The following is a 72,089-nucleotide window of genomic DNA, read 5'->3' as shown; positions in this document are numbered from 1 at the left end:
AGTATTTGACACATTTCGGAGATATTAATCTGACCCTTTAAGCAAATGAACAAGAGCAGGGACAGCTTTGGACAGGGACTCTGAAGGGGCCCCTCCTCTTCTTTATCAGTGTCCTCAGCCTTGGCCCCTGGACCCCCGGAGCTCTTCCCAGGGGACTTCACCACCACCCGCCTTCAAGAGCTCTGTGGCTAAGCATTTCCTTCCCAGGATCCAATCTCAGATTGTCATGTCCCCAGAAGTCAGGTTAATAAGAAATAATGGGAGGGTTAATAAGAAATAAGAATAATAATAGATATGGTTTATTGAGTGCCTGGCATTGTGCTTTTCATGCATTATCTCATTTAATCCTTATACCAATCTTAGGAGATGAGTGTTACCATCCCTCTTTACAAAAGAGAACAGACTGAAATCCGAGAGGGTAAGTGAGTTGTCAAAGGCCTTGTGGCTTGTAAGTGCCAGAGGCAGAAGAGGACTGCAGATGTCCCGCGTAAGTGACACCACTTAAGTCTCTTCCTTCCAAGCAACCGTTTCTCTGGGGGTGCCAGGAGCCCAGGCCGGCTCTCAGAGCCTCTTTCTTTGATAAGGGCTTTATTCCAGGGGGGACTTTCTTCTCTTAAACTTGCTTCTTAATGAAGTAAGCTCTCTGCAAAGCTCTCTTTAGCAGAGAAAAGCCACATGTCCTAGTTCAAAATGTACTTTGAAATCTCATAACCTGTATTTTTTTCAGCATATGGGGGCAGGTGAGGTGTTTAGCTTAAACGTTTTTTTTTTTCACCTCCTTACCGCCTTTCAATAAGAGTTATTTAATCACATTGTGTTAAAAAGGCTGAAGCAGAAGTGTGGTCTGTAAAAATATTTGCCATCTTTGGCTTTTCGGTTTCCTGATTCTGAGTGACTCTGAGCGTTGTGGGTCAAACGCCTCCGCACCTGCACCCGGCAGACCTGCTCGCACTGGGCTGGGCCCTGGGCAAGATGGCGGAGCGGCTGGCGTTTGAAAGCAAGCACGCATTCAGAGCTCCCAGCTCCCGGCTTCGTCCTCGCCAGTCTTTTCCCTGCTTTCTGTTGCTTTTTTAGAAAAAAATAAAATAAAATGCAAATAAGACAAACTTTCCCTTTCCCCTCCACCCAAAGGAGTATCTTCAGACGGGATCAGCATTTTTGTGTGATTTACAGTAAATGTGATTTTTAATCTCATGATATTGGCATTTTCAGCTATACCTTTAATCACAGAACAAAAGATTTTCTTTTTGGTCTCCGGCTGAGGGAATTTCGGGTGGAGAAGCCTTGGTGGTGAAGCGATGGGGGACACCAGGAGGAAGACGTGGGGTGGTGAGCCCCACACCCCTGCTCGTCTCCCCAGAGGGGACAGGTTTCACGAGAAAAGACGTGAAGTAGCTACTTCTTTGCTTACTTTTTTCTTTAAGTGGATTTTGATAGCTCTCCTCTGTCAGATGATACTTAAGACCCATTTTTCACCCTGCATGACAGGGAAAGAATGGGGTTTAAAGGAAATAGAGCTCTCCTCTGCTCCTGGCTTGTTGATCTGGGCAAGGTCCTTACTGCCTAGTGCCCTCAAGGGATGGAGGGACGAGTTCCTGCTGCCGTTCTGAAAGGGTTTAGAGAATGAATCAAAGTTTACAAAGTGCATTGACTGAACAATCAAATGGAAAAGTTTTTTTTTCTGAGGCGGATTAGCCCTGAGCTAACATCTGTGCCAATCTCCCTCCACTTTCTATGTGGGTCTCCGTGACAGCATGGCCCACCAGCAGTGTAGGTCCACATCTGAGATCCAAACCTGTGAACTGGGCCGCTGAAGTGGAGCATGCTGAACTTAACCACCACAGCATGGGGCCAGCCCTGAGAAATTTTTAACAAATACAAAATATTATTAAAATGGAGCGTGGGTTATGTGCAGTAACTTTGGTTTGAAACAGTCTCTTAAAAATTGAATTATCTTTTTTCCCCTCTGATTATAAAAATACTTAATAGCAGTGTCATCTTGTCTTACACCCGTTGCACAAGGGCGGTAGAGAAGAGGGTCAAAATGCAGTGATAAGCATATGATGGCTTGTGTGGGGAACCACAGAGAGCTCACAGCATTGTGCTGCCCACCCTGTAGCTGCTATGTCAGGAAGTGATCAGGAAGATGGCTCTTCTGTTCTTGCCTCATCAAGTCGCCCTACTTCCTATTTTCTGACTGGACTACGAGTTTTGTGCTAGTTTGAAAGTTTCTCACGTCTTTGGACCATGCCAAAAAGCAATCCCACGCTCTTGCTGCTGGAATGTTTTTCGCGTTCATTGAATTTATTGTGACCTGAGGGCTCCCATCATACAGGGAACTATCATGAGAAAATCTCCTATGATCTCACCCTTGTGTTGCATGGTCACAGCTCACTGGTCATCCCTTACCTCCTTGATGAGTTCCTTTCCCTTGACCCACAAAACAATACTGGCTTAGAGCCTAATCATCCTACGGCAAAGTCTGCTGTCAGGTCTTTCCTATTTTCACAGAGTTTCTAATCTGCTTTTTGTGTCTTAAATAAGTTCCTCCTGAATGTGAGTGGACAGTTAAAGATCCCTAGTTATTTGAGGAAAAACTTTAACATGAAATGAACCCAGAAGAAGCAAAAACAATGTAGGAAACAAAGATAAAAGAAAAGACCAAACAAATTCTCAGAGAGATAAGAGAAGATAACGAAGCTATGAACAAGAAAAGGACACAAAAAAATAAATAGTAAGAGAATAAAAAGAAGTCTACATATAAAAGTTAGGAGCAGAAGTTTAAAATTAAACCAAAGGGGTGATAGGAATTTGAGTAAACGTTAAGTCTGAATTGTGTCCCTCCACCACAGCCCCACATGGAAGCCGCAACCTGCAGGGCCTCAGAACATGCCTTTGAATGTACTTCAGAGACCGGGCTTTAAAGAGGTGATGAGTTCAACGAGGCTCCTCGGGCGGCTCCAATCCACTCTGACTGGGGGTCTCGTAAGAAGAGGAGATTAGAACACACAGAGAGACGGCAGGGGCTGTGCGCACAGAGGAATGGCCACGTGAAGAGGCAGCAAGAAGATGGCCATCTGCAAGTTGAGGAGAAAGCCTCGGAGGAGACCAACTCCACCTGCAACTTGACCTTTGACTTCCAGCCTCTGGAACCATGCGGAGAGTGAATTTCTGTTGTTTAAACCACCCATTCTGTGGTACTGTGTTATGGCAGCCCTAACAAACTATTACAGTAAATTTCCCAGAAAATCGAATTACAACAAACAAAACAAAACAATATGAACAAACCAAAACGAGAAGATGGAAAATGTGCAATGAAAGGAGAAAATGAGAAACAATCCGAGCAGTTCAAGATTTCACAGAGAGAAAATGGACAAATAGAAGGAAGAAAGGTATAAAATAAGTAATATAAGAAAATAAGATTAAAAATTTTGCCAAGTGCCTGGTATAACAATCGAAACAAACCACACACCCAATCAGACCATTGTGAAATTTCAGAACGCTGAGAATAAAGAGCAGATCTCAAAATCATCCAGAGACAATGAGAAAGAAAAAGAAAGGTCAAAAGTTGATCCCACTTAGAATGAAACAGAAACCAGAATGATGTCGAATTTGTAAAGAAGAAAAAGTGTACGTGAACAATTGTAGGTGAGTAATTATTAACTCATTTTATTGATTGAATTTGTTTCTATGACAATATCTTACGAAATTTCAAGGAAATTTTCTACCAGAGTAGGAATGACTTGTGTCTAACCCAAATTATTAAACACCATTACACTTAGTAAGTTGTGATGTTTTCTGCATCCGTGCTCAATAAAAGTTAAAGGAAAAGAAGAGGACAGACTAAAGGTGATATGGCAGCAGGATATGCTGCCACCAAAGAATTGTACCATTGTGCTCATCTGATGACATTTGGGTAACAGGATTGTCTTCTAAGCCACAGAACTAAAAGAGACTTTTTCAGAAGACAGAGAATAAGAAAGCAAATTAAGTTGGAGTCTACTCAAGCAAGAAAATAATGAAGGAAATAAGGATGTCAATGCTGAAAAAGAAATGTCTTAGTGCAGCCAAGTTTTAGTCTTCAAATAATTAAAGTGCCCTTACATGGAAGAGGGATTAACCTCTTCAATGTGGACCAGAGACCAATGGATGGAAGCTTCAGGAAGAGCTATTTTGGTTCAATAGAAGGTGTATTAGTTTTCTTTTGCTGCTGTAACAAATCGCCACAAACTTAGTGACTGAAAAGGCCACGAATGTATTATCTTGTGGTTCCAGAGGTCAGAAGTGTGAAAGGGGTCTCACCGGCTAACACCGAGGTGTCATAGGGCTGCATTCCTTCCAGAGGCTCCAGGGAGAATCTACTTGCTCATCTTTTCCAGCTTCTTCAGGCTGCCTGCATTCCTTGGCTCATGGCCCCTTCCTCCATCTTCAAAGCCAGCAGTGTAACATCCTCCAATCTCCAACTCTGACCCTCCTGTCTCCCTCTTATTAGGAACCTTGTGCTTACACTAGGTCCACCCCAATAATCCAGGATAATCTCCCCATCTCAAGATCCTTGACTTAATCAGAGCTGCAAAGTCCTTTTGCCCTATAAGGTCACATATTCACAGGTTTTGGGGATTAAGATATAAAATCTTTGGAGGGCCGTTATTCTGCCTACCACAGTAGGCACAAATTTTCTAATGGCCATGGTGATTTAGACATAGAATGGATTTCTTGGGAACCAGTAACTTCCATCCATTGCTGGGAATGTCCAATCAGTAGGAATGCTGAGGGGGGATATTACAGGCAATTGCAGTAGGTGACTCTTAAAGTCCTAATAATATTGACTTTTTTTTTTGGTGAGGAAAATTGGCCCTGAGCTAACATCTCTTGCCAATCCTCCTCTTTTTGCTTGAGGAAGACTGGCCTGGAGCTAACATTTGTGCCAATCTTCCTCCACTTTGTATGTGGGTTGCTGCCACAGCATGGCTTGGTGAGTGGTGTATGCTTGCGCCCAGGATCTGAACCTGTGAACCTGGGCCGCTGGAGAGGAGCACGTGGAACTTAACCACTACACCACTGGGCCAGGCTCCACAATCTTGACATTTAAAAAAATAATTATTCTGTTTTTCATGATGTAGAAAATTGAGTCTGGGAGTGTATGACACTAGAGCAGCTGGATGAAAAGAAAAAAACTTAATTAATGTTATAATCTATGGTGTTGCATGCACATATTTTAGAATTATGCATGCACAATCTAAAAGTTAAGTAAGAAAAATAGTTTGATGCTCTACCCTATAGAATCAACAAGTGGATGGGGATGATGGAATATGTTGGTCAGCTCTAATAATCAGAAAGCCTTTTTAAAAACATGTTTCCCTATCCCATCAACTCATTGGTCCTATTCTGCTTTCTGGAGCCACACAGATTAAGCTCCACCTTTTACATAAGACAGCCCTTCAGATACATAAAGAGGTCTGTCATATGCCCCAAGTTTATTCTTTAGTCTAAACATCTTCTGTTCTTTGAATAGACTATAGTGCATAGGCATTTATTTCATACTAATTCTGGACATTACGTTTCTTTTCAATTTAATCTCAATGGTTAAATCAATTGGCTAATTAAATTGGTTAAATTTAATCTCTTTGGTCTATCATTCTGGCCAACAATATATTTTTAAAAATTTATTCTTCACAGTTTTTAAAAACTTTTGAGATCCCATGAGGAAAACATTATTTTCATGACACTTGTAGTCGAGGAGGGACCTCTATTTGTTGGGATTCATTCCTGCATTGGGTGGAAAGTTTTAGTAAATGGTGTTTCAGTTAACCAGTGCAGCAAACTTCATTGAACATTCCTAAACTAAAGCAATTTGGGGAAATATAAAGAAGTGGCCTTTGCTTTCAAGAATCAGCTTTGATATTCTGTGATGCTGTGCTTTGCCTATTTGTCAGGCTGATCACGGAACCAAACGAACTTGTTATCAGTACCATACACAGGAGGCTGCCCTCCACTGATGAAACCCACGAGAGCTCAACTCTATTGCTTGGTTTATTCCTCTATTACTCAAGATAGGAGGGGAAGAAGGAAGCATTTTTGTTTACTCTAGAAAATTCTTACTCTTCCAAATAGAATATTTCCTCTCTTATTACCCCTAAGCACCAGAGATGCCCCAAGGATCAAGATGAGACTAAAGCATAGGAGAGAAGGCCGTCAGCTGTGTGGTGTCTACTCTCATATATTTCTCACCGTAGCCTGTATGTGTTGGATATTCAGTTATTTACCATTCATTCCTTTATGCTCAGCCTTGCCCACTCCTAGTAATCTCCTTTAGAATTCAGGATTTTTTCCCCCGCAAATCTCTCAGTGTGGATTAGTTTAATAAGGCAAATTTATTCTCTAAGTTTTAGAATTAAGCTGCATCAGATGATTGAGAAAGGTCTTGGGCAGAAACCCTAAAACAGGGAGCTGAAGAAAGGAGCTGCAGATTCCAACCATTGGTCTGTTCCACAGGTGTGCCCACCACCTGCCCCATCTAGGATGGTTTGAACCGCGACCTCCCTGCCCCAGGAGGCCGTGGAGCTGGGCGACAGGAGCTGAGCGCTAAATGAGTGTTGACAGTCCAGGAATAGACAATGCATTTGGCATCTTGAATACAAACAACATTTAAACATAAAAAGGTCTAAAAGTTAGTTAGCATTTGGGTCAGTTTAAAAATACACACATACATAAAACCCTGAAGAAACAAACAGTGTCCTGCAATTGAGTCAGGAGAGAAAAACTAGGTCATTTTGACCCAAATATTTACCTTTCTCCAACTTTCTGGCCAGTTTAGATAAAATATAAGCACATTGCCCTCATTACTCAGATAATCCTGTTTCCATTAATTTGGCATTTTATTCAGTAGATAAAAATAACATACGTGGTTTATTTCAGAAATGATAATTTTATGAAGTTATCTTCTTTTCAATGCAGCCAATTCACCAGACTTCACGAGAATGGAATGAATAAGTATTACACATTTTTTGGCAGACTTTACTGAAGATTTGGAGGGTCCTAAAGAAGGGTCATGTCACACACGGCAATCCATCATTTTCCTTGCCCTCATTCCCCCTCTTTTTTGATTCGAATTTCCCCGATGATTAGTGATGTTGAGCATCGTTTCACACACCTGTTGGTGATTTATATGTCTTCTTTTGAGAAATGTTTATTCAAGTCCTTTCCCCATTTTTTAATCGTTATTTGTTTTTTTACTATTGAGTTGTAAACGTTCCTTATATATTTTTGATATTAACCTTTTATCAGACTATGTGGTTTGCAAATATCTTCTCCAATTCCATAGGTTGTCTTTTCACTCAGTTGATTGTTTGCTGTGAAGCAGCTTTTTAGTTTGATGTAGTCCCACTTCCCTATTTTTGCTTTTCTTGCCTGTGTTTTCAGTGTCATATCCAGGAAATCATTGCCAAGTCCAACATTCTGAAGCTTTTCCCTTATCATACTTTTAGATTTTTTGAGTTGCCAATTGGTGCGGTAGATGGTAGACGTTATTACCTTACTCTTGAGTCTTTCCTCTTCCTTCACCTCTACTCATCGCTGACATCACCAGCTTGAATCAGAGCTGCTTATGTGCATGACGCCCCTTCGGCTGGGCAGTGCATCATCTGTCCTGCTTTGAAAGGTGGCCTCAAATGGAATATGTTTGAAAGTATTCAATATTTTCTATCTTCAGGCAGGCTGTTGCTAATTGGTAATGATATGGACATCCTTTGGCTGCTTAAAAGTCCATTAAAAGGGATAAAAGGGGAAAGGAGGTGTTGGTAATGATGGAGTGAGGCTCAGGAATTGTATCTCTCTTTGCAAAAAGTACACTTAAGTCTTTTTATTTTAACCTTTCTCTGGACCACCTAAATGACTATCTTGGTATATGCGCTGACAAAAAGAATGTAAGTTTACCGTCTCCACTTAATCCCCACCCACTCACTTCTTAACCTCCTGTAGCCTGACTTCTGTCCCATGCGTCATGGAGAGCATACTGCTTCCAAGAACAATACTGACCGCTTAATTATGACTGTCAAGCAATATGACAGACATCCTTCCAGAGGAAGCTCTCTAGTGTGAAGAAAGCTCAAACTAGGAATGTATTAGTTAACTTTTAATGTCTCTCCACCAATCAACTTTTTGTAAAAGACAGAAGTAATGTATTTGGAGGCAACAGTTCAGACAATGCAGAGTTGTTTAAAGAAATGTTTAATTATTTCGTCTCTTCCACTCCAGTCTCTGAGTTATCAAATGTTAACCGTATGGTGTGTATCCTTCCAGAACTTCCTCTATATTTATACAAAGATGTACAATAAAATTGCACATACACACACACACACACAGTGTTTTTAATTTTAAAAATGAGATTATGAAGTGTAAGTAGTTCCACAGTTTACTTTACTGACTGATATATTATTGCCATCTTTCTAGGTCAATATATGTGTATGTCACTCATTCTAAAATAGCTGTATCATCTTGCACATAAGGGAGATCCCGTAATTTATTCAAGCATTCACATACTGATAGATATCATATCAGGAGTCTCATGGCACATCCCCTTGACCACTCTGATTTCAGACACACTTGAAGTGGACAGTTCCATTTGAAAATAGAATCAGCTTGAGCTGACTGCATGTTGCTCCAAGCATGTGCCTTGAGTCTTCCTGCTTTTTACCTCTGGAGCTTCTCTAAGGCTGTGCTCCCACCTCCTGACCTCGGTGGACCATGCTGTAAGCTATTCAGGTGGCCAGATCAAGGGCCTGTTGCCCTCAGAGGTGATCAGTTCCACTCTTAATTTGGCTCTTCTGTCTTCCCTGTCTCACTCTCCCTGGGCTCTCATTCTTGCCTCTGGAATCGCCTCCCAAATAAACTGCCTGCACGCAAGTCCTTCTTGCTGATGACCAACAAACAGATGGCTTTTACTGTTGAGAAACAGTGCTCCTTGAAACTTTTCTTTTTTTAATGTTACGTATCAAAGCTTCTTAAAATTTCTAAGTGTTAAATTCCCAAAATGAAATGTGTTGTCAGATTGCATTTCTGAATGGCTACAGAAAATCACAGGCCTGTCGGCAGTCATACGAATGCCTGTTTATAGACGTGCTAACCAGCAGGGGCGTATTACCCTAGAATTTTTGCCTCTCTGCTTTGAACAAAACAGTACGTCACATTGCTGTAATTTTCCTTTCAGTGACATTAAGGAGGTCTGTATCTTTTCATGTTCTTAGAGATTTATTTACTTCAATCCATGCAACAAAAATAAATCCCAGATTGATTAAGGATATAAATGAAGAAACATAGTAAAAGTATTCTGAGCTATTTTGGGAGAAAGGTTGTTTAACCATGCCTGAGGGAAGACATTCTTAAGTATAAAGGAAAGACATTCTCACCCATAAATAAAGATGGACGGATTCAACGACATTAAAATTGCATTTTTAAAATTTTAGTTGAGCAAATGATACCGAGAGAAATTTAATGAAAAAATGCAATTGCCAAAAGGCAAATGATGGATTGGCAAAAATATCCACAAAGCGTTTAACAGATGCTATGAGTTGATATGAGAAAGTCAAACTGTCTTACAGAAAAATAGGCAAAGAATGAAAACAGAAGAGAAAAGCCGTGGCGCCTGCTCTGCTCTTAGCAGTGTGATTTTCCGTGTTATTTTAAGTGCGTACAGAGACACGCAAACGGAGGCCCGTGAGCCCAGAACCGATCTTTTCATGAGAATTTGCCCGACAGTTTACTTTGACTTGGGAAATACAAGTCAACTGCTCTGGAATTTGAAGGCCACGTCTATGTAATACAATGGAGGTTGGAAATGATCTAATACATTTTGTCTACCTAGACTTGAGCATAATTTCCTTGTATTATCTGGACTGCTATTCACACACCTAAATTCACTTGGCCTGCATCATTCAACTGATTGCTCTCGATATATTGGGTTAGGCAATTCCCAGACCTTATAAATCCACTTTATGTTTCTTTATAGTTCTCCCCATAATACCAGCCACCAGATAGAACCCCCAAGGCGCCACCAGTCTGCACAATTTATTTTGATATCTTAAAAGCATTTTTTTAAAAATCTCATTTTACACGGAACATAAACTAGATATATTGCCATGCAGAGATGCGAGGTTGGTTAACACTTCTATTTCATCTTTACTCAATGCTCCATGGTGAAATAAAAGTCTTTCTTTATCCTTGTTTGTACTGACTGAAACACCATGAGTTATGGCTCTGTTCCAAAGCTGGTGAGTTATAGAGCCATAATTCTGCTCACACACAAATAAAATGTTTATCTGTATTTGGCCTTTGGACATAGCTTCAGCGGGGGAGAATCTCATGAGATCTCAGATCTGTGAGCTGTATCAGGTGTGTCAGAGGTTCTGTCAACATGAGCTTTCTAGATTAATTCTAAGTTTAAGATTTTAATAGGCTAGCGAAGCACAGAGGTTGGAGCCAGTTTTCCTTCTCCATTGAATTAATCACTTATTGCATGCAGTCTATTTATCCTAAGTGTAGCTAGAGAGAGGAAAACGTCTGCAATGCAAGTGCTTGTTGGGAGAGAAAGGATCAGCTCTTCCTGGTGTGGTTGCTGTTGTTAACTTCCCTATGAAAAGATGTTTGGAGATGGTAGCCTGCGCAAAGTGACTTCAGATGATGTTTTTAGAGCCTGGGATAAACAGAAATCCGATAGTGAACTAGATATTCAAACAACTGAGCTGATTTCATCGACCTTTTACCAAATTGTCTAAACTCTTAGCTTGGAGGATATTTTGCAGTAGCTTAGGTTCAAACTTAAATTCCTTAAAAGCAACTAATGCATATTTAAAAAGGGAAATAAAGCTTCCCTCTACATATTTTATTTTATATCCGGAGCACGAGGTTGTGTGTTTTGTCCACGGCTGATCACATGCTCCTAGTTTACCAGGATTTAGTGTCTTGGGTAGTTAACTGTGACTACCTGTGAAGTCCAGAAGGGTGCATTTATGGTCCTCACATGAAAGACCGCAGCGCAGGTTTATCTGCGAGGCGGTTATGGGAAGGTTACAGAGTGATCTCAGTTGTCTGCTGCGTCTTCCATTGACGTCAAGAGCATTTCATAGTTTGGTATATTTTTAGATTCTAAAGGCATGGCCAATGTATTTAGTAGCATTAATCTCTGACACAGATTCATTGTTACCCCTTTTCATTTGTTTTGAATAGAGAAGTAGCTATGGGTTGGCAAAACTTCCCCACTCTTTCAAGTGCTCTTTTTACTTGGAAAAAGAGGTCCTTAAATATTTCACTCACATGCTATGAAATTAGGAGGCTTTAGTAATTAATTTAGAAAGAAAATGTGATTGGGAACAAGAGCAGGGGATGTGGAATCCCACAGTGCAAGTGCTATTTACTGTATTTATATATACTCTTCAATTCTTTGTGTATATATGCATATATATATAACCATCTTTCTCTCTCTATATGTACTCCGCATGAGGGCTATCTTTCAAAGTTATCATCCTAGGAAGGTTTATAGTTACTTCAATGGTGGAAACTTGGCTCAAAAAATATTTAGATTAGAATTTTAAATTTTAAATTTCTGACAATAGTCTGCTTTAATTACGTGAGGTAGCTTCTAAGTTTATGCACCCATATGTATCCAACCAGGATCTGAAAAGACTGAAGACTGTTCAGTGGTGACTCCACACACCCTCGCTTCCATCTCATTTCATGATGTGAAGAAGCAAGAAAGACACTTGACAGAGAGAGCCCTGGGGTGGGAGTCCCAAGGGGGCTCCTGTTTCTGGCCCTGCAATTTGATTTGTATAACCTTAGGTGAATCTTTTAGCTCCTGAGACAGATGTAAAAGAAAGAAATAATGTTTGCCCCTGGGAAATGCTACGAATTTCTTTGATAGTCACAGAGGAAAGGTTCCATGTGAAACCAGGTTATAATATTTGTCTTCTCAAGAAGCTGACGTGGCTAGTCTTTTGTGAAATGGGTAGGTAGATAGTTGGCAGATGCAAATGAGCTCCCTGAAGAATTTTCACTTTGTTCATTTTGAAGTTTCACAGCCATTTCTAGGACACAAGATAATAAAGATTTAAGACCGTTACCACTGAAAAAATCTCTAGGTCTGGAGGTGGAAGGAAGCCATATAATGGTCTGGGCACCTTATTTTACAGGTGTAAGGACAAGAAAGGGTACTTCATTCTTGTGATAACTTTTTTATTTACTTTAGCAGAGTCTAGACGTTAGTGTGTCCTACCAGTTATTAGTACATACAAGTTAATCCCTGATTATCCCAGAAATCACTTCTAGTAACAAACAATGCTGCCCACACAACATCGACTGTTAGATGACTGGACTTATGCAACAGCTCTTTCACAGAGTCCAACAAATTGTATATTGCTCAAAATTGATTGGCTTCATTTTAGTAAAAGGCTATTTCAATGTTATATACCCTAGGTTGATTATTTAATTTTTCTCAATTTTAGCCTTCCTATTAGAGAAATGGTTTACAGAGTGTTTCTCATAACACATACACACACACACACAAATCCAATAACTTTTTTTTTCTTTAAAGTTGGCACCTGAGCTAACATCTGTTGCCAATCTTCTTTTTCTTCTTCTTCTCCCTTCTCCTTCTGGTTGTGTTACGTGGGACGCTGCCTCAGTGTGGCCTGATGAGCAGTGCCATGTCCGTGCCCAGGATCCGAACGAATGAGACCCCGGGCCACCAAAGTGGAGCGTACAAACTTAACCACTCGGCCACAGGGCCGGCCTCTCGGTACTACTTAATAACTTTTTAAAGAAACAAATAATAGAAATAAGAAAGAAATACAAATTCTGTATCATAAAAATACTAATAGCTATTATTTATCAAGTACTTATTGTGGGATAGTCTCTGTGCTAAACATTTTACCTGCATGATTTCACTTAAGCTCCTCAATAAATATACGCGGTATCTACTATTGTTATCATCCCAAGTTTGCAGGTGAAGAAATAGGCTTAAAGAGGTTCATTAACTCACGCAAGTTCGGTCAGATAACTGGTAAGTGGCAAAAGGGGGTTGAAACCTAGACCATGTGGCTCTAAATCAGTCCTTTATTAAGTGAGCACATACTGAGAATTATACCATATGAAGTAGTGGCTTATAAAAAAATGATTAAAGGACAAAGTCTATCATTTCATTCATACTGAGCCTGATTTCCTCAGGGCCTTGATTTCCAATGGTCAGTAAATATAGCTGGCAGCCAAGGCCAGTCCTGCCAATGCCCTGGCCCAGGGTGGGCTGAGCAAGTCAGCATTAGGAGGCCATCAGACCATAGCTACCCGTCTCATCTATAAGCCTGAGAAGTGCAACAGTGATGGGGCCTGACCAGCCCTGGCCTGGAACCCTCAGGGGATGTGTTAATGAACAGAGAACTGTTGTGTGCTCAATCTGATGACCAGGTCTCCCATGGAGCCCAGGCTGCCCTTTGCTCTTGCAATGACTTTCTGGAAAGGTCTTCTTCCGTTAGCATTATCTATGATGGCTGCAGACAGCTTAAAGGGCAAGTCATCCATTCATAATCCTAAACCTGGATGTTGAAGATGATGGTGAAGAGTGTGTGCTGTGTAGTATAAATGATTCTAAACTGTGCTTCCCCGAAAGCCTGTGAGGGGCAGGCTCTAAGCCTCCCCTTCCTACCTCAACCAACCCCTGCAACACTCTTCCTTCTACCTGATATCTGCCTTGGGACTCTGTGTGAGATTTCATGTGCATATTTCCTGGTAACAAAACATTCACACCCATTAGTGTAGTGCGGAGATGGATTCATTATTCCATTAGGGGGAAGATGCACTCAGACCCCAGGGATGCATTCATTATTGCATCCTTTCAAGATTCACATGAAGGGTGCAATTCATAAGATATGGCACTTTTGCAACTGACAGATCTTTATTTTACGCCTTTTTCTTGTTAGGATATTAAGCCTAAGAAGGATTTGAAGACAAGGCATTTAGAATGATTTTTAAAAATTCCTGTAGAGGAAAGGAAACCCTTTCATAAGTTGGTGTAAATAAAAAAACTTTGGCTCTTATTCCGGAAAAAGAATAATGCATGGAAAACCCCCAATTGAAAGGTCACTTTTAACTGAAACTGAAAGAAACAAGTTCAGGCTATAAAACCAGAGAGAGAGGGACAAGCTAATATTCTTTAAGCTGAAAAGAAATGGGATACTTTTCTAAAGTGTTATCTTTGGGAAAGTTATGAAATCATTTGTCGTTTTTCTTGTTCTAAATTATTTCATCATCTGTTTAGAAAACAGAACTAAATTTCTTAAGAACTTTGAGGAGAATGAATCTAGCCCTACACACAGGGAATCCTCTTTTCTTCTTGGACTTCCTTTAAGGGGAATTTTTCTTGTTGAAGGAAGGGTTTCATTCACATTTTATGTAAAGTTCCCTTACAAGCGGGTCTGATTGGTGGGGGCTCTGTAACGTGGTTAATGTTGGCGTTGAGGATTTTCTGTGTAATTTGTCAGTAGGGGCTACTTCATCTTCAGGGGTCACGGAATGCCTGGGGAGATGATTCTTGTGCTTTGGAAGGCAGCTGGGGTCTTAGAGTTGTCTCCGTGACAGAAAAGTTGTATTCCTGGGTTCTCTTCTGAAGAGGATGGCGCTGGAGCTTGGCTTACCTGCTGGAGTAGTTCTGATACCAGAATTGTCCGCTGGCGTTGGCCCCCTTACATCCTTTAGAAACTCTCCCCTGTATTGCCACAGCCAGAAGCTTGGGAACTAATTTTCCTGGGCTCCTTTGCTATCACGGTTCCAAATTAGCAGAGCTCTGCCACTGAGATGCTCTCACAGGGGACCAGAAAGGTGGCAGAGGGAAGAGGGCAGACATTTACTTTTTCTTTCCCCTGGCCGTGGTGGGGGGCTGAGGAGGAGGTTCCTTGATGTCCTCATGTGGGTGGTTCCCTTTCACCCACTTTGGAGCGTGAGAACCTGAGAGTTGGCCACAGATCCTTGCATGCTTCTGATTTTGAGTGGCAGCAGCTTCCTTTCTGCTAGTGGTCACAAACCTGAAACTTAGGGCAGCTCCTCCTGACTCTGCTCCTCCAGTCTTTCCAATAGTCTTATAAGCACCTACTTCTTCTCTTGAACGCATTCCTGGTTAAAATACTTAGCACAGTTTCTGATCTCCTGGCTGAATCCTGACTGACATAGGGGATTTTCCCCATATTTATGTTTTTCCAGTGAAGGAGACTTTCGTTCCTGGTTGCTGGAGTCCACCAAGCTTTGGAAGAGAAACTTTTAGATGGGTCCCATCTTTAGCAAGCCAATGAGATGTGGTTTTTGATTTTATTTTTTAAAGTCAATTCAGGAGACCATACAGTTTTTAATCAAAATGATATGTGGCATCGGCTGTGGGTCGGACTCCAGTGGCCTTGGGTGCCATCACTGTGCTAGGAAGACACTTGTGCCTTAGCCTTGGCTGTTAAACTCTGTAAATGTCAAGAGGGAGAGATGAAGAGGCTTCCTGTTAAATTAGCAGTGCTGCCCACCAAGTCAATCATCGCCCTTCTCTTCTTCAATCAATGCACGGTGCTTTTGTCTACCTGTTAGGAACATAGATGAGAATCAGAAAGGAAGTAAAGAGATTCTGAGTAACCCAAATAGACGCTGCAAAGTCCTTCCATTGAGTCTTATATTCTTTTTCCCTCTAGCTTTATTGAGGTATAATGGAGAAATAAAAGTGTATATATTTAAGGCGTACATGTGATGTTTTGATATACGTATACGTATATTGTGAAATGACACTTGTTGTGAAATACGTATATTGTGAAATGATTACACAAGCTAATCACCATATTCATCACCTCTCATAGTTACCTTTTTCGTGTGTGTGCATGTGGTGAGAACCTAATATCTATCGTCTTAGCAAATTTCAAGTAAAAAATACAGTATCATTTACTATAGTCACCATGCTGTGCATTAGGGCTCCAGAACTTATTCATCCTGCCTAACAGAAACATTGTACCCTTTGACCAACATTTCCCCATTTCCCCTACCTCCTTCTCCCGCCCCCACCTCCCAGTCCCTGGCAACCGCCATTCTACTCTGCTTTCACAAATTCAACTGTTTCAGATCCCACATATAAGTGATATCACGGAGTGTTTGTCTTTCTGTGTCTGTCTTATTTCATTTAGCATAATGTTCCCCAGGTTCATCAATGTTGCAAATGGCACTCTCCTTCTTTTTATGACTGAATAAAATTCCACATATAAAATTATTTATATGTTTATTCCATATTTATTAATATTTTCTTTATCCATTCTTCCTTCATTGGAAACTTAGGTTGTTTCTATATCCTGGCTACTGTGAATAATGCTGCGATGAACATGGAGTGTAGATATCTCTTTGAGACGCTGATTTTGTTCCTTTTGATATATATCCAGAAATGAGATTTATGGATCATATGGTAGTTCTATTCTTAATTTCTTGAGGAATCTCCATACTGTTTTCCACAGTAGTTGTATCAGTTTACTTTCCCACCAACAGTGCACAAGGCTTCCCTTTTCTCCACATCCTCACCAAAACTTATCTCTTGTCCTTTTTTTTATTTGAGGAAGATTAGCCCTGAGCTAACATCCATGCCCATCTTCCTCTACGTTATGTGTGGGACGCCTACCACAGCATGGCTTGACAAGCGGTGCCATGTCTGCACCCAGGATCTGAACCGGTGAACCCCGGGCAGCCGAAGCAGAACGTGCACACTTAACTGCTGTGCCACCGGGGCGGCCCCTATCTCTTGTCTTTTTAGTACAGCCATCCTAACAGGTGTAAGGTGGTATGTCATTGTGGTTTTGATTTGCATTTCCGTGATGATTAGTGATGTTGAACACCTTTTCATGTACCTGTTGGCCATTGTATGTCTTCTTTTGAGAAATGTCTATTTAGGTCCTTCGCCTACTTATTTATTTAGTTTTCTTATTGAGTTGTAAGAGTTCCTTATATATTTTGGATATTAACACCTTATCAGATGTATGGTTTGACAATATTTTCTCCCATTCCATAGGTTGTCTCTATTCACTCTGTTGATTATTTCTTTTGCTATGCAGAAGTGTTTTAGTTTGATGTAATTCCACTTGTCTATTTTTGCTTTTGTTGCCTTTGCTTTTCGTGTCATATCCAAAAAGTCACTGCCCACACCAACGTCAAGAAACTTTTCCCCTATGTTTTCTTCTAGTGGTTTTACACTTTCAGGTCTTATGTTTAAGTCTTTAATCCATTTTGAGTTCAGTCTTGTGTGTGGTGTGAGATAAAGGTCCAATATCATTCTTCTGCATGTAGATGTCTAGTTTTCCCAACACCATTTATTGAAGTGACTATCTTTTCTCTATTGTGTGTATTCTTGGCATCCTTATTGAAGGACACCATAAGAGAAGAAAATTATAGGCCAATATCCCTGAGTAACACAGATACAAAAATCCTCAACAAAATACAAGCAAACTAAATTCAACAGCTACATTAAAAGGGTCATATACTATGAACAGGTGAGATCAACCTTTGGGATGCAAGGATGGTTCAGCCTAAACAAATCAATAAAAGTGATACACCACATTAACAGAATGAAGGATAAAAATCATAGGATCATCTCAACAGATGCAGAAAAGCATTTGAGAAAATTCAACATCTTTTCCTGATAAAAACTCCCAACAAATTAGTTATGGAAGGAATCTACCTCCACATAATGTCCCCGGACATTATTTTTCTAAAGACAAGAAGGAATGAGTAAATATAAAAGAACGCTTTATTGTCCAACCGTGGTAGTGAAGGATAAGATCAGAAGAAGAACAATGAGAACAAGAGGAGGGATTTTCCAGATGCAGTTGGTAGGAAACAGGACTTCTGCTCTTAAATCAGAAGAGGAGCTAGACACGGTAGTCAGTGTCAGTGGGAATTCCAGTTGGGTAGACTAACCAGGGCAGGTGGGCCAGAGAGACAACAAGCATTTTTATATTGCTCACTGCCTGGTTTGTGAAACCTGGTGGTATTACTCTTATTATCCCAGCCAAGTGGTATAGAATCACTGTGGGGAGGAGGTATATGTATGGCAAGTGGTTGGAACAAGCAGCTCAGAATCAGCAGCGTCATAGACTCTTCAGGGACTGTCTGAGTGAGTTCCCCCCAGCTGAAACAGCGCTCAGTCAATAGATTCACTCCACTCTGATGTTATACTCACTCAAAACAGAAACAAGAAAAAGAAAAGTGATTAAGTCATACTACTTCCCAGTGCTTCTTGGAATTTTCCCAGAATTTCCATTCCAATACCAAGATATATTAATTAAAATAGGATCAAGTAAACAAAATATAGAAGATTTTTAGGTGGGAGAATGGTAAACTGCTTGATAGAATTTTACTTACCAGAATAGTCTAGTAAAAATCTTCTTCTGTAGGATTTCTCCTTTATTTTTAACAAAAAAAGGAAAGGAGTGTGCTGCAAATACAGTATTTGCTTCTACATAGTGGAATCGGCTCTATATCATATTAAATTTTTTAAAAAATCCGATTGTGCATACTGAAATACTGGTGTTTTCTAGCACTTACTAACACAAGGGGTGCTCTTTTGGACATGAGAGATTTTATCGACACTTTTCAGTTTCTGAAGGGGCAGGTATTACATGGAAGGTCTGATGTTTAGCCTTCCATGTGGAGTTGTAATTCGGGTGTGATATCCTCCACCCATTCAACAAATATTTATTGGGCAGTGAGTATGTGCCATGGACTGTGTTGTTTTGAGGCTGTCAAAATGACTGGATATGAAACTATCGGATAATTTCCAGGCTTGAGATCAGTAGGCATAGGGTCCTTAAGACAGTATAAAGAAACAGGTGAAATTAATTTAAACAATACATTTTACTTAAACTACCATATCAAAAATATTATAATTTCAACATGTAATCAATAAAAACTTTATCCATGAGATATTTTACATCCCTATTTTTCTGGTACCAGCTCTTTGAAATCTGGTGTGTATTTTCTACATAGCACATCTCTGTTTGGACCAGCCACATTCAGGTGCTCAACAGCCGCATGTGGCTAGTAGCTTCCATACTGGACAGTGCAGATCTGAGACTGTCTTCTCTACCCTTCCTATTCCAGACGAAAAATCATGATAAATCGTCAAGCATTAAAATTCCTCTGTTAAGAATCTCCAGCCACCTGTTAACCTCATTTGTTTTCAGATCTTGTTCCTGGTGGAGTAGATCTGGTTGCTCTATCGCTAAAATGACTCTTTTCTGCCTTTATCCCTTTTCACACACCCCTCATCTGCCAACCCACCAACACTACCTGGTTCAAGAGCTGAATCCACTTCCTCTCTCAGGAAGCCTTTACCACATCTTGCTCTCTGCTCTCCTTGTACTAAGATTGATAATGAGGTTACCAGTCAATATCTACCCGTGGATGTAGCACCTGGTTCACATCATCTCCTCAACGAGAATCCTTTAACTCTTCTACAGCCTCTCTTTACAAGAGGTCAGAATGAGTGTTCATTGATTGGCTGACCAAGATTTGGTATGCTAAATTTTATAGAAGCATGAATAAATTAAACCATTGCACTGTATTTCTTATTCTATGTAATTTCACTGTTTCGTTCATTCATTTATCTACCAATTCTTATTTGAGCACTTATTCAGAGTCGAAGACTGTGCTAGGCAATGGCAATACAGTATTTCCAATACATCATGTGCATCTTTCAACGTCAGCACAATGTCTCACTCTGAATTTCACAAATGTGGAAACTGAAGTTCGTAAAGTTTCAGGAATTTACCTGGGTTGGGGAACTTATTGGTGGTGGAGCTGGGACGAGAAATAAGGTCTTATTTTTTCTCTACCACATTATGCTTCCTCTGCATTGTGATCCCTGGAACCAGTGCACGAGTTTACAAATCCTGTGTAACAATCCTGGATTTTACAGCATACAGCACAGCTAACTAACACCGTTGCATACTGGCACCAATTTTCTGCTTGAAAAATTTCTGTCTCAAGCAGTTTTCCTTTTCTTTACTGTGGCAGATTTTCAAAAGTTCTGCAATTTTCATGAGCAAATCTTAACTTGTGGATTAGAAGCCTTTAGAAGGAAGACAACATGTTCCCAAAAGTTAATTACAGATTTCATTTTTCCATAACTTTCTGCTTCCAGGATTCTGACTCATCAGTCAGTACAACTTTGGCGTGCTCTCTCCAACCGGAAGGGCTGCACGGAAATTTGACTAATGCCATTTCAAGGGTAAAATTCAGTTTAGCCTGGAGCTAGGCCTCAAAAGATGAAAATCCAACTTCACAACACTGTCTTCCACCTTGACAGGTGACAGAGTAAGCAGAGTTTGTAATGTTGGCAGTGTAAGTAGTATATATAATATTCTTTACTTAATATCTGAGTCTATATACACAGCTATGACATTTCTTAAACAAAATCTACTTAACTTTTTTCTGCTTTGAGTATTTTGAAAAAGTGTTTTCCTTAATTAGGGTGCTATTTTTAAAGCTGTTATTGTGGTAGAATATTATCTTCACAAAATATGTTTATTAAAGTATTTAAAATGATATATTTTAAGGAATAGTCTTTGTATTACTGGATCTGAACAACTTGAGGTGCTTATTCCTGGTGTTCACCCCAAACATACTGGATTTGCATTTTTAACAAATCTGTCAGATGGTTTTTATGCACATGAAATTTTGAGAACCTCTGATTTGATGGAGAGAAGAGTATATGTTTAAAAATATTTGTGTCCCTCAAGACACTGATGTTTTCCTTGCCAGCTGTTTTTCCATGTTATGTTACTAGCTGCAAAATCATCTGCTTTAGAAAGCAGTAACTTCTAGTAACGTCTATGTTACTAGAGGTAAAATCAAGCCATGAAATTTATTGACATTACCAGTTATTCTGAAGATTCTAGCTGAATCATTTGCTCAGTTAAATGGATGCATTTATTTAGTTTATTTGAATTTCAATCAGTTAAGTGATCAATAACTATTCTTGGAATAGCTACTTGAGTAATGCTCTGCAGAGAATGCTTACTAATCAAATGCATCACAGAGCTGAGTTTCCAGAGCATGTTGCTAACACTGCCATCATACTGTCAGCCCATTGTATTTACCACTGTGCTCAGTTGCTGTGTCTATCTACCTCCACGTGAATTCCATGATGGTTAGGCAACAAATCTTACTCATTTTTATGTCTCCAGCTCCCAGGACCATCCTTGGTATGTTATAAGCACCTATTTTATGTCTGTATTTGAATTTTCAAGGAACAAATATGTGGCGGCACAAACATGCGTGACCAGAATATGTTGCAGGAAGTAGAATAGAACGATCAGTGGTTGAATTTGAAAACCAGATGTGTTCAGAGAACACAGGTGACTCTAGAGAAATGTTCAAGGAAGGAAGTCTAGGTGGGTTTCAATTTATGCTTATTATTTTAGTTAAACGTAATGAAAATATACTCTATTAAATGTCATATGATACTTTTCCACATATTATTTCATAAGAATTTCCCAATGCTATTAAAAATTCTCTAAGCAGCATCAATGATTGTATAATGTTTAATTGAATTAATGTACACGTTTTGTACTAATCCCCTCAGGATTTTTCCTAATGTTTTCTTTTTTTCTCTCATAAAGATTGCTTCATTGAATATCATTTTACACATTTCTTTTCTGTCTTTGAATTACATTGGGTCAAATCATATTCACGTATTTTTGAGGTTATTTAAATATGAGATCAAAACACTTTACAAAGTCATACATATATCTTTCTATATATGAATGCCTGAATAGGGCATTTCTTAAAGATATTTCTTAAGGGAATTGCTTGAAATTTAGTGATTTCTCATAGAAGTGACATTCTAAACTGCAGTTGGGTTCCCAGACTGCTTTCTGAATTTTATTTTATCCTTAGAACTGGCTGAAATATTACTTATAATCCCAAATCCTACCTTACTCCAACACATTCAAGTATTGAAACTTGAACCCGATTGCAGAATCCAAGCCAGGTCCAGAGGCTTCACACTCCACATCCTTTGAAGCTTAAAGACGTCTCTAAATCTTCACTTCCTCTGAGCCCCAAGGGAGAAGAAGGGGAGAGGATGTGGTTGGTGGGTGGGATCTCCCAAGGCTGGGTGGTCTGGTCCCATGGCAGCTTGAGGAGGGGCTGGTAGCAGGGGATGTGTGTAAGGATAGATGGAGTGGCAGTGTCTACGAAGGGGATACTCATGCTGGTCACTGCACATTCAGGAAAATAAGCTTGATTATATTGGACCTCGACAAATCTGGATTTTACTCTGTAGCGGTGGGGTGCTGTTGAAAGTACTTTCCTTCCGTGTTTCTGCATGGTTCAAACACATGATTGAAATGAAATTGAAAAGGAAAAGACTCACTGTGTGGATTTGTTAATGCTCTGCCCGGATGCCCTTTGGTCCCTTTTACTGCTTCTGTGCACCCCTCCCCCAGCTTCTGTGAGCTTTCTCTCCTCTTTTTCTTTTAACAGCTTTATTGAGGTATCTTTGAAATATAAAAATTGTATATTTTTAGAGTGTACAACCTGTTGTTTTGATATATGTATATATTGTAAAAAGATCACCACAGTCAAGCTAATTAACATATTCACCCACCTCTACATAGTTACCATTGCGTATGTGTGTGTAATACCACCTGCACCTGCCACTCTCTTCAGAGGACTGCCTTGGGGCTGTGGGAGCCACTTTGCCACCGGCATGGGGAGCCTGGAATGCTTGGGACCTCACTTGGCAGCTGTTAGCTAGTGACTGCCCCTGGTTCCAAAAGATCGAAAGCTCAGCACTCTTGCCTTGAGTAGGAAAAACGGTGAAGTGTAATTGCACTTGAGAATTCCCCGCAGGACCAGGCTGAGACTGCTCCAGGAAAGACTGCCTGAAAGTCGCACTGTGCTTGGCTCCTTCCCTGCCTTTAGCTGCTCCCTCAACTCCTTTTCCAATGTCTGCTGGGAGCACTTCCGCAGTAAATGGTTTGCTTGCAAATCCTCGTTCCAGGGCCTGCTTTTGGGGAAGCCAACCTAAGACACCCTGCCATCATGTGGGTTCAGGCATCTATGCTTTCTCCTGTTCTTTTAATATCTAAAAACACCTCTTATTTTGAAATCGTACCACATATACAATCTACTTTTATCCCGTTCAATATTATTTCAACTTTGTTATTAGCAGCTATATAATCTTCCACTGGTATCTGAGTTTAATAAACAATTTTGAATTGTCAAATATTTATGCTGTTGCTTTAATTTTATAAGTAATGCTGTGATGAATAATTCAGTCTTTTCCTTACTATATCACTCTAGGATACATTCACAAAAGGCATGGACATTGTTATAACTTGAACTCTGCCAAAGTTAGACCATTTTAAAGACACTATTAATGAATAGGTGCACTAGTTTTGCCACCCCCTTACTGACACCCAATGAGAATATTATAAGTATTATGTTAACTTCTTAGGTATTACACGGTAATAACCACAGTAACATAATAACAACCATTTATTAAGCACTTCCTTTGTGTTGGGTATTTTATTAGGTGTTTTGCCAAGATTATTTTATTTAATCCTTCAAACAACCAGGTGAGATGAGTATAATCATGTGATGAGGGAACTGAAATTGAGAGATGTAAACACTTTACACGAATCTTATGGCATGGGAGTGGCCCTGCTGGGACTTGAGGTAGTGTCTGGTTCCAACTCTCTGCTCTCCTTCCATTTTCTATCTACCTTGTTGTTAATTTGTATTTCTGTTTTTGTTACTAGCTACATTAAGCATTTCCTCCACTTATTTTTTTGAAAATTATATTTCTTCTTGCATGAATTTTCTGTTTGTGTCTTGCCAGCTCATCTACTGGAGTATCAATGGTTTTTCTCACCAATTTGTGTGATCTTTTTGTATATTGTAGTTGGGAACCCTCTGTGAATAATATTTATTGAAAATATTGGTGTCTATTTCATTTTTTACATTGTATTTATTATAAATATTGAGTTGTTAGATTACTCTTTTTTCTCTACATAAGTTTTTCAAATTTGTCAAAGCATAGAATATTATTCTTCTAAAAAGCTGGTATGCTTTTCTATTTGTTACAATTTCTATGTTTAGATTTTAAAAACGTTTATTTAATCTAAATTGAGCAATATATGTGTGTATAATATATGTATGTGTATAGTCTTCTTTTGGTATATTGACCATTTTGGAGGCAGGAAGAGTAAACTGATGTAGTATAGTGTTTTAGCAAATGAATGTGGAAGTAGGATGGGGTTGTGTGAGGGGAAGTGTTAACACGTATGGAGCGTGTGCTATGTGCTCAGCGTTTTTTGTATAGTCATGGGATCTGGTTAGGAGACTTTCCTATCAACCCACCCTGAATAAGACAGGAGCCTAAAGTAGGGTCATTGCAATATGAGAAGAAAGAGGGAGCAGTCAGACAGGCTCAGATAACTGCTGCATCTCTCCTTTTCTCTTTATGCCACACATTCTGTGTCTAACACTATATCAGGTGGAGAATTTTGAGAATTCTTAGTAATTTTGGGTTTTACATAGAAAAACATTATTTTCTGGTAAGAATGGTTATATGAGCAATTCAGGTAAAAGCAGGTTAATTATTTTTTTCTGAAGAAGATTCACCCTGAGCTAACATCTGTGGCCAATCTTCCTCTTTTTGTATGTGAGCCACCACCACAGCATGGCCACCGACAGATGAGTGATGCAGGTCCATGCCTGGGAACCGAACCCAGGCTGCTGAAGCAGAGTGTGTGGAAGTTAACCACTAGGCCACTGGGGCTGGCCCAGCAGGTTAATTTTTTGGACCAATTTGTGGGTCTTTAGAAATGATTTTAGCTGATCAAGCTATAATCATGAGATTATTGTCTACTAAACCAGAGAAGTCATGTTTGCACCTATCTATTGTGACTTAAGCATTTTTATGGATTTGATGCTATCGAGAAGAGATTGTTGGAAGTAAATTATGTACTTTTGCTCTTTAGCTGTCGTCTGTAGCTGGTTGCTCATCTTCTGGTTTCTGTGATTTGTTGCAAAGGCAGTTCTTGTGGTGTTGGAAATAGGATAACAGAGTACAACCCACAAGTGGCCCTACTTAAAACCAGTCAAACTAGTTAACCCAGTTACTTTTACAGTTTGGGTGACAAAGTTTTATGATATTTGAGGAATATAAGGAAACAATATATATAATAATGGCTAACATTTGAATAGAATCTTACTGTTTACACATACTTTCACAATACATTATTTAATTTTCATAATAGCATAAGATAGAATTATCTTGAACCTGGAACCCCACTTCGGTTTCCATGTGTTACACAGGGCTGGAATTACTAGAAAAGAAGGTTTAGAATTGCCTAGTAACAAACTTCATATATAAAGGGATGTGACACAAAAGAGATTCTCCTTCTTAACTTGGAAAGAAAACACAGACAAACGGACAAACAAAAGGAGAGAGGCAGAACCTAAAAAGCAGATCTAAGGAAGAAATTCTTCATAGTGATGACAGTGTCTGAAGGAAGTTTCAGCATTTATTCTCTAGTTTAAATCTACTCTTTGGGATGATTTGTAAATACTTAAGCCTGATAGCTAGAAACTCAATAATTGACATCTCCAAATCACATGGGAGATTTTTAAAAAACTTTTTATTAAGATTATGATAGTTTACAACCTTGTGAAATTTCAGTTGTACGTTATTGTTAGTCGTGTTGTAGGTGCACCACTTCACCCTTTGTGCCCCCCCCCCCCCCGCCCTTTCCCCTGGTAATCACCAATCAGTTCTCTTTGTCTCTATGTTTAACTTCCACCTATGAGTGGAGTCATACAGAGTTCGTCTTTCTCTATCTGGCTTATTTCACTTAACATAATACCTTCAAGGTCCATCCATTTTGTTGTGAATGGGACGATTTTATCTTTTTTATGGCCTAGTAGTATTCCATTGTATATATATATACACTGTATCTTCTTTATCCAATCATGTGTCAATGGGCACTTAGGTTGCTTCCACATCTTGGCTATTGTAAATAATGCTGCAATGAACATAGGGGTGCATGGGACTTTTGGAATTGCTGATTTCAAGTTCTTTGGATAGATACCCAGTAGTGGGATGGCTGGGTCATAAGGTATTTCTATTTTTAATTTTTTGAGAAATATCCAGGCTGTTTTCCATAGTGGCTGCACCAGTTTGCATTCCCACCAACAGTGTATGAGGGTTCCTTTTTCTCCACAACCTCTCCAACATTTGTCACTTTTTGTTTTGGATATTTTTGCCATTTTAACAGGTATAAGGTGATATCTTAGTGCAGTTTTGATTTGCATTTCCCTAATGATTAGTGATGATGAGCATCTTTTCATGTGCCTATTGGCCATCCGTATATATTCTTTGGAGAAATGTCTGTTCATGTCCTCTGCCCATTTTTTGATCGGGTTGTTTGATTTTTTGTTGTTGAGCTGTGTGAGTTCTTTATATATTATGGAGATTAACCCTTTGTCAGATAAATAACTTGTAAATATTTTTTCCCAATTAGTGGGTTGTTTTTTTGTTTCAATTCTGTTTTCCCTTGCCTTGAAGAAGCTCTTTAGTCTGATGAAGTCCACATGGGAGATTTTTAAGTAGTGACTCTCCACTCTTCAATGTTGATGGTGACGGTGATGAAAGTTAATGTTTACTGAGACTGTGGATCATGTATCATGCTGACAGATTGATATGAAATATATCATAATGCTCACAATAACCTGAGGAAACCAGCCCCATTACCCTCATTTTCAAACTAGGGAAGATGAAGCCTAGACAGATTGATTAACAGCCAGGAAGTCACTGGGCTGTGATTGGATATCAGATTACCTGACTGAAAAGTTTGCCTATGTAGAGATTATACTCCACTCTAGGACAGGTATTCGGGACCTCCTGGAGGAGTTGCCTGAACGAAAATATTGCTATTTAGCACTATGTTCTAACCAGGTCAGCTGCTCAGCCCAATTTCACACAATAGTCACTGGTTATTCATGTTGGCCTTCGCCAAGCAGCCTGGAGAACCTGTTATGCAGGCCATAGCGCTGAGTTCAGTTCTCCACTGGCCCACTGAGAAGTGCCTGGTGCCCTCGTGAGGCAGCACTCACGGCCAGAAGTGGGAAGGAGGGTGAGGCCACTCAGCATCAACTCTGTTATCTCAACAACTGGCTTTGCTCTGTTACTAATCATGCCTATTTTATAGATGAGAAACCTGAGGCTCAGAGAGATCTTCCTGCTTTTCTTAAATGTTTATCCTTTTAATAGCAGGAAGAGCAGGAAATGTTTTGGACTTGAAGAGGTTTCCATCAAACATAAATGGTGTGGAAGATAAAGATCTCAAGATCTCCTCCTTTGGAAAGCACCTCTGGAAACTCAATACACTCCAGAACATCCATCACTCTAGATTATTTCTTTAGGGAGTAAAAAGCTTTCTATATTTGGTTCAGTTCTAAAAATACTAGGCTCTGATAGAGAAGAGATATTTCTCTGCTGTGAAAATAAAGTTTCTTCTTTTTTCTTCTCGGAACGGTGACTTCCTTGTTTTTTGCCTTTTCAGAGAATGTGTGTTCTGTCAGCAGCTAAGAGCACAGATCTGGGTGCTGATCAAGACCCCGAAGCAGGCCTGAGAAAACGCAGAACTGAGGTAAAGAGTTCCAGGAAACACTGCAAAGGCTGTCACGATGTTCTGTGGTATTTCAAGTGCTTAGAAGAAGGTGAACCTGAGGTGACTATGAAGAAGGTAGAGGCGCAGAAGAAGGTAGTCTGAGAAATGGAAAACTCTGAAAAGAAAAATGTGAATTTTTCTTTTCAGAGTAATGTAAGGATGGCTTTTTGTTTTTTTTTTGTTAAAAAGAGGAAACGTTAGCCAACTTGAGTTTGGGTCATGCTTTGGATAAAATTGAAATCCTTTATTACGCTCTTCAAGGCTTCTCATCTGTGGCTTCACTGAGCTCACCGCCTGCCACTCTCTCCTCACGCACGGTGCTCGAGGCACACTGGCCTTCCTGCGTTTCTGCGTCCACTTGCTTTGGCCTGAGGGCCATCAGCATTTGCCATTCCCTCTGCCTGAGATGCCTTCCCTACTCTGTTCCTCTGGCGGGTCATTCTCATCCAGCAGGTCTCCCTCGAATGCCTTTGCCAGATGGCCCTGGTGAGCCTGGTGCTCCCCGCCCCAGTCTGCTGCTCTCATCCGTGGTCCTCCTCTCCTCTGGGACACGTGAGAAGATCATACTTGCCTCACACCTTGTAGTCAGGCAGGATTGTGGTACAAGTTTTGGCCAACGGGGCATAGATGAAAGTGATGTGATGGTGCAGTCTCATCAGCCTTGGTGGTACCCAGGGGTGAGAACACAGAGCAGAGCCCCGCTGAGGCATGGGGTATGGGGCATGCATAAAAGAAAAACTCCAACTGTCTTGCCTTAGGACACTGAGATTTTGGGGGTTGTTTATTATTGCAAGGTAATTACCCCATCTGGTCTAAAACACCATCCTTCTGTTTTATTTTCTTCAGAGGACCTGTCCGTCTTTGAAAGGTTTCATTTCTTTATTATTAATCTGTCTGCCCCTTCCAAACATGGCCAGGTGCATCAGTAGCACACACTACAGTAAGAGATTAGCTTTCCATTTGTCTGTGGATCCGCATCCATCTCAAACAATCTTAAACAAGTCTTTCAGAATAGCCCTTACACGGGCTCTTACACGGATCTGGTGGATAAGGAGCGACCCGTGAACAGCCCTTGCTGAAGTAGGCTGGGTGCCCAGGCCCTCGATGCTCTCCCTGCCCCAGCCCTTTCCTCTGAGAGGGAAGTGCCTAACTTGTTCTAGAAGGGTTATAAACTGAGCAGGACCAGACAGAATGTGTATTGTTTCCCGTCCCTAAGGTGGGTCTCCTCCCAACACATACACTAGGAAAGAAGAGGGTGTGTGTTTCTGGAACCTCCACAGATTCTGTTCTTTCCATTCATCACTCTATTCACCTAGATAGGACCAATACCCCCCAGGTAAGTGCAACACGGTGACCCCGACTGTTGCAGCTCCCTAGTCCTGCCTTGGATGGGAATTCAGGGTGAAAAACCTTTATGGAATGCCTCCATTAGAAAATGAAGGGATTGTGCTGCATCGGCAGTTTCCAGACGGCGTCCCCTGAGGTGCCGTGGGGCTTCACAAGGGGAGCGGCGGGCATCTATTGCAAAACGACCTTCATCTCTCTTTCCCTCGCTTGCTCGCTCTTCAACCAAAGCATCTCTGTTGGTTTAATCTGTTTTATACATTTTGAGGGGTCTGTATAGTTTTCATTTGAAAAGGGATTTATTATTTTTAAAAAAATTTCAAAAAAATTGGACTAGATATTTCTAAAACCCCTTCTGCTTCTAATGTTCTAGGAATCTAGGAGCCTAGTATGGTCAAGGTACTGGCTGGGCACGGGGCACAGTGGGCCACCTGGAAGTGAGGAAGACATCACCGCTGACCTTCCAGGAACTGACTGTAGCAGAAGAAAGATACTCTTACATGAATAATATCAGGATATGAGTAAAGGTGGGGGAAGGAGGGAGGAGAGCAGAGAACCAAGTGTGGAATGTCGATGAAAGTCACCACCAAATGCAAACCCTACTCTTGTGGGCCCTTCCCAACCCCATCCCAGCAGCATGGTTGACGATGGGGAACCTTCTCCAAGTCTGGACACAGGCCCTGACTGCTTCCAAACTGACTTTGGTACCCCAGTTCCCCAGTACTGACCTTCTGGCTTTGTTTTTGTTTTTCATTCATGAGACTTTTTGTCTGATATATTCCATGTCCTTAGCAATCTTATTTCTTATCAAAAATGTTGGTAACACATATCTTGGCAATTTCAATTAGAAGTTAAATACTATGAAGACATAAAATTTACTCCAATGTTAGTAACTTCAGAGATGGGAAATGTTGACAGCTACGGCATATCAAATTTATAGATTTCAGTGTCACTGGCCACCCTGCCACCTGTGACCACATGGATATGAAGGTGTTGCCGTGTCTTATTTTAGCAGAGTGGTCCAACTCTCCATGCTTCCAGTGCAGGCTCTGCCACGAACTGCCTTGGGATTTCAGGCTATTTCATTTCTCTTGGCTTCAGTTTCTTCTGTGCACAGAAAAGTTAGACCTTATTATATTATTGTATTTTAATCTTTCTCTTCTTTTTGGTCATGCATTTATTTATTTAAATTTCTAATTTTTAATAAAGACAATATGTTCATAGGCCTTAAAATCTAAATGGTACCCACACATATACAGTCAGGCTTCTTGCTCCCACTCCTGTCTTCTGTTTGATCTCCACCCCTTCCCATAGGTAACTATTTTTATTAGTCTTTTTGGGTCTTCTTCCAGAAATTCTTCTTGCAGCCAGTCTGATAACAAATATGTTGTCCCCCTTGTTCTTAATACGACAGGAGCACATTGTATGTATCCTCTGTACCTAAAAATCTACCTTTTCTATAGATAGAATATGCCTTCATTCTTGTACAGCTGGTTAGCATTCCATTTTATTGATATAGTTTAATGTTTTTGGCTAATCTGCTAATGATAGCTGTATGGATTGCTTATCTTTTTCTATTATAACTATGTTGTGATAAATAATCTTGTGCATATGTCATTTCTAATGTGTGCAAATAAAACTGAGAATAAATTCCTAAAAGTGGGATTGCTAGGTCAAAGGGTGTACACCCTTCGTAAATTTGATAGCTATTGTCAAATTGCCCTCCATAGGCATTGCACTACCTGACCCTTCCGCTAGGAATGTATGAAAGTGCCTGTTTCTCCACAGCCTCACCATCAGAATGTGGCATCAAACTCTTGAATTCATGCTAATCTATTAGCTTAGATATGGTATTTCAATGCAATTTTTATTTGCATTTCTCTCTTTATGATTCAGGTTAATCATCTTTTAAACATTCAAGAACTCTTTGTAATTTTAAGAATCTGTTCTTGAGCCTGAGTTTTCTCATAGGCTTATGGCAAAACAACGCTCCCCTGGTTTATCCACAGCTTCATCAAGCCACATCCCCAAACTATGGATGCCCACAGTGTTCTCTCTTGCCTTCTCATTGATTTTACCCTGGGAAACACTCCTAGCCTATCCTTCATCTTCCCCTGTTCATTTCTTTTTATGTCAACATAATGCTTTCCTTTGTATGGAATTGCTTTCCAGTAGGAACTCTCGTAGCCAAAGCACTTGCTGATACATTCACTAGGATTACCTCATTGCTACACAATTCCCTACGGTCTCATTAAGTATAAAAATCAAAAACAAAAGAACAAGGAACAACAACCAAAAACTAGACCTTTCCCTCTTTGTGTTCAAATCCAAGAAGACTGGATATTCTTTCACTGAAGAGAGAGTGATCAGTGTCATCAACATGTGGAATTTTCTTGTGATTTTGGCCTGACAGGACTATTTGTACATAGATACCGTGTAAAGTCATATTTGTATCCAGATGCTAATTCGAGGCGGAGACCGAGAGGGACTTGGCAAAGAGGATGATATGTGAGGGTTCTTGGCAAATATGAAAGCGTGTAGAAAGAGATCGTGGGGTGTGGTAGCATCTGATCTCTACATCCTGATGCATCCATCAACTTTGTTGCTTTTAAAGTATCTGGGTTATAGTATTGGACATGGCACAGCGTCTATATCCTCTGGCTGAGGGCTTTCAAAGACAAAGCACGGCACCTCAGCTTTCCTTACGCATAGTAAGCCCCCAAGCACATTATCTAGATAGTCACCAGCATAATGCAGATAATTTTGACAGGATGGATGTGACCCAGGGTTGGCTTCATGGGTGTGTGAACTGTGCAACTGCATAGAGCCCTGTACTCAAAGGGCCTCATGCTTGGTTAATGCTCTGCTGTCACCATAGTGAAATTCTTAATAATTTTTGACCAAGGGGGCTGGTCTCTCATTTTTATTCTGACTGAGTCCCACAAATTATGTAGCTGCTCCTGAAGTTAAATTGCCTGGTAAATCAAGTCTGTTTGTAGAGCAGAGTCCAAGGGATTAGTATTATGAAACATCTGTAAATATCCTTCCTTCTATTAAGGTAATTGACACTTCTGTTTGTAAATTTTGGTTGGAAGTGATACCTCTATCATTGGTTTCGACAGAAAACAATGTGTATTTATTTTAATCTTTCATACCCTACTTTAAAGAGCAGACCAGATACAGCCATGAAGTGCAAAAGGATGAGTGAAATATTTTCCCTGTGCTCCTGTGAGTCAAGACAGAGAACACCACTAAAATCTATTTGAAAATTGTACTAAGAGTAGCCATTTCCTTCCCCCATAGACATGCTATGTCTCATTCCCACATATAAATTTAAGTTTAAAATCTTAATTCAAGTTACTTGCAAAGAAGACATCCAAAAAGACTTGAAGATTCAAATATGCCTCTTGGGACCTAGAGTTTTAACCATTGTTTGATAAGTGGTTACAAAATAATCCAATACTAAAATAACCTTCCAAATTAAGATACTCAAAAGTTTGACCTGAAGATATTCTAAATAATTTCATTCCCTTCTTTGAGTCTACAAATTTAAGAAGAAAGTGAGTAATCTGCATTCAGAGGGTAAAACTCAAGGCAAGCATGTATTGTTCTGGGTTGGGATGAAAAAACAAACACACCCTCTAGAAGCAAAAACAAAGTTAGGCTGACTTCAATGTTAGGGATGCTGTTGCACAATCAATTCACTGTGTTGTAATTGGAAGTGTGAGAACCCCGTTTAATAAAGAGGTTGAAGCCCTAGAGAAGGGAGGAGTACATACGAAGTTATTTTTGTTTTTACCAACTGGGACCTCTGTGGTTTGGTGACAACCACTGTGCTTCTGCATATGGCAGGAAGGCTTGATTTAGATACAGTGCCTTACTCTGTGTGCTTAAATACAGGGCTACAGTTTAATTTTCTCATCAGCACTTCCAGCCCAGATGTAATATTCCTTTTGAAAACTCCTTAAATAAATATTGCCAGAGATCCCAGAGAGCTCCCTTGATGCCAGTGAACTGAAAACATAGGTCACTTTCTTCAGCTACAAGAGCAGCATAGCAAGTGTGGTAGAGGTATTGTCTCTAGGGGCTGATCCTTTTTATCCATCTACGTGATTTTGAATTTAAACCATTTTTCAACTTGGATAATTCACTTTCTTAAATTTTAATGCATTTCAGTTGGTAGTTTCATGGTTGTCTTTCATTATCTCAAGAGGTATTACTTTCCAATTTCCCATAATTTTTAGATATAGCTAAACAAGCAGTAGAACACATTTGTTGACTCAACCTGATTCCACCAGGATCTGTGTATAATAATTAAGAAGCTATTGCTTTAGTCTTTGGAGATTGATGTGTCCAATAGGAGCAGTTAATTTAATTTTAAGTGTCTTCAGTCTTATTGTCATTGAGAACCTGTCCTTGGCTGAGATTACATTTGCTTGGTCATTTCAATGAGGCTGCTCTCTGGGAACTTGACCACAGGATCACTGGTTTCCACTGATTTGAGCTAAAGTTGGAATAGCAAGTAGGGAAGATGGGGTGTTGGGAAGCTCAGTATATTATGAGTTTAACAAGTCATTCAAAATCTAATGCATAATACTAGTGCCATTCGTTGGGTTTCTTGTGCACATTAAACTCTTTATTTTTTTAAAACTTTTTTAAAGATTGGCCCTGAGCTAACATCTGTTGCCAATATATTTTTTTCTTCTTCTCCGTAAAGCCCCCCAGTACGTAGTTATATATTCTAGTTGTAGATCCTTCTAGTTCTGCTATGTGGCACGCCGCCTCAGCATGGCCTGATGACCAGGGCTAGGTTCGCGCCCAGGATCTGAACTGGCGGAACCCTAGGCCGCCGAAGCGGAGCGCACAAACTTAATGACTCAGCCATGGGGCCAGCCCCTAAACCCTTTAAAGATATGTGTTCATCTAACTTTCCCCTCCCCTGCCCCCAGTAATCTCGTATAGTGTTATGATCAAAGAGGTAAGAACTTGCTTGAGCTCTTAGAATGTAACAGTGTTGAAGGTGTGCTGACTCCAGGTCCCACTCCAAAAATCCAGGTTTTAACCACTCTCTCTTACTTGAATTTTTTAATATGGAAACCAAATGATTTTTATTATTGAGTCCTATTAGGGTACAATTATTTCCTTCAAGTCCTTTGGTAAGTAAACAATAACATCATAGGCCACTTAGGTTCCAGCTAGTGTCATCTGCGGCTTTTTATGGTTTTTTAGGAAGACAGATACTCCGCACATGTACATTATCGCTCTCAGGGGAGAATTATGCTTCTTGGTAATGCTAATTTCACTTATTACAGAGCACAAAATAAGACCATCACTAACCGTCTACCAGAGAATCATTTCCACTGCCGGATATAGCGAGTTTAGGGGGAGTTATGCAGTTCCGGGCACCATCATCCCCATCATGATCAATCATAGCAGCTACATGTATTGAGCACTTACTCTTTGCCCAGCTCTACTCTAAGGGATTTATAAATGTTGTATCTAATCTTCACAGTAACTGCACAAAATAGGTCGTCCTGATCTTCCCATTTTATGGTGGGGAAAGCTGGATTCAGAGTTAAATAAATTTGCCCAAGATAATGGAATGAACTCATGACTTATAGTTGAACATCTTAGATTCACATCCAACTCTGTATCCTACCAACTTCTCTGCAGCTTCAGTTATGTTATTTAACATCTCTAGGCTTGTATTTTTGCATTATAAAAGTAATAAATGTTCATGCTGGATAATTTGGAAAATATAGAAAAAATATTGGGGAAAGGAGAACAATCACCTAGGTCCTACTACCCAAACACAGTCACTGTTGACGTGTTGGTAGCTTTTATTTATATACTTAGTAATGAAGAGAGCTGTTTTCCTTTTTCTTTTAAAAACAGAGTTGTAATCTCACCATATGTAGAATTTTTAAAAATAGATTTTATTGTCTAGGACTGTTTTAGATTGAAAGAAAAAAATTTTGGAAGATAGTACAGAAAGTGCCACATTCAATTTCCCCGGTTATTAGCATCTTAATTTAGTACAGTGCATTTGTTATAGTTAATTAGCCAATATCAATACATTATTATTATATTAAAATATTATATGTTATATATTATATTATTATAATCCCCATAGTTTAGTCAGACTTCCTTAACTTTTTCTAATGTCCTTTTTCTGTCCAGGATCCCATCCAGAACCCCACATTGCATTTAGTTGCTATGTCTCCTTAGTTTCCTCTTGGCTGTAACGGCTTATCAAACTTATCTTGTTTTTAATGACCTTCACAATTTTGAGGAGTACTGTTCATGTATTTTGAAAGGGTTTGCCAAATCTGAATTTTGACGGTAATTTTAAGGTAGGAGAGTTCCGAGTGATAGTGCTTATTATCAAACTAAAAATTTTGATTTGGGAAAGGGTATGGTAGCTTTAAGAAGTTATTAAACAGGTGTCAATTATTAAATTGATTAAATTAAATTGGGTTGAAAATTGGTAGTTCATATAAAATGCATTTAGAAAATATATAAAATAGTTCATGTGATGAGACAGAAATTAAGGTATGGCGGTTTCACAGCCTGTCTCCCACCTTTTCACCCACAGCCAACTAATCCACCCCAATCTCTGAGGATAAAAAGGGCAGAAGTTGTATAAGTAGGTTTTCTCAAGAAAATTAATCAAGAAAACAGGAACTACATTCCCCTGGGTCCTGCATCCAGTGAGGGGATGGCAAATACTAGCAGTGTTCAATATAGTTAATGTAAATATTTTGAAGTCTAATGTGTTTTGTCACATTGTTGATCCCGTTGATTTGCATAGATCCACATCAAAAAGACTCAGAAGGATAGATTAATTATGCTGAGGTCGATATTGTTGCTGTGTGGAGATGGGGCCAGAGAAATAGTATCTGATCATGTTAAGGATGCAGAAATCATCTGTCTTAGCTCAGATGCCAAACAAAATATCATAGACTGAGTGGCTGAAACAACAGAAATTTATTTCTCATAATTCTGGAGGTTAGACATCCAGGGTCAGGGTCTGGCCAGGTAGGTTTCATTCTGAGGTCTCTTCTCTTGACTTGTAGGTCACTATGCGCTCACATCACCTCTTCTTTGTGTGCTCATGGAGAGGGAGAGAGCAAGCTCTCTAATGTCTCTTCTTATAAGAGCATTAATCCCATCATGAGGGCCCCACCCTCATGATTTCTTCTAACCTAATTATCTCCCCAAGGCTTCATCTCCAAATACCGTAGAATTGGGAAGTAGGGCTTCAACATATGAATTTTGAGATGACAACATTCAGCCCATAATAACATCTGAGATTTAACGAAGCATACTTGTGCATGTGTGTATACACCACGTTCATACACACCACGTACACAAAGGGAAAGATGCATGGTAGATCATGGACTGCATATTAGTTACTTCTGTTATTTCCCATTTAAACTACTACATCAGTTTTTAAAAAAGTCAGGCGCATTTAATAGTAAACATGAATGTTAGTAATTAACTAAAGAGTGGTTTGTTTTCTCATGTAACAAGAAACCCAGAGATGGATGGTGGTGGTGGTGTTGGCTCAACAGCTTGAGGCTGTTGGGACTGAAGTCTTTATGATTCTCTTGTCTTTCTTTCATGGCTGCAAAATTATGGCTGTAGCTGCCTTTTCAGCGTTCGTATCCACATTCCAGGGAGGGGAAAGGAAAAATGGGAAAAAGCAAAAAGGTGCATGCCAGCTGAGTCTTTTAAGGACTTTTCTAGAAGCCCCACCCAATGACTTCAACTTACAATTTTTTTTTTTTTTGGAAGATTAACCCTGAGCTAACATCTGTCAATCCTCCTGTTTTTGCTGAGGAAGACTGGCCCTGAGCTAACATCTGTGCCCATCTTCCTCTACTTTATATGTGGGACGCTTGCCACAGCATGGCTTGACAAGCAGTGCCATGTCTGCATCCAGGATATCCGAACCAGTGAACATCGGGCTGCTGAAGCAGAATGTGGGCACTTAACCGTTGCGCCACCAGGCCGGCCCCTCAACTTACATTTTATCGACCAGAACTATGTTCCATGGCTACAATTACCTGTAAGGAAAGCTGGGAAATATAAATTTTATCAGGGAACATTAGTATACCCTCTAATGTGGATTCTGTTAATAAGCGAGAAGAGAAATGGATATTAGGTGGGAAGCCAGCAGTATGTGCCATAGCTGCATCCCAAGAGCTGAAAAACAAAAGGGAATTGACAGACTCTCCCTCAATGGGTGGCTAGTCCTCTCACACAGCAAAAGAGAAGTTTAGGAAATTCCTGCCCCAGAGTTGTTTAAACAGTATACCTCAAAAGGAAGTCTTATTTAAGGGATAGGAGAAGACAGCATACTTTGGACACCGGAGTTTTTACTGAGAGGACAGCCATTGGTTTAATTCATTTCCAACCTGAGGACAGTTTTTGGTAGTTGGCAGGTGTGCTACTTCAAGACTAACTTTTGGCTCTCATGGTGGTTTCCGCTTCCGGCTTCCTGTGGTTGGAGTACACTGTTTTCTTTCATTCAGAGACATCTTGTTCTTGTCTGAGTCACTATACCATTACTCATCTTGTGTTGGCTCCTTGCTGGGGTTTCCTTAAGGCCATCCAAAGAGATTTAGGGCCACGAAAACACTGAACTGCTGAAGATCAAGGGTAGGGTGTTAGGAGATGTGCACTATTTGTAGTTCTTTCGGGGTCACACTGAGCAAGTCAAGGTTTTTAAATTTGTAAATCAATGAATAGCTACTCCCTTTTCTGATATAAGAAAGATGGAAAGGAAATTCACTTGCTTCCTAAAAAAGCTAAGGTTCTAGATCACTATGGTCACAATGCATAACGTGAGTCATGTGGAGGATGGAATAGAAGCCAGAGACACTCGGATGGGACTTTCAGTAACCCAGGTGAGGAGTTATGAGAGAAAATAGGAGATTCATGCAAGAAACAAAGCTGGGACAGAAGGCACGTGGTGTGGCTACTGATCGGATGTATAAGAAGAAGGAGACAGAGGAGAGAAGGCAGAGGGAGGAGTCACAGTTGACTTAGGCTTCAGGACTCTTGAGTCTGAGAGAATGGAGCTGCCGTGGGGGTAGAGAAACTCAGGGTGGGATGTGTTTGGGGGTGACAGTAGGGACGATGCGTCCTGTGTCTGTCCCTCATATACATTCTGGGAGGTCGAGGATGGAAGTCTGGTTGAATGGGCGGACTGAGAGAGGGTCTGCCGTGGCTATTAAAGTGCTCAGTTGCAAATCTCTTCCCAAGCACTTTGTGACAGCATTGGATTTGAATCTTGAATTCAGATCCTTTGGGCAATGTGCATAAAACTACATTCTACATTAAATGCAGTCAGAATTTGCATTTCCTCACTATCCCATCTCTTCTCATCTCTTCCATATCCCTGAGCCTGAATGATCACATGCTCCAGAAAGAGGCAAATTAAGCTTAATGTTTTAAATACTTTTTTCTTTAAAAATTTAAAATAATATTGCCTATTTCAGATTTAAGAGAGCATCATTTTGTGTTTGCCAAATTGCCACCTGGTTTTACCAATCCAACAGTTTCCAACTGGCAGAGTTCCATCCCTGCGAGATGAGGCACACCAAAACAGGATCCTATCTCTTTTGAAGACCTTTAAGCTTGCTGTTATATAGCTCTGCTACTAAGTGTGTATGCTTTATTAGCTCTATCTTGGTTCCATTTTATGTTCCCATCCTTGTTTATTTAAATCTATTTAAAGTAATATTTTATATATCATATATCTCACTGTAAGCTTCTTCAAGTGATTTTTAGAACAGGAAGTACCTGTGTAGGCATCAGTGAGGTCCCAGAAGCTCCCTCAAGTCTGATTGTGGAAGTGGATTAGTGATAGAAATCTTTTCTGTTTTTGCTGAAGAAGTTATTTCTTTCATATATTTTCTTAGATGTCACCAGTCAGTGGGTACACATATCAGTCAAAAAACAACAAGAAAAAAACCTAGAGTTTGTTGAGCATTTTTTATGTCAGAAACCCTTCCAAGGTCTTCATTATTTAATCCTCATAACAATTCCATGACTTAGGGCCTACGATTATCCCCATTTTACAGATGTGCAAATTGAGACTGAGAGATGTTAGCGAATGGTTTGCACACTGTCACACAGCCAGTTAGTGTGGAGCCTAGTTTGAGGCCAGGCCATTGGATTCCTGAGCCCACATGATTAACTAGAGCATGATCTTGTTCTGTTATAACAGGAATAACACCAGTTATACAGGCCCTGGCCCCTCTGTTCTCACAGAAACTCAGTTCCATACATTGTGCCCCTGAATGTGTTTTTTGCCAACAGAGATTGTGTCATGTGCTCACAAACCGCTTAACTATTAAAGGTCACCCCTGTGGATCCTTCCATGTCCTCCAGGCACTAATGGATCCTGGGATCCTTGAGAAGCCACTGCTGTGGAGTGGCGCAGGCAGTGACAGTGGGGAGAGAAATCTTTTTCCTGCTGTGTCACGCTCCGGGAACGAGGCCTCAGAACTGTGATGAGGTCTTCCTGAGTTTAAACCGCCTTTTCAAACTTTTATTCACAGCTCCCTCTTCTCTAGTCCTCAGATATGAGTCCAACGGGAGACATAGAGTAACAGCCACCATGTTGGTCTCGCCCTCTCCCACCCATCCCTTCATACAACCAACATTGTGATTAGGCTCGTTATGCATGGCTCCTTCTTCAATGTGAATACTCTCCTGAGAGGCTTCTCAGACACACAAGAAATAGCTTCTATCAGCCTGTCTTCAGTTTCCTAAACCTAATCAGGCATGCCTGAATCACACAGGAGGCCCATCTCAACCCTCATACCGTCCCATGAGCAGCCACCAGTTCCCACACATCATAGCTTTCCTTCTTTCTTAGACTCCCACAGCTGCCATCGGCTCCATCCAGCCCAGAAGGGCAGGGAAAAATCAGTCTGCTTCTCTGACTTGCACCCACTCAAGCCAGGGTCTAGAGGCTAACACTCCAGACATTGTCGTTTTATGGGTTTGCTCTGACAGGCTGTAATGATCAACTTGTTTTGCCCATCTGCCTTAACCTGGTAGTGAAAAAGTACATGTGGCTCATCGAGCCTTGAGGTTTATCTCGGGGAAAGCAGAGGTTCTTTCATTCCCAGAGCTTTCACTTGTGTTGACAAGGTTTTAGATTTCTCACAGCATTCTCACTTGTATGTTCTACAAAGGCATGAGTGACAATTTTGCTGCTGTTCAGGCAGTTGGCACGTTTTCTCATAAAATCCAAGATGGCTGCTCTCTCTTTACCTTGTGTCACTGAGTAGCCTCACCAAGGGTGAGAATCTGGCGATTCTTCCTGCCTCCCTGGAAGCCTGAGCTTCCTCACAAGCTTTCCCTGGGAACACCCTTTATAGGCCTTGATCGAAGTGTGTCTCATCTGCTTGCCATTTCGCTACCTCCTTGGCTCTTCTCTGCTTTGACTATTTTATTTTTAACAAAACTACAAGCATTTTCCCCACTGCCTAGTGATGTGCATTTAGAAAGGTAACCTCCTCTCCTCTATGCTCCCCAACACCATACGTGTGTCTTTTGATACGAGAGGGTGATGACAGAGGTATCCTAGGTCCCTGATGCTCTTAAGTACCAGAGCCTTGGCACACTTTGGTTTATTTTCCTTCTCTTTCTATTCACCTGCATTTACATCTCGCTCCACCTCATCCCACCCCAGAAGACTTGTGCTGTGGGGGCTGCAGTCTGTCTATGGCACTCCCTGTATGTTGGCCAATCACCAGGGGATTCTTTGGGGCAACTGGGATGGTTTTGGCACTTTTTAGATTAACTCAGCTTGCTAGGGGTCTTGCACCACTTTGAGGAGTCATACAATATTTTTATAGATTTAATGCCCATACAAGAGGGCTACAAATAAACTCCCAAGGCTTACTTCTGAGTCACTTTGGGAAGGAGCTTGCAACATTGTGCAATCTTGGGCAGGTCATTAAAAACCATGTAGGTCTTCCCGTAGGTATATCTGGATACACTCATCCCTGTGGGTTCCAATGGTCCCTGCAAGGTGGTTTCCATAATTCCCTCTCACTTCCCTGGGGATACACAGCCCCACATGCATCTTTGGCGTTGCTTGGCCTGTAATTTGGCAGGCTGTTGAGGAGGAACTGACAAATCCTAATAACAATAACAATAACAACTACTAATAGCCATATTTCAAATGTACCCATCATGTTCCAGACACTCTACCAGAGACGTTCTGTATATTATCTTATTTTATCTTCATATAATGGGGTAGGTATTTTCCATATTTTACATATGACTAAGCTCAGATTAAGTAACATGTACAAGGTCACCCAAGTTCCCAGTGCCTCAGCAGGATGGCTATAAGCTCATGCACTTTTCACTGTGCTCACCTCTGCTTGTAGGAACCTGGGTAACAGAGGCATGCAGACAAACCATCAGCTAGTCCAGAAATTAGCAATGATGTCCTATTGGAGCACTCCCAAATGATAACTTGAATTTCAGATGCTACTGGGAAATAGCCTTTTGTCTCAAAAACCCAGTTTGAGCCTTCCACCAATTTGATAGGCTTTCTGAAAACTGGAAATTGGAGGATGGTAGGATGGAATCTGCTGGACTGAGAGAACTTTTGGTGGTCTACCTTGGGACCTCTTGCCAATAGCTACTGATTGTTCCTTCTTCTTCCTCTTCCTTCCTGATTTTCTCTATTAGAATGTAAACTTCACGAAGGAAAATTTTGTTCACTGCTGTGTGCCTAGAAAGGACAGTTCCAGACACTGAGAGAAAGATAAATAAATATTTGTGGAGTGAATGAAAAATTGAATGAAAAGATGACTGCCAGACCTCTGAGCACGAGCTGTTCCTGACATCGTTTCTGTCAATTTCCTAGAGACCCAGGTAATCTATTGTGTGTATCTGCTGTTTGTTGATTGGCCTGATCTTACCACTGCTGTGTAACAGGCAAATTCCACCTTCTTCTGGACAGTTGTTGAGGCCCCCAAACAGTCAAAGAGCCGAAGACACCTGTAGGACTTGGACTGGAGGGCATCTGGTTGGCCTCCTGTGTCTCTCTGCATTTTCATGTCTCGAACTCTTCCTGATTCCTGCATGAAAGAGGGAGCACCCACAGCATTCATCATGGCTTGCCCGGGATGACCATTCTTGAGAGAAGTACTGTGTCCTTACAGTTAACCCCGAATGTGTTGGGGACTCTGATTCTTTGTTTCCTCATTCTGTAAGCACTAGCCTTACTTTTCCTAATTGAAAGTTTCTGGTACTAAAAAACAAAAACAGCAGCGAAAAACAAAACCAAACCCATAAACAATAGAATATAGATGCAAACATATTTCTGCATCATCCTTTGAAGCCAAAGTCCTGTGGTAGAAGTTTTCTCATCATCTGGCCCTCTTCATTAGGCAGAAGTCCTGACTTCCAGGATTTCCTGTAGATTAACTGCTTCTACGGCATTGGGAGAAAACAGATGCATGTCCCCCATAACTTAAATAAAATAAATGTATAAACTTCACATAGTCAAAGGAGGAGATGCCAAGTGCAGCCTCTAGATTTTGTGTATTTACCTTTCTATGGAATCTCATAAATATGGTGAGTAGATTTTTGATGTGCCAAGTTCTGTTTCACTATCAAATTGACTTTTAAGAGAGTTTTGTATGGGCCAGCCTGGTGGCGTAGTGGTTAAGTTTACATGCTCCGCTTCAGCAGCCTGGGTTCACAGGTTTGGATCCTGGGCGTGGACCTAGCACTGCTTGTCAAGCCACGCTGAGGCAGCATCCCACACAAAATAGAGGAAGATTGACACAGACGTTAGCTCAGTGACAATCTTGCTCAAAAAAGAGGAAGATTGGCAGCAGATGTTAGCTCAGGGCTGATCTTCCTCACAAGAAAAAGAAAGAGTTCTGTAAATGGACGTAAGCAATAGATATACTCACTTCTGTTGGTGTGAATGAACAGAGCCTTCTGGAAGGAGGGCTTCTGATGAGTTAGTTCCTGAGCCTTGGCCTGGGGTGCATTCTCCCACCAAGCCAACCTCCCAGCTCTGGGGTTGCAGACCAGACCCCAGCACTGGAACTGTTGACTTTGCAAGTCAAACAGTAAGTTTCCTTGGTTTCTCCCGTAAGGTGTGTTGTTGAAGATGGCTATCTGAGGGGCAATGTGAAGAAGTGTTTTCAGGAAGAACGAGTGGACTAGAGTGGAGCTAGCTGGGGAAGGACACAGCACAGTACCTGGCACATAGTAGAAGCCAACATGTGTTTGTTGAATAAATAAACAAAAGAATGAATAAATGAGTTTGGAAACCGGCACTGTTTTGAGCCACTGGTAACCCAGTGCTCTATATGGAGGCTAATTTCTTGCTCTCAATTTTGCCATCATTTGGAAAGCATTTCTCTGAGTAGCTTAGTAGGTGGGGGAGCAGAGGGGTGAGCGATGACTTTGCCAACTGAAGGAGAGGTTTCAAGGCAGTGTGCACCTGTGACGGGAAGTGTAACGACAGACCCCTGAGGGATGTTGACTTTCCAGCTTGTGAGTTTGTCTTCACGCTTGAATGAAGTGGGCTGACCTGCAGAGTGTATAGCTGTGTGACCAGAGTCAGTTTATTGGTAATGCGAACGTAGCAATAGAAATGCTTTAGTTTTTACGACATTCCGTGGTTTTCAAGATATATTTACTTATTTTTACTTAGTTAACATTTTCCTTATTCACATGCTCACTCCATCCTGCCTCTCTCCTTTCTTCAGTTTTGCTGTTCATGTTGATACACAAAATATATCAAGTTCTTCAATGATGGAAACAAGTTGTTTTTCTTTTTCTCTGTTTGCACACATTGTGTGACCCTGAATGTACTTCAAAAGGGGAAACAGTAAACGGAAATTAATCAGAATATCTGTGTGTTTCCATGGCAGCCATAAAGAATGGACTTTTCATGGATAAAACAAGCTTTAGTTTAAATCGTCTTCCCTTGAGAGGTATCAGTTAAGGTCAGCCATACAATTGCCCACTAGAGAGCAGACCCGGAGTACTGCTACTAGGTTAAGACATTTATAAAATCATATTCTCAGGGTTGGCTTGTATTTCCACAACTAGGAATGAAACCCACGCTTGTTGTGGGATAGGAAGTTAATCATATTCGCCCTCCATCAGAGATGAGTATTTTTCTGCTGCAACAGAGCTGGGCCTGTCATCCCTCTCAGCTGCTGGCTCTTTCAAGGTCCAGCTGGGCTTTATTCATCCTTGCACCTCCCCGCAGACCAAGGAGTTCTTGGCACGTAGTGAGTCAGTATTTCTCTAACTTTTCCGCTAAAGTTTTCTAAGCGTAGTGTGAATTTGTATTCCTTGGGCCTCGGTGGGGTCTGGGGGCAAATTTAGAAGCACCTCATGGCACCCATGACAGTTCTCTGCTATTGTGTCTTTAAAATTCATTTGTATTTTGTGTTCTAAATAACGATGTATCCCTTTGTTTGAATTTTAAAAATTCAAGTACCGTCAATGCCCTTGAAGGATGCCCCACGTTTACACTGTGGCTTTGGGTACCCACTGGCTCACCACCACATATTCCCAGAGGCACAGCAAACTTCAGGTTTAAAAATAACTGTAAAAAGGATTTGTCTTAGTCACTTTGGGCTGCTATAACAAGAATATCATAGATTGTGTGGCTTAAACAGTGCACATTTTTTTCTCACAATTTTAGAGGCTGAGTAGTTCGAGATGGGGTGCGAGCAGGATGGGTTCTGGTGAGGACTCGCTTCTTGGTTTCCTCCTGTGGTGGAGAGAGCTCTGGTCCCTTCGTCTCCTTATAAGGGCACTAATCCCATTCACGAGGCTCCATTTTTATGACCTCATTACTCCCAAATGCCCTGCCTTCGAACACCATCAGTGAGTGTTTAGGCTTCAACATATGAGTTTTGGAAGGACACAAATATTCAGTGCCCGGCAGTATTCAAGAAATACTTGTTGAATGAACAAATGACAGTGACTGAAGAGTTGGGGGGACATGTAGAACTTAGGAGCACAATCTTTTTTCCAATTCAGCAATTCCTTCTGCAGTGTTCCTGAAAGTCATTCTCTCAGCCTCTACTTACAGTAACAGACAGATCACTGCCTCTCAAAGAAGTTCAGTGTATTTTGGGATGTTATTTTTAAAATTAATAGGCCTTCTTTTTTTAGAGCAGTTTTAGGTTCACAGCAAAATTAAGCAGAAAATACAAGAGTTTCCACACCTCCCCTCCCCCAAAACACATACAGTCTCCCACCCTATCAACATCCCCCACCAGAGTGTTACACTGCTGTAATTGATAAACCAGCACTGACACATCATTATCCACTGAAGTCCACAGTTTATGTTAGGCTTCGCTCTTCATGTGTATTCTGTGGGTTTGGACAGATGTATAATGGCCCGTGTCCACCACTATGGTAGCATACAGAATACTTTCACTGCCCTAAAAATCCTCTGGGCTTAGCCTATTCCTGCCTCCCTTTCCACTAACACCTGATCTTTTTACTGTCTTCATAGTTTTGCCTTTTCCAGAATGTCGTATATTTGGAATCAAACCGTATATAACCTTTTCAAACTGTCTTCTTTCACTTATTAATTCGCATTTCAGGTTCCTTTATGTCTTTTCATGGCTTGATAGCTCATTTCTTTTTAGCCCTGAATAATAGTGATTGTCTGGATGCACCACAATTTATTTATCTGTTCACCTACTGAAGGACATCTTGGTTGGTTCCAAGTCTTGGCAATGAGGAAGAAAGCTGCTATAAACGTTTGCGTGAAGGTTTTTGTGAGCTCAGTGTAATTTTTACTTGCTCTTTTTCCTTACACAACGAGGAAGTCTAACGTCCAGAAACTTCTCTGCATCGGTGACCTGATATGCTGTCTAGTCTCTCTTTTGTACGTGAAGACAGCTATCTAGGAGTTTCTATGGTTTTTCAATTTTAAGCTGAAGAGCATAAATTCCGCCAATTTTTTCTCATGTTGTAGGATCTCCTGTCCCTCCGGTTTCCTGGTTACCTACCTCTGGGTAAGCTCCACTGTATGAAACAAGGAGACAGTGAGCAGATACGGTGGCATCGCCCCAGAGTACACAGGGGCCATTACTCCCCTGTTCTGGGCAAGATATCCTGTTACTGTGACTTAAGTTTCTATTCACTTTTTTGGAAACTGTGCTAGTAAATTCATTTAATAGTTGTATGTTTATTTTATCAAATTTATTGTTAGGCTAGTCTTCTCCAAATTGTACTTTTCCAGAGGACTTTAACTTAAAAGTTAGACTGTCTACATATACCTATTAATCTTCCTCTTGTTAATTTTGGTCCATTGTTCTAGTTTCTTGAATGTGTTTTCTCTCCTTTGAATATTGGTTCTTTTGTCCAATATATTATCCATTGCTCCTTATTAAAAATGTTGGTCTTATGATAAAGGATCATCTATTCGTGACAGAACTTTTAGAAAGTATAGATCAGCTAAAAGAAGAAAACAAAACTGTTCCCTAACTCATTACCAGAGATAAATATTATTAGCATTTTAATATATCTCTGCCTACTTTTCTTCTCTATGCACATATGTATGTCCCTGCATACACACATACAGTACATATACGTTTACTACCATACCATATACATATGATATATATGATCATACCAGGCAGTTTGGTTTATAATTTTCTTTTTTCCTCGCTTCATTCAACTTTTATTGATATATGTTTTAAATTCCCACAAAGTGCATAGTATTGTAGGGGGCGCTGGGAATACACTGGTGGTCAATGCAAATGTACTGCGGTTTATTTAATTAGTCTTCTATTGTTTGACATTGAGATTTTTCCTAATATTTTGCTATGACTAACATGTATGTAGCTAGATCTTTGCAAACATCCATGACTATTTCCTGAGGAAGTGGAACTGTGAGTCAGAGTAAGTAAAATTATAAAAGGTTTTTATATGTTTTGGCAAATTGTCCTCTAGAAAGTTATGAAATAATCTCACTGTTATTTAGTTGTTTGAAAACTTGATATCTGTTCTTTTTATTTGCCCAGCAAATTATTGATAAATACATTGAGTAAGAAAGGATCAATGACAAGATTTTGGAGAAAACTGGTAAATCATTTTCCCTCGAAATCTATTAGTTCATTAATCAACATTCTTTGGGGAAAATTGTTTGCTTAATTGCATTATATCATGTCCACATTTCCTTATTTTTATCAACTATGATTTTCATAAGAAATGTTTTGGGATGTTTTGCTGAAATCAAGATAATCTATATCTAGGTACTCCTTGTCTCCTACAGTATAACGACCCCATGAAATGAGAGAAATTTTATTAGTTCAGTATAACATTCTCTGTACATTATACCAGTTGCTAATGCTTACTGCTGTCTTTAACAGCACTGTCCAGTAGAACTTTCTGCCATGATGGAACAGTTCTATGATCCTTGCTCTCCAATATGGTAGCCCCTAGCTATATGTGGCTTTTGAGTGCTTAAAATGTGTCTAGTATGACTCAAGAACTAATTATTATTTTTTTAAAGTTTTAAATAATTTCAATTTAAGTAGTGAGATGTGACTGGTGGTTACAATATTGGACATCACAGCTTTGCAATATCTGACAAACCATCTGTCTAATAACTATTGCATAATTTAAATTGGAGTTTAATATTAAGCTGAGATTCACGGTTCTTGAAATGCATGGGTCTCTCTTTCATTCCATTTTTAACTGCAATATTTTTTCACTGCACAAACTCATAATTTCTTAAAGATCTCTGATGAAATGATTCATCTCAGCAAGTTGTGTTCATACCCTGGGATATAATTGAATCTAGCGATAATCATTTCTTTCAAATAAACCAACCTGGTTTCATTCCTGCTAACAAGATTTTTTTACCCCTTCTAAAGTGAACATCATTCTCCTTGATGAAAAAAGATGTAAGCAAAAAGAAGTTGAGTAATTTTATTTTCTACTTTTCATCTTTGACATTATTCCCCTCTTTCCCAAACAATGGGTTTTCCCGTTACTTATTCTTCTTGAAGTTGATGTGGCTAATGGGGCCCTTTCTGTTGTCAATAGCATTTTGTTTTTCAAGCCTAGATCATTCTGGTTACTAGAATTTCTAATAGAGTACTTGTAGCTTAAACTACTCCTTTATGTTCTTCCATATTCGTAAGGTTTTATTTCCTCCCTAGTTTTTTTTTATGTCATTTTAAAATTTGAGTTTGACAGGAACATGCATAGCCATATAGGTTTCTTTAACTGCTTCTTCCTTTGCACCCCCTGGGAATCAGATTTGATTATATTTTAATTTGGTTCCACTGATCCAGGGGTGTTGACTGACCCCTAAGTGCCAGGTCCTGAGTTGGGGCTGGGGATTCCTAGGTGAATTAAACAGGGACCTTGCCATCGAAGGACTTATACCCAATTAAGAGAATCAATCTCATCTGCTACAAGCCACATGCAGTGCAGTGTATACTCATCAACAGTATTCACAGTGTCCTGGGGCAGCCGAGCAGAGAGACAGTGTTAATTCTGCTTTCGGGGCATGTAGAATGGGACAGGGAGGTTGTGAAGAATCAGAGGTCTGTCTGAAACAGAAATGGTGTCTGAACAAAAATGATGAAGAATTTGCAGGACAGAGAAGCTGGGTAACATGGTCTCCTATTCATGAATGAATAACATGAACAGAGCCAGAGTAGGTGACATATTCTGGGCTTCATAACTTAACTATTCCGGCAGCTGGAGTGTAGAGTACTTCTTAGAGGGGTGAACAGAGATGAGGCTGAAATTAAAGAGTGGCTAAATCGTGAGGGACCTTGTATGTTATGCTAAGGAATTTGGATTTATTCCAAATGGAATAAACTTGAATGTTCTTGAACAGAGAAGGAAAATAGATTTTTCTTTCAGAAAAGCAATTCTGGTGACATCAACTTAAGATATGTTAGACGTTGGAAAACTTGTGGATGGGAAATCATTAGTCAAGAGGAAGAGGAAAGTACTGACTAGTGCAGTGTGGAGTAATAGGGAGGAGGAGCTCAAGCTCAGCGACATTTAGGAGGTGGAATTGACAGCACACGAGGCTGTTGGATATGAGGGGAAGGAAGAGGCAGGAGGATGGCTCAGAAGTTCCTCATATATTTTGTTGTTTTTGTTAGAGTCCACTTTTTCTCTTGAATCACTTTCCCTTCAGGATCTCTGGATGTGAGATCATGTCTGTCTTTTCTCTGAACTTTTGGAAACTCTTTTCCCAATGATGAGTGAGTGTGTGCTGATTTTATTCAGTGTTCCAGTCCTCCTGTCTGTCCTAGGAATTCCAAGATGTGCTCATCACACTTTGTTAAACTTCTGTGTTTCGAGACCATTTTAGATTTACAGAAGTGTTGCAGAAATAGTTCAGTGAGTTACCATATATCCTTCAACCAGCTTCTCCTTGTTAACATCTTATGTAACCATAGAACAATATCAAAACTAAGAAATTAACCTTAGAACTAAATTACTATTGATTGAATTATAGAATTTATTTGGATTTCATCAGTTTTTCCATTAATGTCATTTTTTCTGTTCCAGGATCCAGTTAAGGATCACGCATTGTATTTAGTTGCCACATTTCCTTAGTATCTTCTAATTTGTGACAATTCCTCTTGTCTTCCTAAAAGACAAGTCTTTCCTTGTCTTTTATGACCTTGACATTTTTGAAAAGTGCTGGTCAGTTATTTTTGTGGGATGCCCATCAACGTGGGCTCAGCTGATGTTTTTTCATGATTACATTGAGGACATGCTTTGTTGCAAAGGATACCACAGACATGATGCGCCCTTCTTGGTGCTTCACATCGGGAAGTATATGATGTCAATAAGTATTACCAGTCGTGTTACCCTTCATCACTTAGCTAGGATGATGGCTTCCAGGATCTCCACTACAAAGCTACTATGTTTTCCCTTCTTCTTATTCAATATTTTGTGGGAGATAATTTGAGAGTGTGCAAACATCCTGTTTTTGCTTAAACTTTCACCCACTAATTTTAGCATCCTTCAGTGCATTTTGCCTCCAGCAATTATTACTGTGGTGTTCTAATGGTTATTTTCTATTCATTAATTGAAATGCTTCTTTTTTTTTTAAAAAAAAGGCTGATTTAAACCAAACTTAAGGAGATAAAAGTGTGCTAAATTTTTTCAGGTTTATTGAGATATTATTGACAAATAATGTATGTAAGTCTAAGGTGTACAACATGATGATTTGATATCCATATATATTGCAAAATAATTACCCTGATAAGCTTAGTTAACACCTCTATCCCCTCACATAATTACCATGTTTGTGTGTGTGTGAAAATAACATTCAAGATTTACTCTTTTAGCTTTCAGGTATATAATACAGTATTGTTAACTACATTCACCATGCTGTACCTTAGATTCCCCAGGATTTATTCATTTTATAGCTGAAAGTTTGTAGCCTTTGACTAACATCACCCCATTGCCCCCATGCACCCCCTACCCCAGCTCCTGGCAACCACCAGTCTACTCTCTAATTCTATGAGTTCAGTTTTCTTAGAGTCCACATGTCAGTGAGAACATATAGCATTTGCCTTCCTATGTCTGACATTTCATTTAGCATAATGCTTTCCGGGTCCTTCTATGTTGTTACAAAAGGCAGGATTTCCTTCTGTTTTACAGTTGAATTAAGTATATCTATACACACACACACATATATGGTTGGATAATGTAAATATAATATCTATCTATCTCACATTTTCTTTCTTTATTCATCCCTCAATGTACACTTAGTTTGTTTCCATGTCTTGGCTGTTGTGCATAGTGTTGCAATAAACATGGGGGGGTGCAGATATCTCTTCCAGGTATTGTCTTCTTTTCCTTTGGATATATACCCAGATGTGAGATTGCTGGATCATATGGTAGTTCTATTTTTAATTTTTTGATGAAATCCATACTGTTTTCCATAGTGGCTGCACCAATTTACCTTCTCACCAACAGTGCACATGGGCTCCCTTTCCTCCACATCCTCACCAACACTTATTGTCACTGCCTTGTTGATGACAGCCTGATAGCCGATCTAATAGATGCGAGGTGATATCTTAGGAAAACTTTTCATAAGAAAGAATTGTCTCTTCTTACCCATTTATTTATATTAGGGTGGATTCATGGATATTAATTTTATTATTAGGATTATAATCCTACATTACTATTGCTTGATTTGTTCACGAAATTTTTCCAACCTTGACCATTGGCTGCTCTTTCAGGCTCCTATGCCTTTTTCACATGCTTGGTCCTTTCTTTTTGAGCACTTCCCTGTTTTTTAGAATCACAAGATGCTTTGAGCTCTTCCTGTATTTCCCAGCCCCAGCCCTAGAGTCAGCCAGAGCACCATGGAGTACTCACAACTTTTTAGCATGTTCATATAGCTTCCGCTTCACCAAGAAGTTCTTCATTGTTGATTGGAATTGAGTCAAAAATGACAGAATGACAGATTAAGAGTTCTCTTTTGTTCTTCCTCAAACTTTGGAGAGAGAAAAATTTTCAGTGAGACATGTTGAATTTGCCTTCAACAGATATTTGTTAAGAGGCCCCTCTATGGCAGTGCTGGGTTAGGTATGAGCATGTGTGCGGCCCCTGGCACCCGAAGGAGTGTTCTTTCGGCCCCTTGATCCATATTTTGATACCTCCTACTGGTACGAGAGCTCTTCTTTAAGGAACCCGAGTTTTGCTTGTCATGCCTCATCTGATAACATAGGACTCCATTAATCTCAGAGGTCCCTCAACTCCCAGCGTGTGAGGTGCGCTCAGGGGGTGTCTCATATGTGCTCAAAAACAAGGCCAGTGAGTCATGTTCAGTCACCATGAGGAAGCCTCTGTTTGTTCCCTGTCCTGTTCCAGCTCCCTTTCTCTGTCATGAGTCAACAGAAAAAAATGTTTTCCCCTTGAAAGAACTTTTAGTTATTATGGCTCCAAAGCAGGGCTACTTTGCTCCAAAGTTTTACGGAATTGTTAGTGAAAATGATACTTTTGGTTACTACTTATGGCACTCATCCATCTACCTCCTCACCTCTCTTTCTTAGGATCCAGTCACGAGTCCCTCATGGGGCTGGATCAGGAGACATCACCATGCATTTGTCAGAGTCCATTATGCCCCCTGCTGAAGAAGGCTGTGATCTTCAGTCGACCTCTTTGTGTCCACTGTCCTCTTCACTTCCAGTGAACGTATCCCGGATGATCCTCAGTCTGTCTTGCAAATAGACTTGGACATGTCCCTTCAGATCGGCAGACAGGCCTGACTCCAGCAGTGTGTTGGGCTTGAGCTCAAAGCTGGGACACAAACGATGCTTATATTGAGCTGAAAACAATCACTCTGCATTTATTACCCCAAAGCCCTTCTTATACTCCCCAGGACTACACAGAACAAGCATAATTCCCTTCTAACATGTCCACCTAACAAGACTGAAGCCAGCTCTCTTTTCCTGCTCCCCTTAAAACTATTTTCTAGGTAAAGCACGCTCAGGACTTTCTACCATTCTTCAGATGACACGTTTCATGTTTTTTCATCGTTTGGGCCCCTTTCCTCTTAATATGCTCTGGCCTGTCTGTGACCTTCTAAACATGTGAGGTCAAAGAGACTATCTGCCTGGCCAGGAAAGATTGGAGTAGACTATCACCTCTTTTATTCTGCCTACTATGCATTTTGTGGTAGTATAACACACGATTCTTTAATATTGGATTTACTGTTAAGCCATAGCTCTACAAATAACTGAGAAGAAGTTCAGAATTGAGAAGTCATTATTTAATAATCAAAGATGTGATGAAAAATAACCATACTGATTTTGGTATGTACCTTTTTAAAATAATGTAATTTCTTAACTATATCTAGTTACATCCTTGAAGATGTAAGTGTTAACGAGAAACACTAACAAAAACCAGGAAAAAAGGGAAAGGGTCGGAAAAGCTAAGTTATGTAACTTCTGGACATCCTAAAATTTAAACATGTGTTCTTGAATTTTTCTCAGCACAAATGATAAACTAGTGTGTCTATTGGCTGAACCCAACCAGGGTCAGAGAGCAAGGGGGTCTGTTGATGCTCTCCATACAGGCCAGCATTTCTGGACACAAAGTGGAGTGCAGAGAAGTTCTTCAGGGGCAAACAGTGCATATCCAGCATACCGTAGACAAGGGTCACAAAAGAAGGAAATGGGAGGACGGTAGACTTTTACCTCATGTAGCCTGACTCTGAGAATTCAAGAATTAAATTGTTGCTCATTAATTTCATATTTCAGCCATACTAAGTAGCATTATTCTTAGGGGTCTTTGCACCTGAAGAGCAAAGGTTAAGAGTGCAGTTTTGGAATTAGTTTGACCTGGGTTTAAATTCTGGCTCCATTCTGTAGATTATATTTCTTTGACAAAATTATTAATGTCTTTTAATCCTGTAGTTCTTCACCCAAGAAGAGTGTCTGCCTCGTTGTTTATTGGAGTCTTAAATGAGATGGTGCGTATAAAGTTCTTAGCACAGAACCTCTCACATTAGTAAGCATTCAGTAATGTCAGCTACTGTCATTTTGAATTATTGCTTACTGAAATAATAACTAGAATTTTCTTCTTTGCATCTTGCAAAGAATATTCACATATTTTATATCATCTCTTTCTTGTGACAACTTGTCAAGTAGGTACGTAGGTATTATTATTACATTTGGAAGGTGGAGTTAAGTGACTTGACTTTAATTAATAGAAGAACAAAGAGTGGAAGCCAGTCTTCAGACTCAAAATTCCATGAATTTTCAAATAAATCACAATGCCAGTGTAAATTCCATCCATGGGGAACAGACAGAAGAGCTGGTGTGTACAAAGTAGAACTGCTAATATTAGTATCTGACAAAGACATAAAAACACAAAATGTATATAGATAGTGTCTTTTTAGCGGTGCTCTGAAGATGCTCTCTGAGGAAGATGTAACCTTGAGTTTCCTTCTGCGGAATGCATTCTTGTCATTAAACATGAAGATGATTGAAGTCTACAGAGATTTTTTTTTGGCAGAAGGAAATTAGAGCTCAGAATAAATAACTTTTAAACAACTACCTCTGATATTTGGTGACTAAAACTGTGTTCTGGATTGAGAAGAAAATAATTATTTTCTTTATGGAATAGTGAGTATTGTTAATTTAAAGGACCTAAATTATAGAACAGTGATCAAAAGATACAGTATTAAAGTTCTAGTTGGCCATCCTGCGCGAGCTGTTCTGGCTGCTGGATGACTTTGGTCAAGTCTCTACCTTACTTAGGATAACTTGATCAGAAACTGACTGAGGTATCGCTCATTAGTGGAGCAAAACTCCCTTGGGGAATAAGATGTAATTTGAAGATTAATCTTAAATTGAAGGCTAGAGAGCATTTAAACCATTCAATTTAAAGGTTACCTTGCTTCTCTTAAAAACTTTGCAGAGAAGATGATTCAACGCTAGAGGCATACATAGTTTACCAACTAATTGTGAAAATGCAATTTCTTCGTACCTCCATTTCTTTTTTAATAAAATAGGAGTAAGCTGTCCTGATTAAAAAGCTCAACAAAGGCCACAAAAACTCCCACACAACTAATTTCATGGAAAATTGTAAATGAAAAAAAAAAGCCAAACAAAATACGTGCAAATCAATTCTAGGAATATTCTACAAATAATACACAAATAACAAGTAGAACCGAATCTAGGAATGTGACAAACAAAATAATCCAATAATAGGTTACAGGAAGAAAAACATATTAATAAATGAACAAGAGGAATTTGATTTAGTTCAATATCTACTGTTAAACTCTTGGTAAAGTCAGAATAGAAGAAACAGGGTTTTCAAAATAAGTAGAAAAGAGGTTCATGGACCTATAAGGAGAAGTATGTCATGAACTAAGAGTTTTGACTTTCCTTTCTCCATCGTATTTTCTTGATTCCTTTGTTGAAGATTAGCTGTCTGTAGAAATGTGGTTTTATTTCTGGGCTTTCAATTCTATTCCATTGATCTGTGTGTCTGTTTCTCTGTCAGTACCATTTTCTTTTGATTACTATAACTTTGTAGTATATTTTGAAGTCAAGGATTATGATGCCTCCAGCTTTGTTCTTTTTTACTGGGTTGCTTTAGTTATTCGGGGTCTTTTGCTGCCCCATATGAATTTTAGAATTCTTTGTTGTATTTCCATGAAGAATCTCTTTGGGATTCTGATTGGGATTGCATTGAATCTGTAGATTTCTTTAGGTAGTATGGACATTTTTACTATGTTTATTCTTCTAATCCATGTGCATGGAATATCTTTCCATTTCTTTATGTCATCATGGATTTCTTTCAGTAATGCCTTATAGTTTTCATTGTATAAGCCTTTCACCAACTTGATTAAATTTATTCCCAGATATCTTTGATTCTTTTTGTTGTGATTGTAAGTAGGATTGTATTGTTGACTTCTTTTTCTGTTAGTTCATTATTAGAGCATAGAAATGCAACTGATTTTTGTAAGTTGATTTTGTACCCTGCAATTTTGCTGTAGTTGTTGATTATTTCTAATAGCTTTCTGATGGATTCTTTAGGGTTTTCTATATATAACATCATGTCATCTGCAAACAGTGAGAGTTTCACTTCTTCATTGTTTATTTGGATTCCTTTTATTTCTTTTTCTTGCCTAATTGCTCTGGCCAAAACCTCCAGCACTATGTTGAATAAGAGTAGTGAGAGTGGGCACCCTTATTTTATTCCTATTTTCAGAGTGATGGCTTTCAGTTTTTCCCCATTGAGTATGATGTTGGCTGTGGGTTTGTCATATATGGCCTTTGTTATGTTGAGGCACTTTTCTTCTATACCCATTTATTCAAAGTTTTTATCACAAATGGATATTGGATCTGGTCAAATGCTTTCTCTGCATCTATTGAGATGATCATGTGGTTTTTATTCTTCATTTTGTTAGTGTGGTATATCACTGATTGATTTGCAGCTGGTGAACCATCGTTCTGTTCTTGATATAAATCCCACTTGATCGTGGTGTATGATCCTTTGAATGTATTGCTGTATTCAGTTTGCCAATACTTTATTGAGGATTTTTGCATCTATATTCATCAGTGATATTGGCCTGTAATTTTTCTTCTTTGTGTTGTCTTTGTCCAGCTTTGGGATCAGGATGATGTTGGCCTTGTAACATGTATTAGGAAGTGTTCTTCAACTTTTTGGAGTAGTTTGAGAAGGATAGGTATTAAATCTTCTTTGAATGTTTGGTAGAATTCTCCAGAGAAGCCATCTGGTCCTAGACTTTTATTTTTTGGGAGGTTTTTGATTACTGTTTCAGCCTCTTAACCTGTGATTGGTCTATTCAGATTCTCTATTTCTTCTTGATTCAGTTTTGGGAGGTTGTATGAGTCTAAGAATTTATCCATTTATTCTAGATTGTCCAGTTTGTTGGCATATAGTTTTTCATAGCCTTCTCTTATAATCTTTTGTATTTCTGTAGTATCTGTTTTAATTTCTCCTGTTTCATTTCTAATTTTATTTATTTGATACTTCTCCCTTTTTTCTTAGTGAATTTGGCTAAGGGCTTGTCACTTTTATCTTCTCAAAAAACCAACTCTTAGTTTCATTGATCCTTTCTCTGTTTTTTTTGTTTGTTTGTTTGTTTCAATTGCACTTATTTCTGTTCTAGCTTTTGTTATTTCCCTCCTGCTGACTTTGGGCTTTGTTTGTTCATCTTTTTCTAATTCTGTTAGGTTTAGTTTAAGATTGCTTATTTGAGATTTTTCTTTTTTGTTAAGGTGGGCCTGTATTGCTATGAATTTCCCTGGTAAGGACTGCTTTTGCTACATCCCATATGAGTTGGTATGGTGTATTTTCATTTTCATTTGTCTCCTGATATTTTTTGATTTCTCCTTTAATTTCTTCAATGATCAATTGTTTGTTCAGTAGCATGTTGTTTAGTCTCCACATAGGTATCCCTTTCCCAGCTTTTTTCTTGTAGTTGGTTTCTAGTTTCATAGCATTATGGCCAGAAAAGACACTTGATATGATTTCAATCTTATTAAATTTATTGAGGCTTGCCTTATTTCCCAACATATGGTCTATCCTTGAGAATGTTCCATGTGCATTTGAGAAGAAAGAATGTGTGTTCTGCTGTTTTTGGATGGAGTGTTCTATATATATCTATTAAGTCCATCTGGTCTAGTTTTTCATTTAGTTCCACTATTTACTTGTGGACTTTCTGTCTGGATGATCTATCCATTGATGTAAGTGGGGTGTTAAGGTCCCCTACTATTGTTGTGTTGTTAATACCCTCTTTTAGGTTTGTTAATAGTTGCTTTACATACTTTGGTGCTCCTGTGTTGGGTGCATATCTATATAAGTGTCATGTTTTCTTGGTGGAGTATCCCTTTGATCATTATATACTCCCCTGTTTGTGTCTTATTGCCTGTTTTATCTTGAATCTACTTTGTCTGATGTACGTTTGGCAATACCTGCTTTCTTTTGTTTGCCATTAGCTTGAAGTGTCATCTTCCATCCCTTCACTCTCAGCCTGTGTTTCTCCTTAGAGGTGAGATGTGTTTCCTGGATGCAGCACATTGTTGGGTTTTGTTTTTTAATCCATCCTACCACTCTGTGTCTTTTGATTGGAGAATTCAATCCATTTACCTTTAGGGTGATTATTGATATATTAGGGCTCAATGCTGCCATTTTATCACTCATTTTTGATTGTTCTGCATTTCTCTTGTTTCTCATCCAATGTACTTTGGACTACCAATTCCCTTTGCTAGTTCTCTATGATCTCTTTATTTATCATTTGTGTTTTAATTATTTGTTTAGTGGTTACCATGAGGTTTGTATAAAAAATCTCATAGATTAGATAGTCCATTTTCTGATAGCCTCTTATTTCCTTAGTCTAAGCCAATTCCATCTCTTTTCTCTTCCCCTTCTAAGTTATTGTTGCCACAACTTATTCCATCTTGTATTGTGAGCTGGTGGTTAAAATGACAAGATTATAGTTATTTTTGATGTTTTTCTTCCCTTTGTCTTTAATGTTATAATTAAGTATTTGCTAACCTGTTCTGATAGAGAGCTGCAATTTTCTGATTTTGTCTGCCTATTTATCTCCTTGCTCAAGGCTTTGTAAACCTTTCTTTTTTTTGTTTCAGATACAAGGGCCTTCTTGATCATTTCTTGTAGAGGGAGTCTTGTGGCAATGAATTCCCTTAGCTTTTATTTATCTGTGAAAGTTTTTATTTCTCTATCATATCTGAAAGGTATTTTCACTGAATAGAATATTCTTGGTTGAAAGTTTTGTCTTTCAGAATTTCGAATATTTTGTTCCACTCTCTCCTAGCTTGTAAGGTTTCTGCTGAGAAATCCACTGAAAGCCTGATTGGGGTTCCTTTGTAAGTTATTTTCTTCTGTTTTGCTGCCCTTGTTATTTTTTCTTTGTCATTAACTTTTGTCGGTTTTACTACTATATGCCTTGGAGAAGGTCTTTTTAAATTGATCGAATTAGGAGTTCTGTTAGCTTCATTTGTATGTATTTTCAGCTACTTCCCCAGGTTTGGGAAGTTCTCAGCTATTATTTCTTTGAACAAGCTTTCTGCTTTATTCTCCCTCTCTACTCCCTCTGGAATATCTACAATCCTTATGTTGCATTTCCTATTGAATTGGATATTTCTTGGAGAATTTCTTCATTTCTTTTTAGTCTTGATTCTCTCCTCCTCCGTCTGAAGCACTTCTATATTTCTGTCCTCCAGATTGCTAATTCTGTCCTCCATAATATCATCTCTGTTATTCAGGGAGTCTGGATTTTTCTTTATCTCATCCATCAAGTTTTTCATCTCCAACAGTTCTGATTGGTTTTTCTTTATAGTTCCCATCTCTTTCATGAATAATTGTCCCTCTTCATTAATTTTGTTCCTGATTTCATTGAACTGTCTATCTGTATTTTCTTGTAACTTGTTGAGTTTTTTATGATAGCTATTTTGAATTCTCTCTCATTTAGATTGTAAATTTCTGTGCCTTCAGGATTGATTTCTGGGTGTTTGTCATTTTCCTTCTGGTCTGGAATATTAATGTATTTCTTCATACTGTTTGATAGCATGGATTTGTGCCTTCACATAGTGATAGTATCTAAAGATTCCTTCTCTCGCCACTGGGGGTGGTGGTCATGTCAAGAGCTGTGTATTCTGAGTCTGCCACAATCCCTGGTGTCTGTGCCTGTCATTTGGAATCTATGCTGATGTGGCCCATCTGCCATTGCCAGCTTGCTCACTCTCACCTGCTGCTTTTCTAACATATGTGCAGGCTCTCTGGCTGACCAGCTGGGCTGGAGTGCCTGGAAGGGGGAGGGGCTCTTTCTTTCATGTGCATGATCCTGGGGACATTTTTGCTCTACCCTTTCTATCTGCTCTTCTGGGGTATTGGCTTGATAAAGACACCCCTGCGATAGCTTAGCCTCCTCTGTGTGGAACTTTCCTATGGGCTGTGAGAGAACTTGGAGAGAGAAGGTGTTCCTGCAGCAAGCCACCCCTCCCCCCTGTTTTCTCAGAGGTGCATGCAGTCCCACACCCTGGGTCACTGCTGGAGGGGAGAGAGGAGCTCCCCTTAACTCCTTCCACTTCCTCCCAGGGGTCCACCTTCAGATGTATGGCTGTGTGGATCTCTCAGATGTCTTTTGAGTTGTGTGAATGTCCTCTGTTGGTTTATGTATGTCCTTAGCATTGTATCTTGAGGGGAGAGTCTAAGGGAAGAGTTCACTCCACCATGATGCTGATGTCACTCCTCTCTTTTACCTTCTTTCTTGAACATGTTAAGAGAGCCAGGGCCTTCCTTGGAGATGGTGATTTCTCTTGACTTCTTGCAGCTTGTAGTGAGCAGGCAAGGAAGAGCTGTTCCCCGGGCACAACAGCCCCTTGCCTCTCTCTGACCCAGTGAATGGACCCACAGGGCAAACTAGAATCTGTTTGTACATCTGATCATCTCTTAATTAGAGGGTGAGAAGTCTGCCTTTCTTTCTTTCCTCCTCTCTTTCCTTCTTCCTTCCTTCCTTCCTTCCTTTCTCTCTCTCTCTCTCTTCTTTCTTTCTTCCTTCCTTCCTTCCTCCCTCCCTCCCTCTCCCTTCCTTCCTTCCTTCCTTTCCTTCCTTCCTTCCTTCCTTCCTTCCTTCCTTCCTTCCTTCCTTCCTTCTTTCTTTCTTTCTTTCTTTCTTTCTTTCTTTCTTTCTTTCTTTCTTTCTTTCTTTCTTTCTTTCTTTCTTTCTTTCTTTCTTTCCTTCCTTCCTTCCTTCCTTCCTTCCTTCCTTCCTTCTTTTTTTAACATCTTCTGGCCAAAGCTGCACTTGCCAGCTAGTTTTGATCAGAGCCCTGTGTTGGGGCAGAAGGGAACATTTGTCAAGCTTATTTTGCTGTTAATCATTATCTGTCTGATGTCTTGCCAGGGAACTCAGACTGGACAAAGAGCAAATGGATTACGATACCAAAACCCCACCTTGAACTCTAACAATTTTCATAGTTACATGCAAAACCAATACACTTCTTCTGACCTATTACTCCTAGTCCTTTTCAGATGCATAATGCTACCTCTTTTGTTGTGACACTTAGGGATAGCCCAGCTCTCTTAGGAGACAAAACAACATAGCAACCCAAGGCCATTGTAGGCTAGCAGCCTGACAGGGTAATGGGCTTTGATAAAGGCTCCTACATTCCATGGTCTGTTAACCTAAAGTTTCCAGGCTACCAGGGTGCTTAAAGCCACCACTTTTAATGTCAACCCTTTGTGTAAATGCACAACATCTCCAGGAGCTTTCTGATAAAATATAACTGTGTTACTTTGGAGAAAGAACACATCAACTCAAATTGCCTAAACATGGATTGGTTTATCAAGTTGTGTTTGAGAGGAAGGGTTGAGAGGAAGGGTTCAAGGAAAGAATTACAAAAAAGTGCTTTCTATAGGGAACCATGAGAAGGCTCAGGGAAGCTAGGAGAGTAGGAGAAGTGGAAGGAAGAAAAGCATGGGGAGATGTTTGGCGAGGAATGACCTGCACAGGGAGAAGCCTGGCCAGAGAGAGATAGCAAAAACTCTGAGTTTAGACAAACATTGTGCATTAGAACTTTCTGCAATGATGAAAATGTTGTATATCTGTGCTATTCAATGCAGTAGTTATTAGTCACATGTGACTATTGAGTACTTGAAATGTGGTTAGTGTGACTGAGAACTGAATTTTAAATTTAATTTACTTTTAATTAAAATTTAAATAGCCACATGGCTACTGGCCCCCATATTGGATGGTGTGTGTCTAGATGAAGGATATGGGGGTTGTGGAAAAAAATCACAGAAAGGCAAATGTGGGGCAACCAGAGATATTTTACTGATTTCACACTTTCTATGGTATCACTTTGCATTCCCAGGCAACAAGTAGTTTACAAATTACAAGTTATATTTAGCCAATTAACCCTATACGTCATTTTGTGTAGAATAAATAGATTGTTTATAGTAAGCCAAATTGATTAGATTTTCCATGTCCTTCATGATCTTATTTTACTCATATAAACTCAGCCAATGAAGAAAAGGAGAACATTGACTCAGAATTATCAGAATGGAGATTCTTTGCTGAATATTCAAGAAAGGCTGCAATTATTTTTCCCAATATGTAATTGCAAGTTTTGCTATATTTTTTCTCTTTGAATAATGGTTGTTTTTCTTCACTGCCTGTTGCCTAGATCAAGGCACTTACAAGGGCCACAGTCACATTCACTGAACCTCAACTAGGGTGAAGCCAAGGCCATTCTTCCTACCACTCTGAGAAGTATTGCCACCCCTTGGAAGAAGAAACCAATCAAACAAACAAGTCCAACAACCTCTCTTTCAATGTTAGTTGGACATACTGGCATAGAAATAGAATTTTCCTTCCTGGTATTACTGAGATGAATAATGAAAGTATTTTTTTGATTGTTTTTTTTTTCTTTTATTAAGGCTAAGCTGTTCAGAAAGTATTAATTAACTGGCACCAGAAATTTTGCCTAAATCACTTGGTGGGTGCTGGGAGCCCTGGAACCTAGATAGGAATGCAAATAATCTCTTTAAGCACAGCATAAGCCAGAACAATCCTTCTGCTGTTGTTCAGGAGGAGGAAGGGTGCCCTGTGGAATCTTTGAAAGGTCCTCTTAATTAACGTGGGCATAGTTAGCATGTCATTCCCATGCCAGATGGTTACACTAGAAATAGAATTTTGTCCACTCTCCATTTCAAGCCACGTAAAAATCTCTTGCCCCAAACTTTCTGCCTGTTTGTAGAATTCTTACATTCTTGTGGTCACCCATGGCTCCAAAATGCTGTTTCCTCTGAATTAATTGGATTGGGTCATGAATCATCTTGCTATCCTGTAGCTGGTTTCTGTTCTGTATTGTGTCAAACCAAATGTGAAACTTATTTCTTTACTCAGTTTCCACAGATTTTTGCCACCACAAAGCATGGGTATCAGAATTAAAGATTTTATTTATGTCTAAGTTAAGACCTAGGACTCTCTGAAAATTGCCTTGATGTCAGTGGAGGTGGAGGATCCTGTCTGTGATACTTAAATGGGGGGAGAGCAAAGAACTGGTGACACTCATCAGGGAAAGCGTAGGGAAGTGGACCTGCGGCCATAAGTTAGCAAACTTCAAAAAAGCTTTTCGAAAGGGATGAATATATGTTTGAAAGGGGCCATGTTATATAAACAGTAAATACAAGGATGTAGCATTTTGCTGAAATTGTCTGCTTCTCACTACCAACATGTAAGGCTGTCTTAATGCGGAAGGCCAATTTCCTTCCCAGTGGGAACCCAGAGTTCATTCTTTTAATAAGGGCGCTTTTGTTCTGTGGTGACCTATGTGGAAGAGAGGTGCAGGTGCAACATCATGAAGTAGAAATAAAACAATTCTACTCATCCTTACCAGCTGTCTTGGTAAGCTGTGCCACCACCTTTGCACTGTCCCTGCGGGTTCACCAGCAGCTTCTTGGAGTTCCTGAGGAGTTCATTCCATTTTCAAACCCTCAGTCAGGAGCTAGTTGTCCAAATATCAGTGCTATTCTTTCTACCTCTTCCGGTTTCTTTCATGGACAGTTCCCCCCTGGACCTGCTTGAAATTTTGTTGAGGAGCTGCTTCAGAAAATTTATAAAGTTAGGACTCCAACTTAATCCTAGAGCCTAATCATTTAAAAAAATCTGCGTTTAATTGTATGAGTAATTAAACATATTCTCTTAATGGAAAGAATGGCCCAGAACATTGTCTTCAGAGTATGCAATTTCTTAGGGAGGCCAAATAGACTAAGTTATTAAGAAATGGGAACATATTCTTCCTGGGATGTTCAGTAACAGATTATGCAGAGGATTTAGCTGTGTTTGTAATAAGGAGCTTAGAGACTGGACTCCAAGATTTCTGAAGCTTTCATGGCTAGAAGCAGGAGAAGATTACTAAATAATCTTCAAGATAAAATTTATTTATGGTGAAATTCACGAGTCCAAGGTGTAAAACTGAATGAGTTTTGATGAATGAATACATTTGTCTAACTACCACACAAATCAAGATAAGAAACATTTCCATCATCCCTGAAACTCCCCTATGCTCCTTTTCAGACAATCAGCACTCTCCACAGGCAACCACTGTTCTGAGAAATAGCTTAATTTTGCATCATGTAAATGAAATAATAAAGAACATATTCCTTTATGGCTGACTTCTTTCGTTCAACATAATGTTTTAAAAATTCATCCATGTTGTTGCATGCTTCAGATTTTTTTGCTGAGGGAGATTTGCCCTGAGCTAACAGATGTTGTCAATCTTTCTCTTTTTGTTTGAGCAAGATTCATCCTGAGCTAATGTCTGTGCCAACCTTCCTTTATTTTTTTGTATGTGGGTTCCTGCCACAGCATGGCCTCTGATGAGTGGTGTAGGTTGGTGCCTGGGAACTGAAGCCTGGCTGCCAGAGTAGAAAGCGCCAAATTTAACCACTAAGTCATGGGACCAGCCCCTTTGTTCTTTTTTTATTGCTGAGTAGTATTTGTCATATATCTCCATTTACTTAACACTTCCTTTATTTTTTTTATCAGTGTTCTGAATACAGATTCTGCATATATTTTCGAGATTTATACTTAATTGTTTCTTTGATTTTTGTTTATTTATTGGAACTGTTGTATATGATAATTTCAAAAATTTCACTGTCCAATTGTTTGTTACCATATGGAAATACTATTAATATTTGAATGTTGATTTTGTATCCTAAGATCTTGCTAAATTTACTTATAAGTTCTAGGAGCTTCCCCAACGTTTAAAAAAATCCCTTCAAATTTTCTATGTAGACAGTCAAGCCTATCAGGTTAAGTAAGTTCCCCTCTATTTCTAGTTTTCTGGCAGTTTTCATCATGAAAGATGCTTGAAGTTTTTCAAATGTTTTTTCTACATGAGTTGATATGATCATGTGGCTTTTCTTCTTTAGCTTGTTAGTATGATGGATTACATTGATTCATTTTCACATAGTGAATCTACCCGACATTCTTGGGGGAAACCCCCCCAGTAGTGGTGTATTATTCTTTTTGTATACTGCTGGATTTAATGTGTTAATATTTTGTTAAGGATTTTTGCATTTATGTTCATCAGATATATTGGTGTGTAATTTTCTTTTCTTGTACTGTCTTTTTTTCTGGTTTTGGTAGAAGAGTAAGTCTGGCCTTGCAGAATGAGTTGGGAAGTGTTACTTCCTCTTCTATTTTCTGGAAGATACTTGCAGAGTTGACGTTATTTCTTTTTTAAATCTTTGGTAGAATTCACCAGGGAAATCATCTAGGCATGGAGTTTTCATTTTAGAAAGGTTTATAAACTATGAGTTAAATTTCTTTAATTGGTATAGACTCATTCAAATTATATTTTTCAGATTAGATGAGTTGTGGTAGTTTGAGTTTTTTGAGAAATGGGTCCATTTATCTAAGTTGTCAGATTTATGTGTGTAGAGTTGTTGGTGGCATTCTCTTTCCTTTTGGTGTCTGCAGAGGCTGTAGAGATATCCCCTAATCTGGCCCTGATATTGTTAATTTGTGGCTTGTCTTTTTCTTTGTCAGTCTAGTTAGAGGTTATTAGTTTTATCATTGGTTTCAAAGGACCAGCTTTTGGTTTTGTTGATTTTCTGTATTATTTTTCTGTTTTCAATTTCATCAGTTTCTGCTCTTCATTATTTCCTTCCTTTTGCTGGCTTTTGGTATATTTTGGTCTTTTTTTTTTTCCAGCTTAAGGTAGATTTTTATATTGTTGATTTGAGAAATGTCCTCTTTGATCCATAGATTATTTAGAATTGTGTTATTTAATTACCAGATATTTGGAGATTTTCTATTTATCTTCCTGTTGTTGAATTCAAGTTCAATCCCATTGTGATCAGAGAACATATTTTGTATGTTTTCATTAAAAAAATTTCATTGAGGTTTGTTTTGACCAAGGATACGGTCTATCTTGGACCATGTTTCATCTACCCTTGAGTAAATGTGTATTCTGTCACTCAGTGGAATTTTATAAATGTTAATCAGCCCCATTTATCTATCAGTCTGTTCTTCTACATCTTTGCTAACTTTTAAAATCTTCTTCTTCTATTGATTACTGAATGAGAATTTTGAGGTCTCCAACTACAATCGGAATCTTCTTTTTAATTCTATCAATTTTTGTCTCATATTTTGAGGCTCTGTTGTTGGATAATGAACGTTTAGGATTGTTATGTCTTCTTGGCAAATTAACCCTTTAATCATTAGGTAATGCTCCTCCTCACCCCTGGTAACTTTTTCTTGCTCTAAGGTTTCTTTTTTTCTGTTATTAATAGTCACTCATTTTATTTTGATTAGTATTGCATGTCACATATTTCCTATTCTTTTACTTCTAACTTACTTATATTTAAAGTGGGTTTATTGTAGTGTATAGTTGTGTCTTTTTTTGTATATTCTGAAATTTCCATTTTTAAGTTGTTGCATTTAAAGCATTTACTTTTAATGTAATTATTTACATGTTTAAAATTTTTAAATATGTTTAAAACAGATAGGTCTACTGTTTTATAATTTTTTTTCTGTTATTTTCTATAATTTTTTATTCCTCTATTTCTACTTTCCTGCCTTCTTTCATGATATTTGAATATTTTTTAGTATTCCTTTTTTGTGTGTGTGTGTGAGGAAGATTGGTCTTAAGCTAACTTCTGCTGCCAATCCTCCTCTTTTTGCTTGAGGAAGATTGTCACTGAGCTAACATCTGTGCCAATCTTGCTCTATTTTGTGTGGGATGCCACCACAGTGTGGCTTGATGAGCAGTGCTAGGTCTGTGCATGGGATCCAAACCTGTGAACTCCAGGTGGCCAAAGTGGAGTGAGCAAACTTAACCACTATGCCGCCAGGCTGGCCCCTTTTAGTATTCCTTTTTAATTTATCTGTTGAGTTTTTGACTATGCCTCTGTGTGTGTATGTATTTTAATGGTTGCTGTAGAGATTACAACATATTTATACTTAAATTTTCACAGTCTACTTAGAATTAATATTTTATCACTTCACATGGAATAGAAAAATCTTACCATCCTCTGGATTCCTTAATGTGGTTATTTTCATATGCATTATACTGACATACATTGAGGCCTCATGGGATGTTATCATTTTTTATTTCATCCATTATAAATATTTTAAAGAACTTAGCAGAAAAATAGTCTCATATTTATTCAGGTAGTTGCCATTTCTGTTGACCTTCCTTCATTTCCAAAACTTCAAGTTTCCCTTTGAGATCATTTTCCTTCTTTCTTCATATCTTCCTTTGGCATTTCTTTCAGTGTAGGTTTGCTGTTGACAAATTTTGTAGTTTTTCTTCATCTGATAATGTTTTAATTTCTTCTTCATTTTTGAAGGATATGTTCACCGGAGGTAGAACACTGAGTTGACAATTCTTCTATTTCAGCACATTAAAAATTGTGTCCTTCAGGCATCCGTGGTTTCTCATGAGAAATCTACACTCCTTCACGTTGCTGCTGCCCTCTATGTAAAGGATTACTTTTCTTTGGCTGCTTTCGAGAAATTGTCTTGATTTTTAGTTTTCAGAAGCTTCATAATGATATATTTGGGCATAAATTTCATTTAATCTATCCTGTTTTGAGATTCACTGAGCTTGAATCATAAGTTTGTATCTTTTTCCAAATTTAAGAAGTTTTCAGCCATTATTTATTCAAATATTTTTCTCTGTACCTCATTTTTTCTCCCTTTCTTTTGGGATTTCAATAGCATGAGTGTTAGATCTTTTGATATTGTTCTATAGGTCCCTGAGTCTCTGTTTATTTTTTAAAATCTTTTTTCTCTGTTTCATTCAGATTAGGTAATTTCTATTCATTTATTTTCGAGTTCACTAAGACTTTCCTCTGTCTTCTCTATTTTGCTATTGAGCTCATTCAGAGAACTTTTAAATTTGGTTATTACATTTTTTAGTTCTAAAATTCATATTTGGTTGTTTTTTATATATTCTATTTCTATGCTAAGACTTTCCATCTTTCTATTTGTTTCCTGAGTGCTTACCTTTACTTCTTGAAGCACAGTTATAATAGCTGCTTTATACGTATTGTCTAATAACTTCAACATTCATGTCATCTTGGGGTTAGCATCTACCAATTTCCTTTTCCTTGCTAGATGTTGAGATTTTCCTAGCATTTTGTATATCAAATAATTTTGGAATGTATTGAAATTTTGAATATTCTGTTATGTGACTGTAGATCTTATTTAAATCATATGGTAATTTTTTTTTCAGCAGACTGTCAACCTGGTTAGGTTCAGGTCCCACTCACCTTCTGTGACCTGTGGCTTCCCGTCAGTTTAGTTTTCAAAGCTGGTGTATTGCTTTTCGGATCCATACTGTGTGTGTATCACCAGTGGCCAGTCTTGGATCTGGTCAGTCAGTGATCTACCTTATAGTTCACTTCTCAAAACCTGTGGTATGCTGTTTGGGGTTAGAGCCACACATTTACAGCTTTAAAGGGAGCCCAAGAGTTCATACACAACCTTAAGAGGTCATTTTCTTTAGCTCCATCCTTCTTGTAATGTGCCTGACTCTTTCTGGCTGCGGGTCTCCACCTCTCTTTCCCATTCCTCCAGCAGGAAAGTAAGAGCTTTAGTCTCTCCACTCTGTTGCACATTTCCTACAACAGCTTCTGCTTCTGGGGTTAAGCAGCAATAGGACAGAGAGAGAAAAAAGCAATCGGATTCCTTGTGCGTTATTAGTACCACCATGAATCAGGCCATCTGGTCAGCAAGAAGGGTTCCCCTCCTTCTGCTCATCCACTGCTGCCATCACCATCACCAGTACTGAGGGATTGCCTGGGAGCTGAGGTTTGCACACATAGTAATTTAATTTCCTGCTGGAAAAACAAATCAACACACTTCAGAGGAAGATGATAGAATCCAGAGTCTCTATAACGTATCATTCACTATGTCTAGTATATAATAACACAGTAGACAATTAAATTACTGGATGATAAACTGAAATTTGATTTTAAGTTTGTTAGGTAGAAGACTGGTGTTCAGTTTTGTTTGGGTGAGTATGTGGGAAGCTCAAGATGTTTACCAAACCCATGCTCTACACTTTAGACTCTTCTTCCTCACAGGGTGCAGATCAAATCTCTGCTAACTTCTTTCAGTCTTCCGGTTGTTATTTTCCACTAGGATCCTGGGAGCCAAACTCTGTCCTCTCACAGCTCAGACCAACACGCTTGTAGCTTTCTGCTTGAATTCTTGGTGAGCCATGCAGACCAGGGAATATCCTAGTGGAAAAACCTTATACACTGAGATTACACACAATATGTTTCCTTCTTCCAGTTTCTACCTTCTTCTGGTCACTCTACAGTGGTTCTGAATAGTTACTTCTTATATCTTGGCCAGAGTTTATGATTGTTTCTGTGGGAGGGTTTCTCTGCTACAAGCTACTCTGCACATACCAGAACCAGAACTGCTAAATATATTGATTCATTCCTTTATCTACCACCTACATTCATAATATGTTAATATTTTGCCGTATTTGTTTTCATTTTATTTTCAAAAATAAAATCTTACAGATTAGGTTGAAGCCCCATTTATATCACATCCTCAGCCCCATTCTCCTCTCTTCTTCCCCAAAGACAACCAATGTTTTAAGATAGATGACCCTCTCTGCTCATGTCTCTGTAGATTACTGTCAATTTATATATTTATATAAAATATATTTACATAAGTTATTTCACATTATTATTCTACAACAGTCTTCTATTTTCTAGGTCTATCCATATTGTAGATCTAATTCATTCATTCAAACTATTAGGTTACTATTTTAAAACTGTTAGTGATTTTCTCTGTTGCTTTAAGGGGGGGACACATAATTATCTTTTGGTCAGGGTTGTGCCTTTCTTTTGGGAAAAACTTTAATGCCCCTTCAAGTTATCTGTAGGTAAATCCAAAATATCATTTGGGATGGAGAAGTTACAGACAGGAGAAACTCAGCTGTTCTCTAACGGGAAGCCTGGACTCTGACGTGGGTAGAGTGGTGTCTCTGCAAATTGTATGATCTCATGTTGATGAGCTGGGGGAGCAATGGAAGCTGAGGACCCCTTTGGGATGTTTCTGTCTATAATAGATAAGATGGACCCTGAAAATGGCAGCGAGCCGTGACACTAAAGAAGGAGAAGATGAGTTGAGAGACTTCCGGTGAAGAGCTGTGACCAATTCTCTCTAGAAGTAGAAATAGCTGATATCCAATTTTAAGTTTTCTTTGTCTGACTTTAAATTCCCCTTTATAACGTTCTAGTCTCCAGTGAAGATGGCTGGACTTTGGAGAGGTGCGGCAGCAGAGATCCTTGGAGCATCTGCCTGAATTGACAATGGATATAGAACAACCTACACAGACTTGCAGAACGTCTATGTCCAATCATTGGGACCATTAAAAATACTTAGAGAGAGGATCCTGTAAAAGATTGAACATCATGTTCAAGTGGAATGAGAGACTTTGGTTACTGTTATTTGGGGAAGTAAAGGGAAGACCCGTGAACACTGGAGTCTTTGTAATGTGCTTAATAAAAGGACAGAAAAAATGATTCACCTCAGGAGTACAAAACAACCATTTCCAAAATTATTAATCTCACCATTTAGTTTCATTTGGCAACCTCAGAATGCTCAATGCAATACTTGAGTTGTAGCAGGTGTTTCTGTAAGTGAGCTTTTTATAGAATCATGAAATAACAATGCTTTACTCCCTTAATGGGTTCAAGTTCTGGGTGGAGATAACGAGTCGATGTTTGATAGTTACCAGGGCCAAGATCAAGAATTGCCTTAAAAAATACAATTCAGTAGGAAAAAGGAAACGTTTAATTTTCAAATGTCTTTTAAATTGGAAAATAAGCTTTTCAGTTAAAAGAAATATAAGCACTTTGGTGAATCCTACAGCAATTTTTGGTACTAATCCTTTCTTATTGTAGACATTTTCAAGCATTAGTGCCGAATGTTTCCATTCTTCAGGCTGCACTAATGAAGACTTCTAGGTAAGAGTCTTAGAGCACTGTGGGTTTATGAGTAAGGAACAATGAAAAAAAAGAAAACTCAAAATAGTGTTTTTCAATTTTATTTTAAATTAAATGAATTGTTTTTAATTAAGTGACTTTTAGAACCAGTAGTCTCCTTTTTAATCTGATTTCCAAGGTATTCATGTTAATTGAACCAGGTCATTATTTTCAAATGTTTCTTAAAAATTACTTTTTCTCATAGAACAGATGAATATTTTTTCTAAAATGATAATATAATTTATACTGACAACTAGTCAGAAAATCTGGCTATAGATTCTGTTCTTGGATTGTCTATTGATCAGTCAGTTTTTGGAAAAAAACATTTTATTACTATTTTTGTCTTAGAGGCCTCATCATCTAAACTGAACTTTAAATCTTCCTTACAACATAAATTATTTGAACTGATTGGAGGCTGATGTTGTTACGTTAAAATTTAGATTTTGGCAAATCTCCTACAGTTTAGAAATCTGATAGGGAAAGCTTTGGCAGGCTGGCTTACAGCTTTAACTTATAAGCGATAACTGTGAGGGTCCTTGCTAAGCTCTGGAGGAAGTTTCAGTTGCTTTTTGTCTGTTAGGACATATAAGTTGCTGATCTATAAGTTATTCTAAAGCAATGCCTATTGTCCTGGAAGTCTTGGGTTTTGATAATATTTTGACTTCTTGAAGTACAGCTAGTTGGTCTGTTTATTAATTTCCTAATTGGTGTTTAAAGGATTCATTAAAAAAATGCCCTGGTCATTTGACAAATTAATGAGCTAATTTCAGACAGAGATAAAATAATGATGATAATAATCAGGATGATGAGATGTAAGCGACTGGGTGGCCCCTTCCGATGGAGTCTTTGTGAAAGACTTCTCTGAGACGGGACCTTGGAGCTGAGCATGGATGGAAACATGAGGTGGCCTGGCAGAGAAGGAGCTGGAGGAGGAGCAGTGCAGGGACAAGGAAACAGGCAAGACAGAGGCCCTGGGGTGGGAAGAAGCTTCCGGTGCTTGAGGGATAACAAAGAGGCAAGTGGAAGTGCAATGGCTGAAGGGACGAGAAGTCTCAGGAGAGCCAGGAGAGAGATTGAGGTTCAGACTGCGTGAGCCTTGCTGCAAGGAGTTCTGGTTATGAACGTGGAATTACGCCTAAGATACAGTAGAGTGAAAAAACATTGTTTCAAACAGCCTTAGTGGAAAGACGCCCTTCGTGTCAAACTGGATACTCATTTCCATATGTATCAATAAGCACAGAGATAGTTTGGGGTGTGTGTTCAGCAAAACGCTGACACTGGAAATCACTGGGTGCGGGACCTCAAGTGATACTTGTTCTCCTTTTTGTATTTTTCTGTATTGCTTGAATTGTTTACAAAAAACAACAGAGACATATCAAATATGCATTTCTGAAGAAAGAGCTGTGGTCCTTTTCAGCTAAGATTTGATATTAAGACAACATTGACATTATTGTGGCTTCC

General features: G+C 39.2%; 1 long non-coding RNA gene across 3 annotated transcripts; it reads left to right on the top strand.

Annotated features, from left to right (window-relative positions):
- The first annotated feature begins 20,205 nt into the window (after window positions 1-20,205).
- Window positions 20,206-70,510, top strand: LOC103560386 (uncharacterized). Of its 3 annotated transcripts, XR_011529240.1 has the most exons (6): window positions 20,206-20,394; window positions 27,627-27,713; window positions 41,802-41,987; window positions 52,157-52,918; window positions 53,522-53,577; window positions 69,881-70,183. It is a non-coding gene; the product is annotated as an uncharacterized lncRNA (long non-coding RNA). The 3 variants fall into 3 exon arrangements; XR_547174.2 differs by lacking the exon at window positions 69,881-70,183 and having other exon boundaries at window positions 53,522-54,711; XR_547175.2 differs by lacking the exons at window positions 52,157-52,918; window positions 53,522-53,577 and having other exon boundaries at window positions 69,881-70,510.
- The last annotated feature ends 1,579 nt before the right edge of the window (window positions 70,511-72,089 follow it).

Source organism: Equus przewalskii, chromosome 18 (assembly GCF_037783145.1).
Source record: "Equus przewalskii isolate Varuska chromosome 18, EquPr2, whole genome shotgun sequence".
Lineage (NCBI taxonomy): Eukaryota > Metazoa > Chordata > Mammalia > Perissodactyla > Equidae > Equus > Equus przewalskii.
The sequence above is the reverse complement of the archived record's forward strand: the minus strand, read 5'-3'. Positions and strand labels throughout refer to the sequence as shown.